The following is a 67,748-nucleotide window of genomic DNA, read 5'->3' as shown; positions in this document are numbered from 1 at the left end:
AATAAACGTGATGGGCTAATCTGACATCTACCCAAAGTCTTTGAGCTTTCATAAGATGGCTAGACCCAAGGACCATTTAGTGTAAATGTTGGGCCCATTAAGAGCCCATACTGATGGACTCAGGGGTTCAATGTATTTAGCAGTGAATTCGGCCAGGCCTTGTAACCCATGTGGCCGATGAGGAGATCAATGATAGGTTCCTACTTCATATAAAGAGAGTCAAGCTAGCCAACATCAAAATGAAGTAAGCTTGAAAGTCTAATGGGCCAAAAGCCCATTTAGATCTGGGTTAATTGGATTAATTAAATAAGGGGTGAATTTGGGTATGAATCAACAAATAAGGATAAGAGGATAACTGTTATCTACTTAAAGATTCCTGATCCAAATAGAGATTTGGATCAGGAAACTTCTTATTTAATTAGGAGTAGCTGATCTTGATCTGCAGATAAGATAAGAGATTATCCTTAAATAAAGAGTCCATATCCAAATAAAGTTTTGGATCAAGAAACTCCTAATCAGATTAAGAGATTGACTCTTTAAGGGTTATATATAAAGAGGAGGGCGAACTAAATAAGACACACATAGTTCTACTGCTTTCTACTTCCAGTTCTCTCTCTCTCTCTGCTCTTGCTGCCCTATCCTGTTCGATCTCCACCTCTTGGAATGATCAAGATTGAATATTGATATTGTTTCTTAGTGGAAGAAACAATATTGATGTTTTGCTCACTACCCTGTTCGATTTTTGCTGAAAAATCTGAGGTTCTTGGTGAAGAACCACTTATTGATCTTGCCTCACCCTAAGCTGTGTCATCTTCAGCGGAGGAGGATTTGGTACTCTCTTTGGGTGTGAACACCTACGTTGGTACTCTACCTAATCTTGGTTTTAGATTTGGTCTAATTTGTTTCAAAAAATCAGGGAATAGGATTCCCGGATGGGAGAAAGAAACTTTTGAAATTTCCCTTGCCACTCTGCATGGTTCGGCCATCCATATGATGGATCTCCCATCCCTTCAGTGCATCACATTCAAAAGGTCTATAACCATTAAGGTAAAACTTCTGTAGTTTATCCATACTTAAAATATAGTGAAGATAAAATAACTCACTAGTCAATAGCAATAATGACTTTTCCAATGTACTCACTAGCAACAACGACTTTTCCAATGAGAGGAGAGATAACAATGACAAAATGAATTGGTATGAATGGTTTGTTTATTAATTCTAGCAGAAGCCTCATGTTTCATAGGAAATAGAAAGAACAAAAAAGAAAATAAAGGTTCATGAAGGTTATTAACAATTCTTATGTCAAACATCATAGGACAAGCTGATGATAGATATAAGGATATTAATTTAAATGAACCATTTTGTCTTTATATTAAAAAGGCACAAATTGGAATTAGACAGTATATACATATATCAAACATAGTGTTTCCGGTTCCAGGCATGTTTAATATAGTATACACATTAGCAAGACAAAAAACGAAAATATACAAGAAAACTCATTTATTCACAATACGACAAGTTCATAATGGATTGCAGGTTTGTGTGATCTATAAGAAAATGCATGGTTCTTGCATACAATGTTGCAAGTGCTCCACTTATTATCATGCAATGTGTGCACCAAGTTTAGGTTACCGCAAGGAGGTAAGGTAAATTGCATTGACATTTATGGATTAGCTAAAGACATTTTGTGATCTGACTCATTTCTTTTCCACTATATTTTCTAAAGCCCTCAAGTGAAGGTGATTGAAACCTATAAAAAAAAAGTTTAAAAGCAATTAAACTTGAAAAGCTTGAAAATTTAGAAGTTCTGATTTTTATGAGATGAAGAAAAACAAATTAAAGCAATTTTCTTCCATTTGGCTTCTACTGCTTCTATTTTAATTTGTGATTTCTTGAAGCATGATAGAAGATAAGTATTGCTCTCTCTCTCTCTCTCCTTCCCTACAAGGGTCTCATTTTTCTCGTACTCAAATTATTGATTGATTGAGTTCTATTCTTTCTGCCACCATGTTTTCTTGGGTTAAAAATGATCTATTTATTTTTCTTATTGATATGTGTATACAAAGTATATCTCACCTTCATTTCTAATATTGGTTACTTTGCATTTACATAACAGCTAGCTGTCTATATTCCATATCATGTCAATGGTTGAGGGAGTATGCAATTTGACAAATAACATAAAAATGCAACATTTTCAAGGGGATAACATAATTTGTTGAAATATTTGACAAATAATATTTTGCAGTTGCATAATAGTTAGCTATTTGTATTTTGCACTTACATAACATTGTTTGTTGAAAGAATAAAGCAGAGGTTAACGACTGACTACTATATCAAACTCGAAATGAAAACAAAGAAACACAACTACAAAGGGGAAACACGGTTACGGAGAACTTAAATTTAGTTTCAAACTCAAAATGAAAACTTAAATACATACCACTACAAAGAACAATTTGGGAGTATGAAGGAGATTGGGAGAAAAGCAGTTACTGAGAAATGATAGACTGAGAAAGGGAAAACAGAGAATGGAGCTACCGGTTTCACTATTGCTACGGTGTCTGGCGGTCTATGGGTGAACTGAGAGAGGGAGAACGAAGCCAAAAGTGAAAAGTTCAAAACTGTCACCGGTAGTCAGCAAACAAATTGTGATATGTGAAGAGCCGAAGACTTAAGTGAAGAAGAAGACAAATTGACAAACCGGAAGTGAGAAGAGAAACAATACGCCAAAACCTAACTTACATCTATATATTGGAAGGGTATTATTGTAATTTACAACCCAATTTGGGGATTTATATGTGGACTCCATCCCTGCGCCGTCCCCAATTTGGGACAAAATAAAAATCCTTGAACCTAACCCGTCCCCATTTTTTATCAAGGAAAATCCTCCCCGTTCATGATAGGGAAGATTAGGGACCCGATTTTGTGGGTAAAATCGCCATTTCTAGATGTAAGAGGCTTCAGCATGACACGACTCATGACTTAAGCACATACAGGCCCAAGCCGAGCCGGGTCGAGTTGGTCCGTGGACCGAGCCTTAGGCTAGGCCACGCTGAGGACTAGGCCAAAGATATTTATTAAAAAAATTAAAAAAAAACTTAAAATTTTAATTTTATATGAATTTTGATGTATATAATGTTAGACAGTTGTATGCCCTTAGCTCCAATCAGAATGATGTACATTATGAATTTATTGTAAATGAATAAAGTATATATTTGATTCATGTTCCTGTGGTGTGTTTCTGTGTAATACCCTTAAATTGGACACTTATGAGACTCGTGTTAGTTTAGAATGTTCACAGCCGTTTGATAAGTCTAGGGAGATTTATCTTGCCAAGACTGACACTGGTGTGCTGCCAAATGTTGGGGTGGTCTATCTCAGCCGTCAGGGTGAGATCCAAGGCACATGTAGTGTAGGATTAATTGAATATTTGAACCGGACCAGATTTTCAGTATTGCCCTAGACTTTGGAAATTGATGGGCAAAACTGGAAAGTTACATCTGACCTCTAGACTCGATTATGATACTGCACTAGGTGCCGGATTGGACTATCTTTGATATGCCAATTATAAGATCCTTAGCGGGGGTCAAAACCTGGGTGTGTTGGGACAGTTTGAACATTCATCTGAGTGGGTGATCATAGTGACATGATTATCTCCTTTGTCAGACAAAGGTAATGATCAGTGATGCACTCTCTCTGATGAAAACCAAGACTGCCGGCAGTCAATTTCAATCGTTGAAATTTTATTTTGCAAAATATATTTATATAATGATATTATATATATATATATTATGGTTTCTGAACGTTTGCCAAAATGTTTTAATTCCCGGGATTCATGTGAGTAGAGAGTGCAACACTATTCCTTGCAGCCGAGGGAGATGTCATCTCTTGTCAAGCAGTGTTTGATCATTATGGGCTGAGAAGTTAAGTGTATGGCCATTGAGGGTAATACCTGATGGGCTAATCTTGCATCTGCCCACAGTCCCTAGGTGTTGCAAGGTGGCTTGGCCCATGGATCACTTAGGGTAAGTGTTGGGCCCATAGAGCCCATGTGATGGGTTTTAGGGGGTGTACTGTCCATAACAGTCTATTCGGCCAAGCCTTGTAACAAAGGCTGGACTGAACCCATGTGGTTGATGTGTAGATCAATATTTGGGTTCCATGCCATATAAGGAAGCCTAACTGGCTAGTTTGGAAGGCTATGTGAGCATATAATCTTATTGGGCCTAAAGCCCATTTTCGAACTGGGCTGATTTGATCAGTTAAATGAGGGGCGAATTCTGATATTAGATTAGCAGATAGGGTTGGGTCTTAACCCTATCCACTCAGAGAGTACAATCTGGAAACCTCCTAATAGGATTAGGAGGGGCTGATCTAATCTGCAGATAAGATAAGGGTTTACCCTTATCGCTTAAAGGGAATTCTGATTAAAATGTAAATTGGATCAGCAATTCCTAATGGGATTAGGAGCTGATCCCTCTAAGCTTATAAAAGGAGGAGGGGGCGACAGCCTTTAGAGACATTCATATTCACATTCTCTTCAGAGCTGAAATCACAGAGGAAAGAATTCAACACCTTTGCGAAAATTCTTTCTTGCTGCCGCCATATCTGCTAGTTCGATTTCCTATTCTCAGTAGGAGTGATCAAGATTGGATCTTGATATCGATTTTTTGTGAAATGACTGATTGGAAGTAGTGCTTATGTGCTGTCCAACTGATTCTTGCGAAGGATCTAGTTTTTCTGAAGAACGCTGTTGATTCTGATCTATCATGCACTGTGCCATCTTCAGTGGGAACAGTTTTTGGTTCATTTTTTGGCATGAACACTTCCATTGGGAGATACTATTTCTCTGTATCAGGTATATCCATTTTCTAGTGTTTTTGTTTAGATCTGGTTTGGTTCATGGTTCAATATTGATATTTGAAAAATATGATTTTTCTAAAATAGAGAATACGATTCCCAATAGGATAGAGAATTTTTTTTTGAAATTCACCCATTCTATTACGCAAGATTCGGGCATTCATACTATGAATATCTCCTCCCTTCATATAATTGCTTATACAAAGTGAATTCTTAGTTGGACTTGTGGGCTCATCTCTTAAATGCCCTTGGCTACTCGATAGACTTTTACATAGGGGTTAATGGAGTTCAGCATTATCCTCAGTTACATGAAGACATGACTCAAGTAATAGTTTCTTTATCAATCAAGTTCTAAGCAATTCTTTCGTCCATTGATGTAAATGGTAAAATTGAATTGTAAAGTCTTATGAAATCAACAAATTTTTAAGTGGAAGTATCATGCACTCCTTTGAAGAGCACGTCTGGGCGTTTCTGGTAATAGTGGCAATCTAACTCTACCATTCTAATAGCACATATAAACACAAGTGCTGAAATTGAGCTTCGTGGAGAGTGCTCTTGGATCCACATTTTTGTTGAATAATTAGAACAAATGACTGATGGTGGGCCTAGATCTAACCTATTCATAAATTTGTCCTGTAACCCTCTACGATTTCCTAGAGTGTGATGCCCGATTTGAGCAATTGTTGGAAGTAAGAAAGAGCCATGCGTTCAAACGATTTTAGTATTCAGAAAGTAAAGCCATATTTTCACACTTCTCAACCTGAAATGTTACCATTATACAAAGTAATGGTCCCATAAACAGGATGAGATGGAGATATAAAATTTGGATAATTATACAAGTGGTGTCGTACACATTAACTATTGGACAGGAAAGCTATTTCACACTCTAGAAGTCTGGAAACTGAAAAACTAATCTAAATGGGTTTTCTAATTGATAGCATTTCCAATCACAATGTTTTGGTGAGCTTTTGTCTTTATACAGCTAACAGCCTAGGTGTTAAACCAAATATATTTCCTAGAAAATGGTTGGAAATTGAAATAACAAAGTTGAGGAAGGGAGCCAGCATGGTTATCAAGATGGCAAGGTGAGAGCCTTACTAGGCGACAGGGTACTGCCTGGTTTCCTAAGTCCTTAGACAGGTTCCTAGGTGCCATCTAGGTTCTGGTTTTTTGACAAACAAGACCTATAAAATTTATTAGGTCTGATCCATGTTGGCATGTTCCATATTTTCAGTTTCTTGTTACTTTGTGTTGAAAATATACCAAAGGAAAGTTCCATGGAAGGCATTTCTATAGAGGACCATCATTATGAAAGTTTCTGATTGGGTGGCAAAATCTTGATCAGCAAGGTCTCTACTCATCTCATAATAGAAGCCTCCACATGTAAATATGATAAAACTGAATTTTGACTGTTGTAGTAGAGGAACCCCAGATATTCACGGGGGGGGGGGGGGGATTTACAGATTTTAGCGGGGCCAAGGCTAGCAAAATCTCTTAACTACACAAGATTGATAGTGGAAGAGGACTACAAAATATTGGTGGGTTGGCTGAAAAAGGAAGGACCGGTTCATGGCAATATGACATTACAGTATGAGGGAGACAAAATGGGATGATAAGCGACATACAGATTCATAATCAGCTGGATACATAGATCAACCAACAGTTTGCCTGATGCTATGGCTACAAAGGGGTTAACATAAAAGATAGTTGGGTAACAGTTTCGCTGTCTCCGTCGGTGTTTGTTGGTTTATCTTTACGTTTCTCTCTACTTGAGCCGATGGCGTGAGCATAGTGTTTACTATACACGGTCCTTCTTGAGTTTTTTTTGCAATTGACAATTGAGTAAGGTGGTGGGCTTTTCAAAATCGATGAATTAGAATTTTTAATCATTTTTTAGTGAAATGAGTTGATATTGGTTCTATAAAATTTGTATTTCTTCGATTTATTATATAATATATATTTTTCATAGATTAATTGGTTCCTTACAATAAAGACCCGGATTCCACAACTACAACTTCTATTGTTCATTTTTTATTCTCCCACTTACTCGGTATTACTCACGGGCGCCCCTCGTTACTCGCTAGGTAAGAAATTAAACTGATCGTTTCGTTTCGGTTTAGAGATTTATCTGTTTTCTCATGAACACGCTTATTGTTCAGCTCATATTCTCTTTATTTTTGGTACTCTATCCGGTTTATATTCTCAATTCACATCATTATAAGTGCTGCATCGTCCGCTTCATGTTCTCAATTCAAATCACTGCTACATTGTCCGGCTCGGTCCATATCTATGGCCGGGTTATTGTCCAAAATTATTTTAACCTAACCAATCCCTAATTCCCGATCTGGTTCACTGCCGGGCAACCCAGCCCTGATTTTTAGACCGCAATTTTTTTTTTTTGAGTTTTCATTTTTCCCGCACAAAATGCGTTTCCACTCCTGCACCGTCCCAAATCTTCCCTGCCAGTGAACCACTGCTTTCTGCAAATCCTTCTCTGCAACAAAACGGACCGTCACTTTCTGCAAATGCTCGACAGTTCGACCACGTTTAAGAGTCGAAACACTCGTTAGCACTGTGAAACCGATCGGTTCTTGGGATCCATGGACCCCAAGGACCGTGAAGAGCTCTGTAACAGTGGAGCGGACGAAGAAACGATAGCTCGTCAGAAAAAGCGCTCGAGGAGAGTGAGCTTCGCCGAATTAACTTCAGTGCACGTTTTTGACAGAGATGAGGACTACGGAACTCCCCCGGATTTGAATCCCAGCTCCGAAAATCACGAAGAGGTTTTAGGGTTTCACAGGGATTCCGGTGACAACGATGACTCGAAGGAGTTGGTGCAGAACGAAGAAGATGATGATGAGAACGGAGATGACGACGAAAGGGAGTTGTTTGTGAGGAGCATGGATTCGTCTTCCCCTGGAAGCGCTGTTGGTTCTGTCACCTCCAATGATGGTCAGTGAAACCATTACGTTTCATTTGTTCCACTCTGCAATATTTTAGTTATATTTCTCCCCCCTTTCGGAAAAGAAAAACGTTTGTTTTCCGCCACTTTTCCATGGAAATAACTGGAACCTTAGTTTTAATTTTCTCGCTGGTTTTGTCTGATTGATTATGGCACTCTGTTCTTCTAGGATTTTAGTGTATAAGGTAGGATTAGGCAGAGTATGCTTCTTACATTTTTTCTTGTTGTTTGGTTTAATTCTTGTTTTTTTCCCCCTCTACCTTTTTCTTTGGATTATTAACAGTCAAAACGTTTTAATTGGAGTAATAGAATCTTGTGTTTACAACAGAGGGCTAGATTCCGAATGGTTGGACTAGTCAGTGCTACCTAATCCCAAAATTTCAGTTTTCTCTACCCATTCTAATTAACTCCCCCCCAAAAATTGCCCATCTGTTTACCCTTTCTTTTATCGATGAGTCAGCTAAACTGTTGGCTTATCACTTGAAAGTTGATCTTTATTTCCTAGCCAAGTAAGCCACTTCCATTATAGTCATGGCAATACAATATACCATTTATCAAAAAAGACACTTCCCTTATAAAGTGCTTGCAATGGCACAAACCGTGGTTATCATCTTGTGAACTGCAGTAGGACGTAAAAAACACAATAAACTCATTTCATTTTTTGAGAAGAGCAAGCGTTGCTGATCTTGGCTGTTGATTTTTGATTGATTTGGACCATTATAGGTGTTTATAAATAGTGAGGGTAGGGTGTCCATTTGCCCCCTTGTCTGTCTGGGTTAAGTGTTGTGCTGAGGTCAGAGAGTTTGGTCACTAATCTTTTCGTTTTATTCTTCCAAGTATGTCGGGGTCCTTGGAGTCAGGTGTCCTAAGGTTGGGAGAGGAGAGAGGAAAGAGGTGCTGTTGGAGGAGGAAGAACTTCTAGGTTCCACCTTTTTTGAGCGTAGGGAGTTCGATCACTAGGCTTCTTTCCCCAGGTATAGGGGTCTGGCGTTCACTCCTACTCAGTTGACCATGATTGATTTTCAGCGCATTAGGGATAAAAACCATGTCCCTTGTGCCTTTAGGTTTAGGCTTTCGACCCCTTATGAGGCCCTATGGAGTCATCACGACAATGAGGTTTGTGTGTATGAGCAAGATTTTGAGGCAGGGATTAGGTTCCCTCTCCCTGATCATATTATCAAGATTTATATCATTACAAGGTCACACTAGGCCAACTTTCCCCAAATGCTTTTAGGGTAGCCACTGACTATTTGACCAAGGTTGCATTGGTGAGAGTGGGTTTGAGTCAAGCTTGGCTAGGTAGTTCGTTTTCCCTATCCCCCTCCTATAGAAAGATTACTTTGCTTTTGTTTCTTTTAATATTAGATATGTTATTGACCTGATGCAGTGTCTCACTCCATTGTTAGGTAAAATGGATGGAGGTGGTAGTGTTGTTGAGGTGTTCATAATATCTAGGGCGAAGAAGAGGAGGCTGTTAAAGGGTGGAGCTTCCTGAGCTAATGGGACGAGGTGCGAGCTCCTGCTCCTCCAGTTTGGACAGAGATAGAGGTGATTCCTATTGATGTTGATGAGTTTGTAGTGGCTAGATCTGAGCAGGCAATGCCTTCAGAGGTTGGAGGTTTTCAAGTCCCTATCCATTCGTCGGTTACTCCTTTGGACAAGGCTGGCACTTCCGTGGCCCCTGGTCTAGAGACTGTGTATGTACCTCCTAAGAAGACTCCCATATGATTGATAGCCTAGGTGGAAAGTGCAAAGGGGAGATCAGATAGGAAACCCTGAGGATTCTTACAAACTGAGCAAAAGCATTGTCCTTCCTGAGGTAGCTCGTGAGGTAGACGACCTCCCCCTGTGGTACTAGGCATCAAACTGTTCAAGTACTTAATGAAGGTAAGGCAGGTTTTCATTTTTTTAGTGTTTCTTAATGTTGGGTTCCTTTAGTTGATGAGTCCTTTTTCTTTGCAAGACCAATGCTGTAGCTCAAGAATTGTTCAACCGAGTGGAAGGGCAGGTTGCTCGTATTGAGAACATAGCCAAGATGGAGAAGCAGTACTCGTGCCTTGTCTTTCCTAGAGAAGGGCTTCAGGATGTGTTGGCTTCTTGCTGCTGCTCGCTTCCCTGAACTGCCTATGGAGGAGTTGAGGATGTCTGCTGTCACTGAAGAGATTGTTGTGCAGGATGACCGAGAGAGTGATGAGTAGGATGAAGGAGGGGAGGACGTGATTGGGGTGGTTGAGGGGGCTGGAACATTATAGTTGAGGAGACTACAACCTACGTGCCCCCAGTTAGACTTAGAAAATTTGGCCTCTTTTCTTGGCCCTTGTACATTGTTCTACTCTCCGAGCTTCTTTGGTCGGATTAGGTCTTTGTAGTTGTTTTCCTTTCTTTTCGTAGCCTTTTTTGTACTTCTTTTATACTAAGTCGAGCAAGAATTAATGATAAGTACTCGATTTTTTTTGCATATGGCATTATTCTTCTCCTTCTTTTCCTTTGGTTAAGGTGTTGAGTTAAGACCTAGTCTTTTTTTTTCCCAATCATCCATAGCTTGGCTGAGTTGAGCCAGGTTGACTTTAGTCACTCCTGAATGGTGGTCTTGGCCATGCTTGAGCAAGGTCAGGACTTAGTAATGGGGTCTCAACCCTTTCCCAAGCGGCTCAAACTGATCAGTTGAGTTCCCTGCCTCAGCTGTTAGGACAGTTGGGCTGAGTTTGTGTATCAATACTATCGTCCCGATTCAGTGTATAATGAACCCGAGTTGAGTTAGTGAAATTACTAACTTTCTTTGACAGATGTATATTCCTTCATTAGACCATGCCACATGTATTCCAAGGAAATACCTTAGGGGGTCCATATACTTGGTCTGAAATTCTGAAGCCAAGAAAATTTTCAGCCTTTTAATTTCATCTGGATCATTTCCAGTGATTACCATGTCATCAACATATTCAGTCAATGAAGTGAGTTTCTCTCCCATCCTCCTATAAAACAAGGTGTTATCTGCACTACTTTGAGTATACCCTACACCTTTCATTGCTTTACATAGCATTTCAAATCATAACTTAGGGGATTGTTTCAAACCAAACGAGGCTCTCTTCATCCTACAAACCTTACCTTTCATATCGTATCCTGAGGATGTATCTATAAAGACTTCTTGCAAGTCACCATTGAGGAAAGCATTTTTCACATCAAGTTGATGCAACTCCCATGAAAAGAATAGAAAGCTTTAGTGTTCGGTGGGAGTGGTTCACCCCAAATGCCCTTTTCTGAAAAAGGCTGTAAGGGGGTGGAGAATGAATCCTCTTAGTTTTTCTCTACTCTTTCTAATACATCCTCTTAAATTATTGTTAGTAATAAAAATTACTTGGTTACGAAGAAATCTATTAGTTGCTCAACTTTCTTAGCTGGTAGTACACTGACCTTTGTTCTTTAAGAGTGATTCCTAGAAACCACCCTCAAGGCTAACTTCTCCTTGGTCCTATTTTGCAACAAAACCCCAATCTCTAGAGATCCTATTCTGCGTACTATACATTGAGGGTACTTCTACTTGAGGAATTCTGGAGTGTTTTCTTAAGCACTATAGCTAGGGTTGGATGATATAATTCTTTTCATGAAGTTACTATTATTGAATGAAGTTACTGTTTCCTATCCAAAAGAAACTTTTAATATCTCAAAGTCCCCATTTCATTTCTTTGAATTTCTAATAGAAAGAAGACAATTAATGTAAATCTTAATACTTCTTGCAGAAGAAAACTTCTTTGGCCCTGTATCGTCGAGTTTTATTAGACCTGGACAACTATCTGATGCAGACTCAGATGACAACCGTGATGTAACTCTGGATTCAACAACATTTACCATGCACTTTCGTAGTCTTTTGCGGTCGGATTCAGTAGGGAGCCTAAAAACTCCAACAAGAGACCACCTTTCCTTTGAAGTGAAGACACCTACTGAAAATTCCATGCCCACTAAATCTGGCAGTTTCTCGTTGATGACAGAAATTAAAAAGCCAATTCCTCTCTGTTCTGTTTCAGGTGGAGCATATAGTGGTGGTTCTGATTCAAATGATATGAGTCTGATAGTGGAAAATTCACAGAGGTATGACTATGGGAAACTATCTCCAACGTTGAATGCACTTCTTGCAGAAGGCAACAAGGATTTCCATGCTACCTCTGTTTCTGATGATATCTGTGCTGCCAAGTCATCTAGTTATCTGGATAGGGATAGTAGGTCTTCTGTACTTGATGAGCGTAAGAATGAACTTGTGGACCTAAAAGATTCTAGTATAAATGAATTGAACAATGTTGGTTCTCAGGATACATGTGTTGAGTTGATTTCTGATCGAAGGATTATATTGTGCAAGGAAAATGGTGAATCATCAACTCCTGTTCAACTAATTAGTTGTTCTCCCTTGTCTACTACAAAGAACCTTCTGCCTGATGATGCTTCCATTTGTCAGCAGAGTCAAAATCCCCATAAGCCAACTAAGGTGAGATTCCTTGTCTCATATTATTACTATTTGTAATATTCCATTTTCTACAATGTTTGCAGTATTTGGATTCTTTCTTCTTTTATTCTCCTTCATATTTTTTTTGTTATTTTTTTCCTGCTTAATGAAAGGATAGTAATGCCATTGTGGAGTTGCTGTGCAGTAATGTAGGAGCATTTTGGAGGAATGTTGAGAAGCATAAATACCCTTCCTCAATTGTTCTTGTATCCTCTGAATTGTTGTTTCTTTCCTTAACACAGCCTTATCACAACCATTTGCACGTGACTACATGAATTCCATTTGTCATTCTGCTTTATCAATAACTTTACCTTCTTTCAGATTGAGTGTAGTCCTGTCTCTCTACATCACTCCATGTTCAATTTGTCTTTCTCTTTGCTCTTTTAGAGCCTTCTACTTGCACCAAACAATTTCCTGTGGTTGCAGTTCTTGGCATTTATGCATATTGGGGTACCCATAAGTTTATGCTGTATACTTCATGGTTTTGTTGCTGTTGCTCATATTCATAATAACATCCTCATCTCAAATGCATTCATTTCATGGATGTTTTCATAGTTGCCCAAAACACAGTTCCTATTTCCAATTAATGTTGCTGGTTTCATAGATTCTCCTTCTAGTCTGTCAGGTATGAATTGGTCATACAGTAGATGCCTCTCCATGTTATTATCATCAATTTGGGTTTCTCTGATTATTATGTTTTTGCCCCAAGTCCAAGTATTGTACCAGTTGATATGACACTATTTCATTACATTGGTCAATTACCAAGTTTAACATTGGTTATGACACTGAATGGAGCAAAATTGTGGAGCATGAATCATGTAGCCGACCCCAGATAACTAAGACAAGGCTTTCTTGAGTTAGTTGAAATTTGATAGATTTGAATTATGTTAGTATTTCTTTGATTGGTAACAAGGCCCGAAAAAAATTTATCATAAGATAAAAGAGAAGGTACATAGAGAACATGGTTGTCAAGTTGTCTACTGTCTAGATCATTCTGGGTGAGAGTGAGGTGCCTAGTTGCCCAGGCAATATGAATTATATAAAATAAAAAAGTAAATTTTGGTTAGTTTCCTAGTTTTATATGCCAATCAGCATGTGAACTGGTCACAAAATGAAACTATCTTTATTAAGAACATTAAATTTTCTCTCAAAACATGGCAAATCATCATATCTAAAAGACAATAGTATTTCCAATATATTAATTTCAATATTTTCAAAGTATAATACTAATATAATAAGTATAAAATAGAGCAAATCAAATTAGAGTGTGGCTGTTGTTTTTGATTTGGTGGATTTTTGGCCTTCTTGAGTTTGGTGTTCTCATAGTGTGGTTAGAGTGTGGCTGTTGTGTTTGTAAGGTTTAGTGGGGGTTGGTTGTTTGTAGTTGAGTGGATGTTTGTTCTTTGTGTTTGGTGGTGCTTGTGGTGTAGGGTTGAGTTTGTTGGAATTTTGTTTTGTTGTCTTTCTTTTCTTGGGTGGCTTCTGGTTCTGGTCCCCTTCCTTGTATCTTATTTTTTTCTTTTAATAAATTTTATTTTATCTTCAAACAAAATTCATGTAAAATTAGCAACTTAAGAAGGCTATAATTTATATGGTAAGAATTTAATATGTAAGGTAATTAAAGAGAAGAAGAACAAGAGTGGAGTCAACGTTTTATTTAATGTAAGAGAGAGAGAATAGAAAAAACAAAAGACAAAGAAATCTCTTAATCCTTCTCTTCTTATTCTCCTATTCTCAAAACTCTTGGATATTTTACATTTCAATGGTAGAACTTTGAAACAAATTGTATATATATGTCACATATTAATAAGGTGTAACCATAATATTGATATTTTAATAAGGTGCCTGCCTTGTGATTTTTGTTGCTTAGGTGAGTCTTCACCTGGATAAGTGCTTAGTTACTATAATTTAGGACGTTCAGGCAAGGTGCCCAGCCAAGGAAGGCTTATTGCTTAGGTGGCACCTTGACAACCATGGAGAAAACAAACCCCAAGGCTGCATTCCTATAGCATCCCAATATACCCCAACCTATGCTCCCCTTAGCAGGAAGTGCAGAACCCTGATACAACTCCTAGCCAATGAACTGGCTATATTGTTGGCTAATCATGTATCCTGACTTAATGAAATTAAATATTTTTTTGCTGGTTGCTAATGATCTAGCGTCCCTAATAAAAGTTTCGTGTGGGACTTCTTGTTCCATACACATCGTTGTAAAACTTCTTAAATCCAGTTTCAAATAAAAGTTTCCTTTGATGAGACTCAGGGGTTCTCCCTAAACTAACACGAGCCCTTAATAAAGAAGTGATGGACCCAGGGAGTCTCATTTCCTCCCTCATTTGTTCACTAGAGCTTGAGATTCTCCGTCCACCTCAGTGTTTTAAAAGTGCAAGGCACAAAAGAAGCGCAAGGGGCAATTTGTATTTTGCACCAGATGCACAAGGTGCAAGGTGGGACATGCACCTTTTCAAAGGACAGAAAAATGAAAAAATGCCAAAAGATTGAAAAAATTAAAATATTAAACATAATGTTAATTAAAAATATAAACTTAAATTTTAAAATAATGTAAAAGAATCTATTATCTCAAATTAAAATACATAAACATAACATGTAAAACATATTCAAAATGAAAATGTAAAAATAAAATCAAACATAACATAGGATGTAAAACATTCAATCTCTTTATTTTCCCCCAATTGCATTACCTTCAAATAGTTAATGTGATGTTAAACATTTTGCATTCCTGATTCTACAAGCTGCCTTACCAAGCCCCTTGAGGCAAGGCACACCAAGAGGCGTACCAGGCCCAACCAAGTCTATATTGCACGCAAGCAAGTCGGCTTGGAGTGGAACCCCTTTTTTGCTAATATTGTTCATTCATCTCCTTAATACAAGACATTTTTAAAAGACAAAGAATTATAATTAAGGTTACAAAGCTAATCTTTTATGTGCTAAATGAGAAATTAAAACCCTAACATAGACTTATTAGGCTTGTCTTAAGGGGCTTGGTTGGGGTCTGCCCCTGGAGCAGCTGCTAGGCTTCTAAATGTAGAAATTTCGAAAAGGCGCACGCCTGGGCTAGACAAACTTCAGGCCTACCTTTTAAATTACTGCTCCACCTCCAAACAAGTGAAACCAGGGCAGAGTCAATATGGAGATCTCTCAACTGGGCTAGGAGCTAAGCTCTAATGTGGTCGCTCCAATCCACATGGCCTGAAAAAGCTTGTAGGATTTCTTGCTCAAAGTTCCTGAATACACATCAGTACCTAGGTTTCCAGGATTACCCATATAGCTTCCATCGAAGTTCTTTTTGATAGATCTTTGGAACTTGAATCATATTATTTGGGAACTATCTTGAAATTATTATGTTAATTTCTGCCATGGAATTAAGGTTCTTGGTCTCGTGCCTATGCTAACATGTTTTTCTCCCCTTGTGGTGATTCCTTTTGGAATTTACAAGGAGTCTGGAGAAGATGCACCTGAAGCAAATGGAGATTTTGGTGCTGATAACAGTGATTCTTTTGTACCTATGGATAAAAAACAGGAAATGGGTTTGATCACAGAGCATGATTGTCAATATCTAGAGGAGTCTCCTAAAGGTGGAAAACATTCTTCAAGTTCTCTTTATAACTCTGGTCAAGACTGTGCATCTCCGTTAGCAGGGTCAGATTCCTCCTTATGTGCTAAAAGAAGACAAATATTTAGTGGTTCTGCTGTTTCATTCATAGATGAGAAGATGGCTACACCTTCTGCCAGCAAAAAACTTTGCTCCTCTTTAAACAAGGAAAGTATATCTTCTACTGTGAGAAGTATTTCAAAATTCAAGATTTATCAGATGTCTCCAATTACTTCTACCCTGGAAATTGAAGCAGATAATTCTTCTAAGTCTTTTTCTTGTTCTGCTGCTTTGGATGGGAATAGTAAAAAGCCTGAATTGAAGCCTATGAATGCTTCTTTTTCTGTTTTGGATGAGCAATTTTTAAGTGTTGGTTGGAAGAAGGAAAAACAGGGCAGTTCAATTGAAATGGATAGTTGTGGGTTTGAGACACCAAAGCACATAAATAATTTGAAGCAAGCTGAAGGCAGTGAGACCATTCTGCCAGATGGAGAATATGGGAATCCAATATCCGTAGGTTTGGGCTGCAATGGTCAACCTAACAAGTTAATGGCAGTAGCACTTTCACCCTCTCAGTCATCTGGGTCTGCAAAAAAAATGGAGCAGCGTCCCTTGGCTAATTGCAGTCCCACTGGAGGGGGTTTTGTCACTTCTGGACCTGATTCATTGTTGATGAAGACCATACTTGACAGCAATGCAAATGAGCAAGTAAACCCGACAGCTGACAAGTTGGTCTATTCTCCACTTAAAAGGGTGGAAAAAACTTTGTTTGTTTCTCTGGAACATAAAGGCATACCGTCAAGTGCATTGGAGCAGCAGGAAACTAAGTTTGTCAGCTTGGATGTCAGGCAAGATGCCGAAGGTTCAAGGGAAAATGTCTCTAAAGTGAGTCACTTAACCCCTATAGCTGGCAAGTTCGGTGCCTTGTGTGAGGAGAAAATATCACATTCTAGATCACCACTCATCATTATTAATTCTGAAGATTCCAGAAACTTTATTAAATGGAAGGGGATGGATAACAAGGAACTTTATCATGTTTTGCAAAAGGGGTCTGGAAATACGATGGGTTATGGAACCCCCATGCAGCATAGACCCACCCCTAATAACCAGTCTGAAAGCTTACAAAGAAACTCCCAAACAGGCACATACCTGGCAAGGTTTAAAGAGAAACTTTTTGATGGAGATTCAAGAGCTTCTCTTTATGAGTCTACTTCGCGACATGCGCATGATAGGGGCACAAATGTCCCACAACATGGAAAGGTAATCTTCTCTGTTTCCTCCTGATTGCACTTCTCATAATTATATATGCATCTGCCTTGGCTCCTCCGTAGAAGTGGTCTATAATGACAATGACCATATGCAACCTTACCTACTTTCATATCTATTTGACATTCAGCAAGTTGTGATGGTGACTTCCAACAGGGTCTACATGTTTCACAGAAAGTATTATCTTTCGAAGGTGCTGACAATTCTACAAGGAAAAGAAGAAGTGAAGAAACTATTCTCATAGATAAAGGCCATCTAAGTGAAACTGAAAGGCTCCAGAAGAGTCCGAAAATTCTTGAAATGCAGGGTAGCATGCCAAAACTTATTTCTGAAATTCATACCATAAGAAATATTGAAGCGGATAAGATTGAAGGCAGCACAAAGCAAAAGCATTGGTCTGATGTATGTATACTAGAAGTTGCATGTGTTGATGTAGTGGTTTGCTAGCTTAGGGGCTGTTTGATAACAACCAAAGAAGTTGAACTGAAAAGCTTATTGCATTGTCTTTTAGTGAATGAGATTTTAAGGAGGTTGTGGACTCCTTAATGGCCGAAACTGAAGTTAGATAGGTCACTATATCCTTGAATTTTTTTTTATTTAATTATTTATTGACTAAAAGACAAAGCAATAAGTCTTTTAGTTCAAACAGACCCTTAGTGTAATCATGGTAGTTCTAGTTGACTTTAACTTCAGAGTTGACTTTTCAGGTTTTTTCAAGGCTTTCTGATGCAGTGGAACAACTGTTTTCTCCATTAACTGCTGAACTTAACACAAGGAAGGTATGCTATTTACTTCCACTTCTATAGTTCTATCTAGACCATGGATGTAGAATAAACAAATATATGTAAATTTAATTATTTAATAACATTACAGTACTATGGTTATTGATTGATTTTGTAATCATAATCAATATAGTTGAGGTGTCTCCTAGGTGATTGCCCAGGCAACCATCCATGCAGCTGGTATGGATATAAACATCTTACTGGGGCCAAATAGCTTAGTTATGCCCTCTTTGTAGATTATTTGCCCTCTTTATATTGATATGCGTCTATATAACCCATTTTCTGTTGATAGGAGTTCATGGAGATCTGAAAACTGACACTCTTAATCACTTACCATTCTATGCGTATGCGTATTTTCAAAAATCTTGTTGATTCTGTAAATTTAGTGTAAGACGTCATTTGATCATTTACTGATTTAGTTCATGGTTAATAGTTTATGATTATCATGAATTTCTGTAAAACTTCTGTATGGTTATATTGTGAAAAATGTGTATGTTGGGTTATTCATTATTTCATGTTTGTTGCCTTGGCTTGACAGTCCAGAATGCGTGGGCATTGCCTAGCCATAACTACTGTATTGTTCTTAATAGTATCCTGGCATGGTTTATTTTTAGCTTTCTAGCTAAACTTACAGAATTTCCATTTCTGTGTTTCTTCTTTTGAATGTGTAGCTTGAGATTCTGGAAGATACTTTGGGTCGGTTGCAGAAGGTTAAAAAGTATGAGAAGCTTTGTACAGAGATCTGGTCACAGGTTTGCTAAATAAATGGTTTTCATAGACCACTTTTCTTTTTGAGCAACCATTAATATAAAAGGATTGACATGTAATTTCTTCCTGCAGGAAATGCCAGATGGTTTGGATGATTTTCAAAAGAAAAGGTAGAGTTTCATTGGTTTTATGGATTGAGAGTGATGCGAGATAACTGTAGAAAAAGCTGGTTTAGTTTGATAAACATTGACACCTATTAACTGATGTGGTTGCAGGGTAGCCGAAGCTACGTCATTGCAACATATTTTTGCCTTTGAACAAGCAAAGTTGCTATTAGTGCGCATGAAGAGAGAGAGACTATTTGTAAATACTTCCTACTTGTGTATTTAATGTTTCTCATATTGCGTTTGCTTACTACAAGGTGGCTTTACTCTCCCTTTCGCAGAAAAGCATACAGAGGTTGCAGTCAGGAATTCGGGAATCTCAAATCTTGAATAATTCTATGAAACATCTCTGTGTGCCTGGTGCTAGAGATGTTCAAAATAAGGAGAGTCATCTTCAATCCCTTTTAGTTAATTCCAACAAAAAAATTGAGGTATATATAGTTCCCATGAACTTCATTTCATTTTCCTAGTGAAACTTTTGTGTTTTAGTTATATTTGTTTCCTTTTGTTTGCATTTCTGCAATGGTCTTTTCTTTTTGATGGTACTCCATCCAATTTTTCAGCATGTATGAGCTTTGGTGGTCCAACATGTTTATTTTTAATCTGCATCTTTTTATGAAATGATGTAAGTTTTGGCCATACGAGGATGTCCTAGTTTCCAACTCTTTTTGGGTCAATAATGAGATATAAAAGCTTTTTTAATAGAAACTCCTAAATGGAGTATATTCCTTTGGGTCCTTTACCCCCTTTTGCTTCCTAATGAAAGTTACCTTTAGGGGTGCAACTTGGGCGGGCCCAGCCCCAGCCCAAATCGGCCCAACCTGGAATTTTACACGGGTTGGGCTTGGATTTTTGGTCCTCGGGCTAGGATCGGGCCCAAGAAGCCGGGCTTTTTTATTTTTCGGGCCGAGCTTTGGCCTAGCCCTTAGCTTGGCTGAACCCGGCCCGAGCCCGACCCAATTATATGCATTTATACATATTTGTATATATGTAAATGTTGCATACATATTTACATATATATGCATACATATTTGTATATATAACATTTGTATAGACATTCTGCATACATATTTACATACATAAATATTTGTGTATATATATATTTGCATAAATACATTTATATATGTATAATTTTAGAGTGAGTTCATTGATTAACTTGAGCTCGGCCCAGGCCCTAGCCCAACCTAAGTGCATCAAATTACAGGGCGGGTTGGGAAAATCGGGCTTGACCTTGGGCTTGAGCCGGGTTCGGGCTTTAAGCCCAAATTTTAGGATCGGGCTTGGGTTGACCATAAACCCGGCCCAACCCGCCCGACTTGCACCCCTAGTTACCTTTAATAAAACAAAGAAAAGAAAAAGAAAAAAAAGAAAAGAAAAAGGAGTCATCACGGACCCATCAGCAAGCTGAAAGGAAAACATATGGAGTTGCATTGTTCTGGTATTGTAACACTGGCATATCATGCCATTTGACTCACTACCCAATATGCATGCTCTTACTGATTTTTAAGTACAAGAGTTTCTCCCTCTATGACATCTCTAGTATGGTGGTAATTGAATGATGGTGCCTTGGTTGTTGGCTCTTTTTTCTCTCATTTGGGGTTGGTTTTAATTAGGTTTTTTGTGGGCTTCCTTAATCACACTTTCGAAGAACAAGGTTGTTACTTAGTCCTAAAAAGTCATAAATTCATCCATCATAGAGGGAGATGGTTCTTGTTTCCATTATTTCACCAAATCAAGGTGCATTTTTGAAGAATAGGCAAATCATTGATCATATTTTAATTGCTAATGAAAGTGTGGAGGATTTGAAAAGAGTTGGAAAAAAGGGCTTAGTTTGCAAGCTTGATTTGGAAAAGACATGATTTGTTGATTGGTCTTTTTTGATGGGGGGTGATGGGAAACTGCAGATTTGGAGAAAGGTGGTATGAGTGGATTAGGACCTGCCACTGCACTATTTTGGTGAAAGGAATTGTGGTGGACCATTTCCATGCTATTATTTATTTATTTATTTTTTGGTAGAACATTTCCATGCTATTAGAGGAATTAGACAAGGGGCCCCTCTCTCTCTTTTCCACTTTGTCCTAATTGTTGATGTCTTGGGTAGACTAATTGTTAGGGTTGACTCCAAAAATTTGGTGAGGGGGTGGCAAGTTGGTAGGGATAGGGTGCCAATTAGGGGTGCTCATGGTTCAATTAACCAAATTGTGGGCCTATTTTCCATATTGAATTGGTACCATGGGTTTTTGGAAAACCGTGAATTGAAACCAATCAGTTAACCAGTTGATTGGTTTGGTTATTTGGTTTTTCAGTTTTTTGATATTTATAATATATTATAAATAAATATATAAATATATAATATAAATCATAGGTTTCAAGGCGCCTAGGTGATTTTGGGCGACACTAGGGCGCCTAGTCGCTTAGACAGGCGCCTAGGTGATAAAAATTTTAAAACATAAAAATCTAACTTTTGGCTAGTTCCCTAGTTTTATATACCGTTCAGCATGTATATTAATTGAAAAAATAGCAATTCTCTTTATTAAGAACAATACTGTTATAATAAGGATTTAATAGAGAAATTTCATATCAATTAGCAGCTAAAGAAGGTTGACATTATATATTAAATATTCAAGATGGAAAGTAAATTAGAAAAACAAGGATGGGATTTATGTTTCCGCGCTCTTCTTCTACTACCACTACTACCACTACCACTACTACTACTACTACTACTACTACTACAAATAATATATATAATAAAAATATTACATAATATATTTATTTTTCTATATAATAATAGCAACTAATTATTATAATTCTTAATTTTTTAAATATCAAATAAAAATATTTTTATATATATGTTTTTTTTTTTAATTTTTATAAATCATTTTTCTCAAGTCGAGCTTTATGAGCTTTTGACTCGAGCCGAGCTTGAGCTTACGAGCTTTTGACTCAAGCCGAGCTTGTGCAAAAGGTTCTAGCTTGAACCGAGCTTGAGCTCGAGCTCGAGCCTTGTACTACCTTTGGCGAGCCGAGCTTGAACGGCTCGGCTCGAATCCACCCCTATTTCTTTCTTTCTTTATTTCTCTTTCTCTCAAAACCCTTTGATCTTTTAAATTTCGATAGTAAAACATTAAACAAAGTATATTGATATATAGCATATAATAAAATGTATTAACACATACATTAATAAGATACAACAATATAAATGCTAATCGCCCGCCTAGGGGACAAAAATGACAAGGCGTTTGGGTGAGGCACCCAACCAAGAGTGCCTAGTCACTTAGGCGACGCCTTGACAACTATGATATAAATACTAGAAGTACATGTAATATATTATATTGTAAATAATAAATAATATATTATACATTATTTTTTTGGTAAGTAAACGAAAATTTCATTAAAAAGAAAATTTCAAGATGAAGGTGATAAGACATCACCCAATTACAACCATGACAGGAGTCCAAAACTCAGGACATTTTCCAAAATACATATTTGAGCTTCTTGCACTTCCCCTAAATTTTCGCTCATATCCCTTTTATCAATATGACTGAATTCTAGATGAGCCAAAACCCAAACAACAACTGATTGCTAACAACCACTACAAACCTGTTCATGCTATAGGATTTGGCATAAAAAATTCTTATATTCTTCTCTTTCACAAGATCCAAAAAATTCTTTACTAACTCCCTTCTTCTCCCTTATCTCAACCCTCTCATGTTCCATGTGATTAATTTCATTATCTGCCACCTTCTCAGCCCTGCTCACCCTGGCTATCACTCTTCATCTACCAAGCCCCCTTCCTCCCCCCACTCCCCCGTTTCTTTGATAGCCGTTTTTTTGAGCAAGTCTTCTCTTCTCTTCCTCTCAAAATGATCTATGGCTTTCCTAACAACCCTTTCTCCTCCAATAAAAAACAAACCCAATGTTTTACCCACTTCAACCTGTCTCTCCACCAGCCTCTCAATCTCCACCTTCCTTCTCTCCCCCCTTCATCATTCCTTGTTGTGCTTCCTACTCCTTTTTCTCTTTACCACTCTCTGTAATCCCCCTCCTGCACCGTTCCTTCTTTAATTTTTGCACCCTTTTTCTTCTATTATAGACCCTACCCTTCTCTTCATTAGTCCTTTTTCTCTTCCCAGCTTTTTTTTTTTACCGCACACTCCAATTTTGACCCCTTAGAAGTTCCTTCATCAGTCGACTTTGCTTCACCCATAGAGGAGAACGAAGAGTGAACAAAACCAAATGGAGACAAAGCTAGAGACAAGGAAGTGTTTACTACACTTACCTCTCCACTGAGCTTGGTCTGAGGACAATCCTGGATGGCGCTTGCTTCCTCTGCAACTGATCCTTTTTCATTGGCTAGAGGGACGACACCCTCAATATATATTATAACATATATAATATATATAATATATAATATATAATATATATAATACATATTATATATTACATACATAATATTATATATTATATATTATATACTATAAATGTATATTTATATATATATAGTGCATATATATTCATTTATAATATTATAGATAATATCAAATATATTTAAATTTATATGTCGGTTGCTTTGGTTAACCATTAGTTTTTCATATTGGTTAACAGAAACTGAAACCGAATCAATTGGTTTGGTTAATTAGGATTTTTGGTTCGGTTTAGATAAAGTTTAGACCTGCAATAGAATTTTGTTAGAATTAGAGGAAGATTAGAGGAGATAGAAGAGAAGAGAAGAAAAGAAAGGAGAAGGAGAAAACTAGTTTGAACAAGTGAGAAAAGTCGCTGTCTCTAGTTGGCCAGGTTATATTTACATGTTTCTATTAAATAAAACAAGACTATTATGTACCTACCTAAGTATGGGACACAACACTTAATATGAATGCTACACATCAGTTTAAACATAAATAGAAAGACCAAACTACGCCTATACATTTGACACTAACACTCCCCCTCAAGCTTGTGAGTATATATTAGATAGTCCTAACTTGTTACATATGTAGTCCACTCTTCCCCGACTCATCCCTTTGGTGAACAAGTCTGCCCATTGACTTCCTGTATTAACATATGCAGTATCTATCACTCCACTAAGCACCTTTTCTCTCACAAAGTGATAGTCAACTTATATATGCTTTTTTCTCTATTGAAACATTGGATTAGAAGAGATGTGGACTGCATCTTGGTTGCCACAATAAAGTTTCATTGGAGTGACAATTGAATATTCCATCTCTTGTAGAAGATTTTTCAACCACATTAGTTCACAAGTGGTATACTGGTATGTTCCATGGCTTTGTATTCAACTTTTGCATTGCTTCTTGCCACAACTGTCTGTTTCTTACTTTTCCATGTCACCAAATTACCCCCAAGAAAGGTACAATAACCTGTAGTGCACCTTCTGTTAGATACAAAACCAGCCCAATTAGCATCGCTATATCCCTCTATTTCAAGATTTCTTCTACTCTTGTATATCAAGCCACAACTAGGAGCTCCCTTCAAATACCTTTCAATCCTTACTGCATCCCAATGTGGAACCCAAGGTTTCTGTATAAATTGACTCACCACACTAATTGCAAATGAAATATCTGGCCGAGTAGTGGTTAGGTAGTTTATCTTACCCACCAACCACCTATACCTTCCAGGATCTTCAAACTCTTCATCCACATCATTGCTCAACTTGGTATTTGGTTCCATAGGTGTTTCAATCAGTTTGTCACCTAACAATCTTGTCTTCTCCAACAAATCAAGAACATACTTCCTCTGGCACAAATTAATACCATGCTTAGACCTTGTTACTTCTATCCCCAAGAAATATTTTAATTTACCAAGGTCCTTTATTTGAAAGTGCTCCTGCAAAAAGGTTTTCAGCCTATCAATCCCCAATCTATCACTGCCGGTAATAACAATATCATCTACATATACCACTAGTAAGATCTTCCCAGCATGCGAATAATGGCTGAATACCGAGTGATCAACCTGACACTATTTCATTCCAAACTTCTTTATCACTTCACCAAATCTACCAAACCACGCAGAGGGGGACTATTTAAGTCCATAAATGGCCTTCTTTAGTTTGCACACCTTACCATCCTCCCCTTGAGCAACAAACCCTGGTGGTTGCTCCATATAGAGATCACCATGTAAAAAGGCATTCTTGATGTCAAGTTGAAACAGATGCCAATCATAAATAGCAACTAGAGATATCAAAAACGAACGGAACCAATTTTGGTAGTAGGAGAGAAGGTCTTCGTGTAGTCAATACCATATGTTTGGGAATAACCTTTGGTAACCAGTCGAGCTTTCAATTGCTCTGCACTACCATCAGGTAAATATTTAACAGTGTATACCCATTTACAACCCACAACATGCTTACTAGGAGGGAGTGTTGTGAGATCCCCACGTGTGATTATAGGCCAAAGCTAAGAGTTCTTCCATTGCATGGTGCCACCCTGGAGAGGCAAGGGCTTCCTGGACATCTGTAGGAACCAAAATAGAAGACAACAAAGAAACAAACTGACGATGGGAAGCAGAAAAGTGAGATATAGAAACATAATTGGAAATGAGATGAAATGTGCAACTTGCTTTACCTTTTCACAAGGCAATAAGAAGATTAGGGTTAGAAACAGGAGGTGGAGTTGGTGGGGGGACAACTGTCGGATTTGTTGACGATGAAGAAGCTGGAGAAGCTGGTGTTGGTACATGTCGTCGATGCATATACACTTGGCGGATGGGCGGCCGTTCAACAGGAAGTTGCATTGGAGGCGAAGACTTAGTCACAACCGAAACAAGTGGGATGGGGTCCTCAATAGGAACTGGAAGAGGAGGAGGAGTTGAGGAAGAAGAGACATTACTGGACCCAGCAAAAAAACGAAATAGATTCAAAAGTAACATCAAGGCACACAAAGGAACGTTGAGAACTGGGGCTAAAACACTTGTACCCTTTCTGGGTCCGGGAATAGCCAAGGAAGATACACTTGGTGGATCGTGCATCTAATTTGTCCACTCCAGGTCCAAGATTATGAACAAAACATACACTCCCAAAAACCTTGAGAGTAAGGGGAAAAGGAGACAAGGTAGGAAACAAAGTGGTGAAAGGAGAATGACCTTCAAGGATGGGTGTGGGCATCCGGTTAATGAGGAAAGAAGATGTAAGCACAACATCATTCCAAAAACATTTGGGTACATTCATATGATGCAAAAGGGACCGAGCAATTTCCAAAAGATTGCGGTTCTTTCTCTCAGCCACCCCATTTTGCTGAGGTGTATAGGTACATGAAGTTTGATAGATAATGCCATGTTGTTCCAAATACTCTTGAAATGGTGTATACAAGTATTCACGACCATTATCAGAACGAAGAATCTTAATGTGTACACCAAATTGGATGCGAATTTCAACATAAATTTTTTGGAAAATGGAAAACAATTCACTCATTTCTTTTATTAGGTAAAGCCACATTATCCTTGAATAATCATCAACAAAAATAACAAAGTATTTGTAACCATTGTATGACACTATCTTATTTGGACCCTAAATATCTGAATGAACTAAAGAAAAAGGACTCGACATACGATTATCAACCTTAGGACTAAAGGGAACATGATGATGTTTCCCCAACTGACATGACTCACAATCCAAAATAGAAAGATGACTCAGTGATGGAATAAGTGACTTTAGTGCTTTAAGCGATGGATGACCAAGTCTACAATGCCACTGAAGAGGAGAAAGAGATGTCTGAAGAGCTATTGACGAACCACCACCACCATCAAGATAATACAGTTTCACCAGTTTCATGCTCTCCAATCTTCATCATCGTCTTGAAATCCTAAAAAACAGAAGAGGGGCAAAGGTGATAGAACAATTAAGAGACTTGGTTAGCTTACTAACAGACATAAGATTAAAAGGGAATTTGGGAACATTACAAAACCGAGGACAAGGATAAAGGGTATATGTCAATATTACCAACACCAAAAATGGAGGATGTGGAACCATTAGCAAGGGTAACAGAATGTGATGTGGAGCATTGTGAAAGGGATGAAAACACACCTGGAGTTCTAGTCATATGATCGGAATCTCCAGAGTCGATAATCCAGGATGTGGGTTTGGATGCTAGACAAGCCATACCTAAATGTGCGAGAGTAGTTGTATTTTGTTAAGAGGTGGCTTGGATAAATCACTCATACTCATCACGTGGGACACTCATCATCTCCTTCCCGAAGACATCCGTAGATGTAGAGGGCATCTGATTAGCTTGTTAGATATCCTATCTTGAACAACCATCATTGGCCACTACATGATTTGCCCAAGTTGAAGGTAGACCATGCAAATCATAACAAAAGTTAATGGTGTGCCCTTCCATAACACAATGTGTACACCTCATTAGACCATTATTACATCCTCTGCCATGAGCTCCCCCTTAATCTCGACCTCAACACGTCCACCACCACGACTATACATGGGTCTACCACCACCACTACGACCATATATGGATCCACTACTACCACTACGACTGGGCTGAACTCCGAGCTCCACCTCTAACACCACGACCTCCCCCTCTCGTCATTGCAAAAGCAGACCTGTCAGAGATATTAGAATTCTCTGTGGGCTCAACAGAAGTCCTCCGAAGAAGGGCAAACACCTCTTCTAGAGACAAAAGAGTTGACCTTCCTAGTATTTGTGCTCTCACTGGTTCATATTCAGATTTCAGCCTTACTAAAAATCTGGTCAGAATTAGTTTTTCTCTCTATTGTTTCTGAATCTTAACATCAGAAGTGAGGGGATGGTACACATTCAACTCATTACAAAAGTTCCGTGCTAGCATAGAACTGTTAAGGACTTTGATTACCCTATTGCAGATTAAAGTACTCCTGATAAAGCTGATACACTCTAGTAGTATTGTCTTGTCTTGAGTACAATTTCTTGGCATGGTCCAAAATCTCTTTCGCTGTATCTAGGTACATAAAATTCACATTGATCTTGCGTTCCATACTATTCCATAACCAAGTCATAATCTGTGCATCTTCTTGTTCCCAATCACTATACTCCTGTGAGTCAGCGGGAGGTTTTTCTTCTCTTACATGCTTCACTTTTTTCTTAGCTCTAAGAAAGATCTCTAGAGATTTCGCCCAAGGCACATAATTCTCCCCATTCAACTTGATAGAAGTCATCCAAACATTCAGGTAGTTGGTGGGAACCATAACACTAGATTTGTGTTCACTACTGTCTCCCATCTCTGAATTCCTTTTGTTTTTTTGTTTTTTTGTTTTTTTTTTTCCGTATATGAAACTTCTAAATCACTTTTCACCACACTGCACACTAGTGAAACCACCTACAGTCACAATTTTCAGCAATACCTGTCGCTGATTTCTTCACTTTAAGCACCGCAAAACTACCACACAACTACCTGAATACACACCATAGCACTAGCAACTCACCAACCACTTGATTCACACTGAAACACACATATGTCCCACCTATTTGATCACCAAAAACCAACCCGACACCTGACTATCCACTGCACCACCTGAGACAGCCCTTCCAAAGGGAAAGGGCGACCACTCCTTTTTAGCACTTTTCCCTATCTCCAACGGATGATGAAGAAAACTGTAAAACCCTAGGCTGAATGGTGATAGAACAGATCAACAGAATTCTGGGCAGATCTGATTTTGTCACAGTGGCTCTGATACTATGATAAAGTTCAGACCTGCACTAGAATTCTGTTAGAATTAGAAGATTAGAGGAGATAGAAGAGAGAAGAGAAGAAAAGAAAGGAGAAGGAGAAAACTGGTTCAAACAAGAGAGAAAAGTCACTCTCTCTAGTCGGCCAGGTTATATTTATATGTTTCTATTAAATAAAACAAAAGACTATTATGCCCCTACTCAAGTATGGGGCACTTCACATAACATAAACATTACACATCAGCTTAAACATAAATAGAAAAACCAAACTACCTCAACACAGTCGACACTAACAGGTTTCATGGGTTTGGTTTGGTTTTTCGGCTTTTGATGAGCACTTCTAGTGCCAATCACTCATTTACAATTTGTTGATGATACTATTCTGTTTTGTGAGGGAGATGATATTAATTGGGCTAGGAATTTGAAATTAGCTGTTCAAGTTTTTGAGCAAATGTCGCAAGGTGCTAACCAGCTGGTTGGTAAGGTCTCTTGCTGGTCATAGTGGAGACTTGGGATCGAATCCTGCCTGCACCTAGATTAGGGGATGGACTACCTCCTGTTGTGTAGCCCTTAAAAAGAAATAAAAATACTTTTTGAGCAAATGTCAAATCTGAAAGTCAATTTTGACAAGAGTTGTGTGGTGGGGGTTAATATGGATGAGAGGGAGGTGTTAGAATGTGCAGATATTTTGAGACTACCTTTAGGAGATAATATGAGAAATAATAGTTTTTGAAACCTCATGATTGATAGACTCACCAAGAGACTGGCATCATGGAAAAAAAAAAAGGAACAAAACTCTCTTTGGGTGATAGGATTACTTTGATAAAGTCTGTTTTGGTCGATTTGGTCGTCTATTTTCTATCTGTCTTTAAAATCCCAGAAGGGGTGAAAAGTTTGGAAAAGTTGATGGGGGATGTAAACTAGGTAAAGAGAAAAGGAACCATACAATCAGATGGGAGGTGGTTAGTAGAAGTAAGAATGTTAATAGTCTAGGTATAGGAAATCTTCAAAATAGAAATGAGGCCCTATTGGGGAAATGGTTATGGAGATTGATAGTGGACAGGGATAAGTTGTAGGCTAAGGTGATACTAAGCATTCATGGGCTAGCGATTGATGGCTGGGATGTGGGAGTTTTGGCTAGGGCTATACGAGCTTTACCTTGGAAGTCTATTCATGCCATTCTACCTTCCTTCCTACCTTTTATAAGGTTTGTTCTTTGAAGATCTTGTTAAAATTTGGGAACATATTTGGGTGGGGAACTCGTCATAGAAAGAACAATTTCCTTGTATTCCCTTTCACTGTTTAAAGATGAGCTTGTGTCTACTTTTTTGGTTCCTTCTGACTTAAGCTTTGGGATGTAGAAGGGGTTTCAGAGGCTTTGATTTAAACAATGTCTTGGCCTTGGTTCAAAATTTGGAAGGGGTGGTATTTTAGATCCTTCGATATTGGACAGCTGGATTTGGATTTTGTATTCCTTTGGTTTCTTTACTTGTGGCTTTCAAAGCTTTAGTTCAACCCTTTGATAGTCTTGAGCAGCCTTTTCTTGTCAAGGAAGTTTGGACTTTGGGGTAAACCAATTCCTCCCAGGATAGGAGCATTTTGTTGGGAAGCATCTGGAAAGGTGCAACACTTGTGATTTGCTCCAAAGGAAAAGACCTCATTGGTGCATCCTTTGTAAGGCTAATGGTGAGAATTGCTATCACTTATTAATCTACTACCCCCTTGTTTCATGTATTTGGGATTGGTTTCAATCTTTGGTTGGTTGCAGGTGGACCCTCTACCAAATTTACAAAGCTTGTTTGCTTCTTCTTCTGCCAGGTGGTCAAAGAAGAGGGGGAAAATCTTATGGAAATGTTCAAGAGTTGTTATATCCTGGACAATTTGGTTAGAAAGGAACCCAAGGTTTTTTCTGAAAAGGAAAGAAGTAGAGATGCAATTATTGAAGCCATTACTATCAGAGTGGTACATTAGGTGAAGTCTTTGGATATCTTTGAGGATATCTCTATAGATGTTTTGCTTAGGAATTGGAAGGAAGTGGCTAATTCAGCCTCCTTCAAAACTGTGATTAGCCCCCTTGGGTCTCCACCAGCTAATGGATTCACCAAGTTGAATTTTGAGGGAAGTAGTGAAGGAAACCTATGTCCTTCAGGCATTGGAGGAGTTTTCAAGGATGGGCTTGGGAATTATGCTAATGAGAAAAAGGAAGTTTAAGTGGCTGACCCTGGGTATGGAAATAAAAATGCAGTGAGTGAAAAGAAGTGCTAATTCCTCTGCTGTACACTTGCTAAACAAGGGGTGGGAAGGAATTGCTTGTTTTGGGCATTGTTGTAATCTTGAGTTTCTTTGTGGGGAGGGTTAAGAGGGTTTACCTATCCCCTATGCTTTCTTGTATCTGTTATATATATATATATATATATATATATAATATTGCTAAATTTAATTAAACTTGTAACAGATTGTTTTTATCTTTTTAATGATGCAGTTTGTTAGAACATACTATTTACATATTTTATAAATGTTAACACAATAAGATATACTATGGAAATGTCTGTGCAGTATTTGGTTGTATTGGGTAACATTTGTGTTTGACACTAGTTCTTCTGTCCATGTATTTACATGGTTATGGTTATTTTGGTCGCAAATAATTAGGGGTATTGCTGTTAGGTCTGCAGATGGTACCGTTTACCTGAATTTGAATTCAAATTTGATCTGGTTGACAGGTTAAGGGTGATTTGAATTTGATCTGTTTATAATTGGATTGAACATGGATCCATCCTATCTGATACAATTCGATTTAAACGTATATGTTTATATATACTTAAACACTAAAGTTTATATTCTATCTATTAGTAAAGTTGGTTAGAATGTTGTGTTGTTTTGTTTTTACTAGAGAGCTATTGGTTCAAGTTTCATAAAATTTATTTTCAATATATATATATATATATATATATATATTTCATGATATGCAATATCAAAGTCATTTTTAGTTCATTTTATTCATAATATAATATTTTGATAATTTTTAGTTTATTTTATTAATGCTATTCAATATCTGATTTCAATCCAGATTTGATCGAGTCCGAAGATATACAATTCAAATTTGGATGTACCTTATGTCCGACCTAATCCAATTTGTTTGCAGCCTTAACTGTTGGCCTCTTTGTTCTTTATCTCTTCTGAGAGAGATTGTTTAGATACCTAACTCTCAAATTCATGCAATACCCTTGCTTATTTTTTGTACCAAAAAAGAACCCTTTCTTAATTTTTTATTCCTTAGCTCTTATCTTTTTCTCTCCTTGTGTTTCCTTAGCTCTTATCTTTTTCTATTTGAGTCTTCAGTTAATTTTTTATTCCTTAGCTCTTATCTGCAGAGCTCTAACAAATTAACTTGATTTATTTATTATTTCATTTAATGCATATTCCCCTTCCCAATATATACCAGATGTTTATTTTCCTTTTTCTTGTTTCGTAATCATACTTATCCAAATATTAAATGTACCAAAGTCTATTTGGAACTGATGACCTTTGTGACTAATGAAATATATGAAATTTTGTAAGTTTTGAGTATCATTTATGTGTTTGATAACTGCTGTTTGCAGGATACAAGTAGTAGATTATCTGGATTGAGGCAAGAGCTTGGTGCTCTGAATCAACAAATAAGGAGCCTAACAAAATCGTTCCATGCTTTTTGTAAGATGAAAGGAGAACCAAGCTGTGATGAAATGATTATGTTAGCTAATGAGCAACTGCAGAAGAGAAAAAGTTGCAGGTCTATCCGTAAGGACTCACAGGTATTCACCATTATTGTGGCTTTTCTTCTCACCAACTCAATATGAGTATCTCTTTTACAGTGATCTATTTGTTTTTTTTGCCTTGCAAACTTCAGCTATGGTATTTGGAAGATCTGGACAGTAAGAGAGGATATCACAATTTTGTTCTCAACTATCACAGCTTCCTCATCCAGAGGTTGTTGAATTTAGCTGATTTCTTTGCCTTCTTTACCTAAGGTTATTGCAGTGTAACTAGGGCTTTATTTCTTGATACAGGTTTACCATCAACTGTAGTCCGATTTCAAGTATATCCATTTCCAATGAATTGAATGAAGCAAACATCTCAAATGTATGAGCTCTTTTTCCCCCCATTCAGAGCCTTTTTTCTCATCAATTGTTTCCTTAAATGACATGATTCTTTTGGTGTGTGAATTAGAGCTTCCCAAATATAAGTGCGTTCACAGCCTTTGCATTTGTTTTCAATGCTGAGGCTATTCGAAAGCATATCAGTCTGAAATGTTTGGCGCAAGAAATACAAGTGAGTTTCTCTTACTAGATTTCATCTCAGAGGAGTGCTTACCTTAGTTGTTCACATATTCTTTACTTATCTATTACACTGACTGAACCTTATTTTAGTGTTCTGTCTGCACTTTTTTCTTTTGGAATGACAGTGAACTGGGTCCTCAGTGGTGTGGGCTGAGCAAGCATTTCACTTTTTCCATTCTTCAAGTTTGGAACATGATTTTAGACTTTTGGAATGGCAGTGAACTGGGTCCCGAGTGGTGTGGGCTGAGCAAGCATCACTTTTGCCATTCTTCAAGTTTGGAACATGGTTTTAGAATCTGTGGTGTTTGAATTAGCACAAACTTTTTTGTTATAAAATTGCACAAAACTGTAGAGATGCTAGCATGTTGGAACTGTAGCATTGTTTTAGTGTATTGTGGATCCATTCCTGTCTCAAACAAGTATAAACGTATTCTTTATGCCAGCGGATAGGAGCATGGGCTTCCTCCTCTCTAAACGAAGGAATAGAAAGAGGCATCTTTATGTGCCACCTCTATCAATCAGTAATAAAACAACATTTTCTTTTTCTTCTCTTTTTTCTGTTTATGCAGACAACCAATTCTCTTCTGGGTAATCTGCTAGATGTGATTGAGGAAGTACTGGTAGCACGGCTAGAGATTCCAAATCTAATTCAGACAAGATTTCATTCTCCTTGTGGTAATGTATTTGTATTTTTATCTCCCTCTTTCTAGTTTGTAAAATGACTGCTGTTTTTTCTTTTCACACAATAATATTTTGAATATTCAAATACAAAATATGACATTTTAAGATTTTTTTTTTGAAAAATAGGGTAGTTTGTACAAATACCATCAATCAAGAAAACTTTTACATGTGCAGCTCATTCTTATTAGAAGCTACACATCAGGATCATACTATGACATTCAGATCCCTTTTTTTTCTGAAAAAAAGGTAATTTATGTGAATAAAAAGGACGGGGTCCAGTCATCAGCAATTCTGACATGTTCAATAAAAATCCTTTTATCTTGATGGATTAGCCAATGATCAGTTTAAGAAGCAGAATATTATATATGATGACTAACAGAGTTTATGTTCCTTAAAGAAATCAACAACTTATTTGAGTCACCATGTCTGCATCACTTCCAGGTTGGCTCTAGCTTTGAGTTGTCTAACCCATGTTCATATGTTTGCCAACTGGCTACAATTAATTCTGTCATACATTCCAAGAAATCCTGATAATTGATCAGTCTAATCTTATTCTTATATATATATATATAAACAAGGAAGCCTAGAATTTTTCTCCTTTTTTGAATTATTTTTTTAATTCCATGCCATTTTTGAAACGACCAATGAGATGCACTTTCTCAATAACCTAAATAATCTATTCTCCTAAAATGTCTCCTAAACTACCTCCCCCACTTTCTCCGAAATTATCTATAATTCCTATTCATCTCCAAAATTATCTTTTATTATATAATTATATATCCTAAAATTAATATTTATTGTATTTTAGTAATTATTTATTGTTTTTTGTGATAAATGTATTTTCAAAGATTATGTATAAATTTATTTTGTTTTATTATTTAACAGAAAATTTTCAGTAATTATTGGAGATTAAACTACTATTATTGAAAATTTTAAATTTAATTTATTGTACTTATTGTATTTTTGTTATAACTTATTGGTTAATATTTATGAGAGATTAAACTATTATTTGAGATTATACTTTTTATTGGCTAAGTTAATATATTTTTAGTTCTTATTGTATTTTTGTAATTATTGTATTTTTCATTATCAATATATTTTCAATAATTGTGTATTTTTGCTATATGTTTTCAATAATTATTGAAGATTAAACTATTGTTATTTATCAGAGATGAGACTATTAACTTAACTGAAATTATGAGTGTTCATGAGATGATTCGGTTTGGTCGTAAACTATTTGGTCAACCAAATTGACCTGGTTAGGTTGGGGAGTTTGTTAGCTGAAACCGACTGAACGTTTGTGAAAACCGACCCACTCAAATTGTATTGGTTTGGCCGTTTGGGTCGATTTTTTGGTTTGGTCAATCAGTTCAAAAGGTTTATACTTAAAAATTAAATTAAATTTTAAAAGTTACAGTGCAATTATTAAAAATTATATTTAAAATATAAATATTAAAATATATCCATGGTTAGGTTGTTTGATTTTGATCAGTTTACAAATGTCCAAAGCGAAACTGATCCAACTTTGTCAGATTGGGAAATTTTTGAACCAAATCCAACCTAAAATTCTAGAAAACCGACCAACTTGGGTCGAGTTGATCGGGTTGGTCGGTTTCATCAGTTTGATGAATAAACCTAAATAAAACTAATTATTGTTATTTTTGTATTATAAAAAATTTATTAAAAGTAGTATATAATATATGAATAATTATTAATTATTTAAAGAGTTGAAAATATAAAACAATTGTATACTCTTATGTGTTTCTATTAGGGTAATTTACTAGAACACACCTTATAGTTTTACATATTTACTTAAGGCTACCTTAGGTTTTCATTTTACTAAAACATCTCATATATTTTACAACTTATTTACTTAATCAACATTTCATTAAGGAGTGTTTGTTTTTCTATTAGGCTATGGTTTTTTATTCCAAAAATACCCTTAACACTTTTTTTGTACATAAAACAAAATTGACCAAATATAGCCAATAGAGTGGTTGTCCGTGTCTTATTAAGGGCAAAAATGGTATTTTTATTTTTATTTTTATTTTCTTTTGATTAAATTTATTTAAATGAACATTAGGGTCAACACTATCATTTTCCACTATCATCTAATGGAAGATTGATTAAATCCACTGCAAATTATAAGTGGTGTTTTAGTAAAATGCTAACTATAGGGTCGATTGTAGTAAATCCGAAAATGACCCTTTCTATTACTTAGCTTTCGCTTAATAAATATTGTGCATCGCACGGGTCCCCACTAGTATCTATATATTAAACTGGGCCTACTATGTCAGCAGGCCTCTCCTTTCTCATTAACTCCTTTGATTATCTTTCATTAATCATTCCATTAACTCTCCTCGAACTCACTCTATTAATTTTCTCTCCTCTCAATTACTCCATTAAATTGTTTAAAATAATTGACTCTTTTTCTTTTTCTTTTTCTATTTTTTTACTTTTCTATTTTCCTTTTTCCTTTTTTATTTTATTCTCTTTCCTCATTAATCTAATAAACCAAAAACAATTTGCCTAGGGGTCATCATTTCAATCCAGCCCAGGCCTGAGCTTGCATCAGGCCCACAAATTCCAGGGCCAAGCTTGGGCCTACTACTTCAAGGTTGGCGTGAGCCCAACACAATCCGTAAACAAATAATGGTTTAAAAGTTTAAGAAAAATATCATAAATAGTTAATTCACCTAAAAATAATGAGAGAAAGAGAGAATTTTACCCATCAAAATTCCCTTTATTTGTTTTATATTCAAATTCTATTTTATTGGTTAATTGTTAGAAAATTATCATTTGAAATCTAAAAAGTAGAATTAATAAAAAATACTAAAATTTAGCAATTTTTATCTAGCAACTGTTCAAAAATTAGGAAAGCAATAAAAGTTGGTAGTTTATAAATTAAAAATTAAAAACATTTGAATTCTATTTAAAAATAACTAATTTACCATGATAATTAAAATTAATATAAAAAATAATAAAACAAACAATTTGCATTCCATATAAAAATTAATTAAAATAATAAAACCAATAACGATTCAAGTAGAAATGCCATGACAATCCTACTTATGGATGACCATTTATAACTTAGCCCAACCCAGTTCTAACCCCACTTTGTCCTTCATCCCAACATAAAGTCCTCGTGGATTAAGAAAGATGTATTAGTCATGGCATTGAAAGACATGGAAAGCATTTCTCATCCAAAGGAAATGAAAAAAAAAAAACAAAAAAAAAGTGCTAAATGCCCTATTTGTCAACTCAAGCATCTGAAATCCATGTCAAAAGAATATTTGAGCCTCTTATTATTAAACCTATAAATTTTCTAGGCTTGAGCAACTATATTCTTGCTAGTTAGGCCTAGCTTGGATCTACACCAAGCCCACACATAATGTGGGCATTGGGTAGGGCCAGAGCTAAGCAACCCCTAAGCTTGACCTGGAAGTTTTATACATGTATGGTAAATTTTATTATATAATATTTAAGATAACAAATTTTATATTAATATATAGATAGAAAATTATATATGTTTTTATAATATACTAAGATTAAATAAAAATATTAATTTGTAAAAAATCATAGTTTTATAATTAACATGGGGAAGCTTGACTCTATCCCAGGCCCAAACAAATATTATTATGCTTTGGGTGTTGTCCAAGTTGGACTAGGCAGCCTTAAAACCTGTTAATACACTATCAAAAGTTGGCTTGAGATCTTTTATTTTATTTTTTTAGTTCATTGGGCTATTCAATGGGGTAGCCCATCCCCCTTAGCTCCTTTAGCTACAATAGTAATAATTTTTATCTAAAATAGTTGAAAAATCCAAAAATAATACATGCATGGGTTGTACTCAGTTTGGTTTAGTCCAATTACGAATGTCACATTGCTCTTACGGGTGCAACTTGGGCGGGTTGGGTTAGGTTGAGGATCAACCCAAGCCCAATCTGAAGTCTTGAACCCCAAGCTTGGGCTTAGATTAATTTAATTATGATCGAATAGTTAATCTATAAATATTTTAAATATTGAAGTAATATTTACAAAAAATGGTAATGTTTAATCATTAATAAAGTAAAATAAATAAAATAGAACACTAAAAGATAATTTGGAAAAATTATTTTATTAACCAATTGACAATAATTTATTATTTTATTAAAAATCATTGATATAATTAATCCACCCCATATCTCCTTTAGCTACAATTGTAATAATTTTTATCTAAAATAGTTAAAAAATCCAAAAATAATACATGCATGGGTTGTACTCAGTTTGGTTTAGTCCAATTCCGAATGTCACATTGCTCTTATGGGTGTAACTTGGGCGGGTTGGGTCAGGTTGAGGATCAACCCAAGCCCAATCTGAATTCTTGAACCCCAAGCTTGGGCTTAGATTAATTCAATTATGACCGAATAGTTAATCTATAAATATTTTAAATATTGAAGTACTATTTACAAAAAATGGTATTGCTTAATCATTAATAAAGTAAAATAAATAAAATAGAACACTAAAAGATAATATGGAAAAATTATTATTTTATTAACCAATTAACAATAATTTATTATTTTATTAAAAATCATTGATATAATTAATCCAAATTACTAAAATACTAATTTTTTTTTGTTACAAATTACTAAAATAATGATTATTTATTTTAAACAACATTGCATTCCTTATAATTGTTATCAATTTCTATTGTCTGACTTTCCCTGCTAGTTGGTGTTTAAATATGTACGCTATTGTTATGTTGTTATCTTACATATAAGGTTCTTGCTTAAATGCTTAGGCAATTCCAAGTTATATTGTTCAATTTTTTTACCTTTAATTCCAGGCAAGTACTGAGGATTATTTTTGTTTTCTTATAAAAATATAAGCATGCATGCTATAACTTCTCTTGGCTCATTTGTTTACAGCTGAAAGGCTAGATCTGGAGCTTTGCTTCATTGATTTGAAAACAGGGAAGAAGGTTACTTCAACACTTGACGTGACTTATTTGAATCAGTAAGCTTTCTCTCTCTCTCTCTCTCTCTCTCTCTCTCTCTATATATATATATATATATATATATATATATATACATCTTGGGTGTTTATAAATGGTAAGAGAGTTAGAGGCTCAGAAAGCATTAACATGAGGTGTACCATCCTTTCTGCCTCTAGGTTTCATTTTGGTTGCATCTAATATATGTCCTGTACTAGATATCTGAGATGAATGGATTGTCCTACCAACTGGATTGATTTGGTCTTGGTTAACGTCGTTAAGAAGCTCAATTTTTAGGATGTTTTCCATGCATTTGATCATACACATATATATTCTCATTTATTTGTGTTGATAAATGTTTGATCACATGCACACGTGTTTGTCGCACCATATATTCATGTAGTGCATGTATGCAAGTTTTTCCATCTAAAATGTCAATATGGTTTCCATTACCACACCTTGTACGTTGGGTGTGGTGATAGTTGGCCCCGGAACTTTAATTTAAGACAAAGATCCCACTTTCTAACACTTTGCCTCCTTCATTAGCATTCTGTGAGTGAACTTCAAAAACCTCCTTGACTATTATGTGTTTGTTAAACATTTCTAAATATCTAAACTGCCTTTTCCTTAATTTTTGGGACCATTTTGTCCTTCCTCTCATATGAATCTTGAAAGGGAATTTTAGTAAATTAAATTCTTATGTTAAGCCAATTAATGGAGACAGTGCAAAGTGTTGGAATCTGAAAGTTGAAGGGGTCTTTCTTGCAAGTGAAAGTTTGGGGGGGGGCTTAAGTGACACTTGCAACACAACAAAGGGTAAAACTAAATTTTGATGGAAACTCCATGGGTAATCCAGGACCCTTGGGAGCTAGGGGAGTCTTTAGGGATCGGGAGGGCAGAATGGTAGCACTATATACTCTGGCCCCATAGGAGTGGGAGACTATGAGAGCTGAAATTTTGGCTCTCCTACAAGGCTTGAGATTTGCTAAGCAATGGGAATTTCAGAATTTGGAGGTGGAAGGGGACTCTAAATTATTAATAGGGTGGTTGCAAACAAAGAAGTTGGGTGTATGGAAGTTTAGACAACAAATAAGGGAAATAATCTGCTTGGCAAGGGAAGTTGGAGTAACATTCAAATGGGTAAGGAGATCAGCAAACTCTGTGCGAGATAGCTTGGCAAAATAGGGGACATTCAGGGAAAGCTTTTTTTGGGTCGTACTGTAACTCTTGATGTTCTTTTGGGGTCAACACTCTTTGTCTTAATGGTTGACAGTGTAAGACGTTTATTTGATATCTGATAGTGTGCGATCTAGATACTCCTAGATGGAAGACTAATCGATCTCTAGTTGCGCGACGAGCTGGACCAATTTGTAGAATAGTAGATCAGAGAACCCGGGGTAGCTAACTCGACGAGGTCGCTTCGATGCTTAAGTCAGTACTTATACTGTGAATGCGAGCTTGAATATTTGAGTGCTTGAATGCTAGTGAGTAAAATAATCATGCGTACTTCTCTTTTTTCTCTTCTCTGGGTCTTCGGGGTTGGTGCCTTTATATAGGCATTGTTCAGTGTGGGCCTCACGCACTACATCTGAGATTTTTGGGAGATCGTGCCTAACTGGTCTGAAATCCTTGGAGGTAAACATCATACACGTTGACCACCCTTCGGAACATTCGGTACGTGGGCCAATTTCCAAGAATCGTGGGAGCGTCGTGATATGCATGTCGAATTTGTCGGCGAGCACGTCTCGCACGTCGCCACTTGGACCTCAGTTAGGCCCGCATGCCCTCGAGAGAGGTCGGTCCTTGCGTTGAGGTCACTTCGGCCAGTGACGAGGTGCTGTAGGTCGGCCCTGGATGATGTGCTTCTAGCGGACCTGAGTTGTGGTCGAGGTCTTCAGGTTGGTGGTGAAGGCATGTCACTAGGTTTGGGCTAAGAGAAACCACGATCTGGGTCTCCAAGTCATTGCTTAGGTGGTGTCTATGTGTCAACTAACTGCTCCAAGATGCCATGTGTCATGATGTCATTGGAGGGCCAAATCTGCCCTCATCAATTGCCCCCCACTCCCGAGCTGAGAGTAGCTCGGCGAAGGGAGGAGGTTGTTCCTTTTGGCCTAAGATGATTGATTCGATCAGTTCGTAGTCACAAGCGTTGGTTTGATTTACTTCTCAAATTGGAATAGTTCGAGTAGTTGCTGCCTTACACATGACCTTGCTGTCTTGATTCTTGGGGCACGAGAGCGAACTCATCCTCTCGAGGAGAGGTGAAGCAGGTACCCCGAGGGCATCTACCTTATTAGGGATGTAACCGTCAAGGGGTTCTGCAACCGACCATTACCTCGAGAACGAAACTTACCATGTTGTCCTCAAAGGGGGGTTCTAATTGCGTGATTGCTTTATTAGGTCGCTCCACCTAGGTAGACTTCTACGCAGTGTCACTCGAACTGGTTCTCAAAAGAATAGCCAGTGAGTTCGACGCGGAGCCTAAAACGAGGTAGTGGTCTACTGTGAAGAGATCAACCAAGTTTGTGTTTGTCATGGTGCCCAACTAGTATGCCAAATAGGTACTGTATTTTGTCCTCCACTCCATTGCGTAAAAGTTTTCTAAGTGTGGATTACCCCGAAGTGCCAAACTGTATGCACACTAATGAGGCTAAACGCGAACTGCTTTTTATTTTGCCCATGCCAAAGAGGCGACTAGGTATATGCCCGAGCTGACGTGGACAAGTGTGGATTACTAACAAAGTGCCGGGCTGACGAGCTAGGCTCTAATAGGAATAACCCAATCTCAATGTACATTGAAGTAAATAGACATTGTAGGGTATGTGCCTGTCCTACCTGTGCACAAGCTACTTTTTTATTTGCCCATGCCGAAGAAGCGACTGGGTCTCATGTGGTCCCGAGGTCTTTTATCAGCTCGACACCTTAGCCCTTGGGCTCTGGGAGTGACTCACGGTCCACTCTCCTTATCCTTATTTAGCGGACGTGCGACCTGACCTTTCCGCCTAAGCGGGTGGTCATTCTGTAGTAACTTCTCATATGGCTGCTTCTACGTCATCCCGTGGGATTATCTTCTTGGGTGAGTGCTTGCGAGACCACAACGTACATGTTCTGCCCCCCTTGCGAGGGCATAATGTTGTTGTCGGTGTGAGTGGTTAATTCAGGGCCACCACTGCACTGCATCAGCCTTGTTAGTGGCGCCGATCATCCACTCCTACAAGAAGCCACTGGGAGCTCAACCTACGGGGGCAGCACTACTGACTTTAGGTCACCAGCTTGTATGTGAGCCTTGGAAGGCTCGACCTGCAAGGGCGTCCATGCAGTCCGTTGGCCGCCAACTCCCGTGGAAGCCACAAAAAGTTCGTCTTGTAGAGGCGACCTTCCGAAACAAGGCTGAACTCAAAGGCACTTTTGAGCAACATCAACACCCATAACGAATACCGGGGGACAAAAACACCTATGATGAACCTAGAGAACTCCCCTGTGACAAGCGGACAAATTCAAGCCAAACTCAAAATCCCCAATGCCCTAGATAAATACACTGCTACTATATGTGAACGCCCCTCTTCCCATGGTAGAGCCGACAGTGGTTCCCACCGGGATTGAAGCGTAGCAGTTCTATGAGATGAAGTATGGATTTCCAGACCTGAGCATGGGAGAAGCCCGATGTAGACAACAACAGAACATCCTCAACTCATCCTCAATAGCAGTCAGCCAGGACAAGGCCTCATCAGCCCTGTTTCGCAAGGGCGTCCATGTAGTCCGTTGGCCGCCAACTCTCGCGGAAGCCACGAAAAGCTCGTCTTGTAGAGGCAACCTTGCGAAACAGGGCTGATGAGGCTTTGTTCTGGCTGACTGCTATTGAGGATGTTTTGCTGTTGTCTACATCGGGCTTCTCCCATGCTCAGATCTGGAAATTCGTACTTCATCTCATAGAACTACTACGCTTCAATCCCAGTGGGAACCACTGATGGCTCTACCGTGGGGAGAGGGGCGTTCACATACAGTAGCAGTGTATTTATATAGGGCATTGGGGATGTTGAGTTTGGCTTAAACTTGTCTGCTTGTGACAGGGGTGTTCTCTGGTTCATCATAGGTGTTTTTGTCCCCCGGTAATCGGTATTCGTTTTGGGTGTTGATGTTGCTCAAAAGTGCCTTTTAGTTCATAAAAAATGGAATTTAGAAAGTGAGAACTTTAGTTTCTAAAAGGTGAGATCTTAGCTTTTTGGAAGAAGAGGACTTAGCCTTTTAGAAGCTGAGAACTTAGCTTCTTGTAGCGTTTCCCACAGACAGTACCAATTGATAGTGCGCGATCTAGATACTCCTAGTTGGAAGACGATCCGATCTCCAGTTGCGCGACGAGTTGGACCAATCTGCAGAATAGTAGATCAGAGAACCCGAGGTAGCTAACCCGACGAGGTCGCTCCGATGCTTAAGTCAGTACTTATACTGTGAATGCGAGTTTGAATACTTGAGTGCTTGAATGCTAGTGAGTAAAATAATCACGCGTACCTCTCTTTTTTCTCCTCTCTGGGTCTTTGGGGTTGGTGCCTTTATATAGACATTGTTCGGTGTGGGCCTCACGACCGCATTCGAAATTTCTGGGAGATCATGTCTAATCGGTCTGAAATCCTTGGAGGTAAACATCATGCACGTTGACCACCCTCTGGAACATTCGGTACGTGGGCCAACTTCCAAGAATTGTGGGAGTGTTGGGATATGTATGTCGACTTTGTCGGCGAGCACGTCTCGCAGGTTGCCACCTGGACCTCAGTCAAGCCGGCACGCCCTTGAGGGAGGTCGGTCCTTGCATTGTGGTCACTTCGGCCAGTGACGAGGTGCTTCTAGCCGACCTGAGTTGTGGTCGAAGTCACCAAGTTGGCGGTGAAGGTAGGTCGCCAGGTCTGGGTGAAGAGAAACCACGATTTGGGACTCTAAGTCATTTCTTAGGTGGTGTTTATGTGTCAAATAGCTGTTCGAAGATGCCATGTGTGATGATGTGGAGGGCCAAATCCGCCCTCATCAATATCCTTAATGAAAGTTACCGTTTCAAAAAAAAAATCTACAATTTACCCTAATAATATGAGGTTTACCATTCAATGACTGTCATCTAGCCCTTTGTTGCCAACATATTAAGGTTGTAACTTGGGTTGGGCCACCTGAACCTGTGATACTTGGGTACCTATACATATCTAGTGTATTAGTTTGTACTTTATAGCATAACACTTCTAAATTATGTAAAATGGCATGTTTTGACAAAATATTCTATAAATAGAGATGCACATGTTAGAAACTTTGTTAAATTTGGCAAGAACAAGTCTTGAAAAATGACATTTGGCTTAAAAAATTAGACATAAATTCATGGTACAAGCATTTAACATGGGATAACACAAGTCTTGAAGATGATCGGTTTTGGGAAATGCAAACCTGTTTCCCGTACATGTCCGTATCCTTATATGGGCATCCTAGATCTGAACCTAACCCAATTCAACCAACCAAAAAAGGGTTGTTCTGAGGATATGGTTAGGGTTGAACTGTTGAAGACGGCTAACCCAACATAAAGTTTGGTTGGTGGTTCAAAATATTAATACACCTGATGTGCACGAACATGCATATAAGGTGTTTTGGGTGGATTGAAAAGAGTTCGGCTTCAGTCGGGGCTGTCTTGCATCGAGAGTATGTCCATATTTGTGTGTTTTATTTCATGGGAGATTTTACGAATGCAAGGTTGGAAAAGGCTGTTAGAATGGTGTGGGCACAAGTTTGCCCTTATGGGAGCCGATTTCGATCGAAAATTAATTTTTTATTATTTTTTCAGTTTAATATTTTCACAGGGAATGATAATATTGTTATTTAACATTTAAAAAATGACATTTTGGAAAAACCTCATGGACTTGCTAAAATGATATGATCTGCCCAAAATGAGGCCTATTGTATCGGTTGGTACCAAGATTCTAAATATCGACAGACTGATACATCGATAGGGTGTATCGGCTTATATGGGTGCCTTTTTTTATGTTTTATTTATTTCTTTTTAAAACCGGTTTAGAGGGTTTGGTTAAGTCCCAATTACCTTCTGAACCATGATCTGACCTGATACAATCCCTGTAAGGACATATTGGGAAGCTCTCGGCACAATAAGTATTGGCCGGTACAGGCTGATACGTATTAATAGTTTGAACCTTAATCGGTATCTTAAACCTTGGGTCAGGTTGGATTAAGGTCGATACTTTTGGCAACCTGAACCCTTGTGTTACACTTATAATTATATATTATTGTAGATGCCCCAAAAATTTATTCTTGTACATTATGAATGAGAAATGCATTTATATATATTTATTTTAGGGGGAGGATGGTGATAAATGTTGGTTTATTGTATAATATTGCTACAATAAGGTATGATGCTTATGCATCATTTTCATTTTAAATGTCTGCTCCATGAATATGATGGTATGTATATGTGAATTTATTTGTAAATTCGGTAGGTAAAGTTAGAACCTGAATGCAACCCAACTAACCTGATCTCATGACCAGGTTTGGTTAGGCTTAAGAACGTCATGTCAATGATGATTCTGGATCACCTGTTCATGAGAACTCTGCCCACGTCTATTAGCAACACATTACCCCTGTGAATTGGGAATATCTTCCCCTGCATAATGTTATGTAGGAGGATGAAATGTTCTCTTTGTGTGGCTGCGATGTTATGTGGGTAGACGTAAATAGAATTTATGTGGGCAGGAGATCCGGACTTGTCAATAACATTGTGTTAGCGTTATGGTTAGGATTGAGGTTTCACTTACACTGGGTTATCAAAAGAAACCTGAACCCAACCCAGTGTACCCCTATCCAATGTTTTCGAACTACCGTTGACCCGGATAGTCACACCATTCGGCTTGGGAATCACTTAGGTAACCAGTTCTGTACTTCCGTTTTATTCTGAACTTGGTCTTTGGCAAAAAATTATTAAATCGGTCAATGATTCATCGACTCAAGTGGTCAAACTGTTAATTCATTTAATAATTTTGGTCATTTTTTATTTTTAAATTTTTATCAGAATAGTCATCTGTTTGAATCGGATGATCGAACCAGGAACCGGTGGCCATTCAATCGGAATCGTTTAGTTCCGGATTGGTTTTTAAAACATTGCCCATTTCGAATGTTGAAAGTATCGACACGCTTGATACGCTTTCGAGTATCAAAATGTGTAATTATGACTTTTTTATTTTAATATTAGTCTTATATTAACATGATTTTCATCATTTAAATCTATTAAATTCTTTCCCTCTAAATGTTGTGCAACTAAACTGAGACTCATCGAACCTTGGGTTCCCTGCCATACGAAGGTGACCCACGTATACATATCTGATGTTTAGGTTGTTATGCTCATTCTGACATCATAATAATCCCACCCTATGATCTTTGGTGGTAATGCCATCCAATTGTTCTGAATTGACACTTTATTTATTTGTTTTTCTGATACAGCGGGATATATCCTTCAGATCTACTCCCATCACAGCTGAAGACTCAGGGCTCTGGAAAACAAGCACTTGTCCAACCACCACCACCACCTCTCTCGGGTGAAATTACTACTGCACTTGGGAATCTTAAAGTTGGCAGCTCAAGGATAATAAGGCTTTGTAGGTGTATCTCGCAGAAGGTTCAACGTCAACCATAAACAGGTAGTAACATTTGGAGCTCAACCTTCCATTGAGCCCAGCCACCATCAGCATAACTGTGCCATGGTTCATTCCGAATGTAAATTGCATTTATTTTGTAGAATTATCACCCAAACGTTTCTGTTTGGGCTTGTTCACGCTTGTTTTGTGAAAGGCTATGTGTGCTCAAGAACTCGAGAATCTCGAGATCAAATACGTTCTTGGGCAGCTGAATTCCGTTAGCCAATCGATCAAAGCTTGAGATATTACCAAGAAAAACATTTACATTGAAGAAATGACTTAAAACAGGTCTTCGCAAAATATCTTGGTGGTTTATAATCGTTCTTAATTACCCCATAGACTGTCCAAATTGCAGATTAAAATTCTCCGTTCTTTAGCTTCTCTTACATCATGGGTTAAGGCATATAGGCTTGATAAGGTATTTTTTTTGGTTTAAGTTGCTCCCAAGAAATTTCTTTATCAAGTGAGATACTGAGTTTTTTTATTTTTTGATAGTTTGGAAAAGTGGGACACACAGCCCTGCAGTAGCCCTCCCCCAGTCTTTAAGCCATGCCCAAGAGAAATGAACAATTTTTTCTTTTTTCGTAAGTTATTTATCTGGGCAAATGCACTTACCCATATAAGTGTTTCTCATATAAGACTTATCTAGGTAAGTGTATTTATCCATGTTCTTTTATTTCCCATGTAAATAAGGTAATGATCATTTTAACCATAAAAATTCATTATTAAAATGAGTATTTTTGTTCCATTCAAGTGTCGACAATTTTTATCCCAAGTGAAAAAGTTATTTACCTACTTAGAAAAAATAAACTTTCCTCATTCAATTGTTTGGGTGGGATTTTAATTGCAGGAATTGTAGTTAGTTTACCTGAAAGCCTTTTCTGTCTATCTCTGGGCCCTTGTGGTTTGATCTCTATGTCATGTTCACTATGGGTCGCTCTGAATTTTTAGCTTTATCTTTTGTTAATTTAGGTTGTATTTGGCACTATTGATGTTTTTTCTTGAAAGATTTAAGGTTGATCAATACAAATTGGTAAGAATATTCTGTCAAGTCGCATAAGAGTTATTTCTACTAAAATGTATGTGAGAGATTAATCATTGCGTTTGCGTTTGCGTTTGCGTTTAGAGTTGAAACCTCAATGAGTTTTACCAAAATAGTGATGGCAGATGCGTTTTTTATATCAACTACAAGTGGTTTGAGAAGAAATGATGATAGTTATCAACTATCAAGCACAATCTTAGGGACTGTTTAGTTTCGTTGCTGTTTATTTAAAAAGTTCTTTGTATGGCATTTATCTTCAAAAAAAAAAAAAAAAAGAAAAAAAAACGAATACCTGTTGAAAAATGTATTTCTTTTTACAGATAGGTGCCATTAGACATCTGGTTTAGGCAAACAATGTTTCAAGTTCGATAGGAGAAAACCAAGGTTCAAAATATTGATACGGGTGTATTGGGCAAATTTATACTATTTTTTTTTACATTTTTTATTTTTTTTTCTGAAATCGGTTCAAGGGGGCTGGTTTAGGGCTCTTCCACCCCCTTGAATCAGTCAGACCCCCAATACTATAGGGGCGTATCAGAGGGTTCCAGGAATGATATGTATTAGCAGATACGGGTGGATACTTATAACCTTGGAGAAAACACTAGGTGGGCACCATTTTTCAAATAAATTGTAATTTAACCAAACACCATCTTAATCTGCCTCAACATGCATAATGCTGTTGATTTGTGGGCTGTTTCTTGGTCTTATGTGAGGCAAAGTAATTTGGAATTCAAGAGTCTCAACTCTTTATATTTGAATTATTTAGTTTCGAAAATGCTTTTTTACATGGGAAAAATAAGATCAATTTTTGGCCCTGTTGACTTTTTGGTAAGTTATTTATCTGGGTAAATGCAATTATTTGAGTAAATTTTTCATTGGAAACACTTACATGGGTAAGTACATTTACCCATGTTCTTTTATTTCTTAGGTAAATAAGGCAATGGCCATTTTAGCCATAGAAATTCATTATTAAAAAGGGCATTTTTGTCCCATTCAAGTGCTGGTAACTTTCCCCTATGTGGGAAAGTTATTTACCCATCTAAGAGATGGGTACACTTTCCTAGGTAAGTGGTACCTAAGAAAAAAAACTTTCTTTTATCCCCACATAAAACTGAAAAAAGAACATGGGATTCTTGGTCAATTGGAACCAAAATTCCATTGACAAACTTTCCCCCCTCTCAAAATCCGAAAAAAGAACACCCCTTACAGTCAGTCACCCTGCCGCTTATTCTGTCTAAGTGACTTGTGAACTGATATAGGTAATGCTGATGGGTCTTCCTCTCACATCGCCTGATGTGAGTTTTCCTCTCACAAATGCAAGTCTTCCTCTCACTTCTGTGGGTTTTTCTTTTGTAGGGCGTCTGTTAAGGATGTGTCAGGGCAGGTTTATGATGGAGATGGTGGAGTCTTTCGTGAGTATCTTTCTATTCAGCCGGTGCATGTATCCATTGGGATCTCAATGCATGGATTGGGTACAACAGTTCAGTCTTTGTTATGAGCAGTAGTTCTTCCCCCGAGGCTTGTTATTCAACTTTTCATGGTCTAGTGGCAAGGTTCAAAGTATTGGGAAGCGTAAGGTGTATAAGAAAGGTAATTTTAAGAAACGTATTGAGATATGTTTTAGAAACACATAGATATAGATAAAAAATCAAGGTATGCATGGATAAACTAGAAAATCCAAAATAAATCCTTAAAAAATATGAACAACAATAAAAAAAAAGAGTTTTATGTGATTATAACTAATTTATTTAACATAAAATCCATTCTTTAATGATTTATATAAAGTATTGGGATATAATTAGTAATCGTTGAAAAATAATAGAACTAAAATGTATCTGCATATACTAATATTTATTATATATAGATTTAAATAATACTTATTATGTATACATGTTAATATATACCTTAATTTTTAATAAACAAATATAATTTGTATTCATCTTATTATTATATAAATTTTAATAATCAAATTTTAGCATTTGTTGGGAAACATCCACCAAGGCAACAAAGATTACTTTAAGCATAAAAGAATGTTACTGTGATAAGCAATTAAGATTGGCATAGTGGTTAATTAATTTTTGTTGTAAGCAAATGATTAGGGTTTGAAATTTTTTACCTTTGGTTTGTGATGTTAAACAAGTCATTTGACTTAAATAATATTTAATGATGTATTAAATACCTTAATTAAAGGTAACTCAAATGAGCATTTGATTAAATAATATTAGTATTTAATGACATCTTAAATTTAAAGGCAATTAAAATTGATATTAATGAGAGAGAGAAATTTGGCTGATACATAATGTGTATTGCCTGTATCGACCCGTTTCGGGATTGTATCGGCCGATACATACCCGAAACAGTTTGATACGAGGCCAATACAAACCCGTATTGGTCTGATATGGACGAAAATTTATGAAATTATCTAATTGTACATGTTCTGTGTATCAAAACTCTTCCGAAACAATACAAATCGAGCCGATACTTTTCGAAATTTAAAATTTTATCTCTAAAAAAATTGAAAATATTGCATTTATTAACGTCGATCTCTAAGGTGAGGTATGTTATGGGGAGGTGTATTTTGATGCTTTTAAGACGTTATTCACTTTAGTAGAATATTATTTCATGAGATGCATTCTGGTATGGTGTATTCCTATGAATTGTACTTCGGTGAAGTTTTTCTTCCGAGGAATATTATTTTTTCTAGCATAAATCCACTGACGTCCCAACCCGTTCAGTTTCACCTATGGCATTGCCCAGTCTATCAGTTATTGGAGGAGAACATATATAATCGCACTTTTTTCCAGACCATAGTCAAATAGTGGGGGCGGGGCATTTATGGATGATTTTAAACTTTTATAGGGTGCCATTTTCTAACTTATGTGTAGGGACGGTTTGCCCGCTATTTTAATTGGGTCTGGATTTAATAGCTAGGTGCATCATTGTAAATACATTTAATGAGCATTTAATAAATATTTTTCTGCAAGCTATTCAACCATTTTGCAACTATCACTATTGGATCTGATCAACCATTCTATTCTTTTTTGTTATTTTTATTTCCGTAATATTTTAGATTTAATTGTTGTTCGTTTCTCTGTTTTGCAGATTTGAATTAGTTCGGTTCAATGCTAAGGTGTCCCGAGGGGTTCAAGGGTTGTAGAAAGGATGGGCGCCCGGTTCTTGTCAGGAGGGGTTTCTACAAGCTGTCTGGCCAATTTGTAGCTACCGTCACCGGATTCAGATTCTGGATCAATTTTTTTTTATTTATTTCTTTTATTTTCTTTGTTGATTCCTATACTTTATTAAATTTTGATTTTTATTTATTATCTTGTTTAAATTTGAAATATTTAATTTCAACAATAATAGATTTTATTTTCGTATTTTCTGCCATTCCCGATTGCATTATCTTGTCCAGATCTAAGTATATATTAATTTTTCACTTGTTTCCTTGTGGATACAACCTGTTCTCACCCATTTACTACCTTAGTACTTTTTTGAGAAATTGTAAAAATTATAAATGCTTAAACTGGTGTTCTGGAGTGTTTAACGATGCGCTTCTGGACACACCAAGTTTTTGGCGCCGTTGTTGGGGAAGCACGAAGAAAAAATTTTATTTGCTTTATCCGGATCTGTTTCATTATTTTTTCTTTTTCGTTTTATTATTTGATCCGTTATCTCAGTTTAATTCTTGTTTCTCTTTGATTCTGTAGGATGGAATAGCAAAAGGTGGGGTACCAGAGCGTTGCGGGACTACAGGACAGAAGAGAAGAGAAGAAAAATTGGATTGCGTTTCAGGTGTAGTCATTCCATTTTACTTTTGATTTTTTATTTTTATTTCCGAACTCTCTTTTTTTGGTTAAGTAGTGATTTTTGAAATTTTAATTCATTTTTTTAGATCTGATTTATTTATTTATTTATAGTATTATTTTTCTTCCATTTTGTTTCTAGATCTATTCTTCTATTATTATTTTAATTTCTTGTTTGATTTTTTTTTGCTTTATTAGTTTTGTGTTGTTCTTTTATTTCATATTCAAAAAAGAAATTCATTTATTTTATTTTATTTTATTTCTTGCAGCATAATTTTCTTTTGTTTATTTTATTTTATTTTATTTTTGATTTACATTTTTGAGTCATTTTTTTCTTTTATTTCAGATAAAAAACAATAAAAAAACAAAAAAATATAAATAAAAAAATTTCATTTATTTTATTTTATTTATTTATGCAGGGTATTTTTCTTTCATTAATTTTATTTTTGTATAAATTTTTAGATTTGTTTTTTTTCTTTTATTAAAAAAACAAAAAAATATAAATAAAAAAATTTGCAGCATATTTTTTTCTTTTGTTTATTTTATTTTTGGTTTATTTTTTTTTAGATTTGTATTTTTTTTTATTTTATTTTATCTATTTCTTACATAATTTTCTTTTTGATCATTTTATTTTCAGTTTAACTTTTAGATTAGCAAATAGTTTGTTAGAATTTATTTTTGATAGTTAATTCTGTTTAGCACAATTAATTGTTGTTTTATTTTTTGTTTGCAATTATTATTTTTTGCTTTATTTAATTTCTTTTCTTTTATTTATTTAATTGAATAATTAATCGTTAAATAGGAAATTGTTTAAATTTTTGAATTTGAGTTGAAATTTTGAATTTGAATTTAAATTTAAAATTTAATTCGAATCTGAATTTGAATTTGAATTTAAATTTGAATTTCAAATTTCGAAATTTAAATTTAAAATGCTTAATTTCAAAAAAATAAAAAATAAAAAATATAAAAAAATAAAAAAATCGATAAAATATTAAAAAAATAGTTAATATTTTAAAAGTTTTGCATTTGCATTCCAACATCTAGGATTTTATATGTTTTAAAGCATGCATCATATATGATTATTTAATTGCTGAAATTATTTTGTTAGTTGTGAATGTGCTAGGTTTCTTTTTATTTTAATTGCTTCTTGTGCTTAGTTTATTTTATTTTTTAATATTATATTGCTGAATTGCATTTTAGAAATAATTGTGCATGCATTGTAATTAGTTGCATTTGCTTTGTTTATTTTGTTTCTTTATGTTAATCCATTCTAAGGGCATCCAACTTAAATAAGATAAAGTGGGGATTTCATCACCCTTCCTTGGCCCAAAAAAATCACCACCCTTCACATGCGGTTCACCCTAGCCCTAATTTAAAATTTGGATAGCAAGATCCTTTAGGGAAGCCTTACACTTGGTTTAAAGGTGTGTTGAATTTTAGGAAAGCTTATAATTACTTTCCATAACCAGCGGTTGGTATCTAAGAAAAGAGGTTAAACAGCCACACCGAAGCGGGCTTGTGGTTACTTAATTATGCCCTTGCGAGAGCAAGGGGAGCCTCCCACATCCCCACCTCTTACTTAGCTAACCAAAGGAAGTGGTGTAATTCCAAGTGGACCTAAGAGGATTCACATTGGTTGAACCATCAGTTTAGGAAACCCTAGGTCAGCCCCTAGGTCGTGTAATTGATTTGCTTGCATTTTTTTTTAAATTTAAAAATTCAAATTTGAATTTAAATTTCAAGAATTTGAATTTAAATTTCAAATTAAAAAATAAAAATAAATATAATAAAATTTTAAAAATTCAAATCTGAATTTAAATTTCAAAATCTAGATTTGAATTTAAATTTCAAAAAAAGCTTAAATTTTGAATTAAAAAATCAAAATTGAATTTAAATATCAGGAATTTAAGTTTCAAAATCTAAAATTGAATTTAAATTTCAAATAAAAAACATCAAAAAATAAAAAATTTAAAACTTTAAAATTGAGTTTAAATTGCAGAATTTAAATTTCAAAATCTAAATTTGAAATTAAAATTTAAAATTTAAACTTCAAGTTTCAAGAAAAAAGAAGAAGAGAAAGGGGGGGGGGGGTTAAAACAAAATAAGAGAAAATGAATTCAATGGCTGGAGTTTGTGGAATGAGAAACTACTTCCAACCTGAGCCACAAATTGATTGGAACCACATGTCTCGACAACTTGACAAGATTAATGGTATGGCCCAAAGACTTGATGAAGTCCTTGCACGTTGTCAATAAAGTGGCCCATACCCAACCTCGTCATCCTACCCATCATGTTCCATTTGTCAAAGCGCGACCCATCATTTTAGCTAGTGCCCTGCGGTGGGCCCATGTCAACCAGTCAATCCAAACCAAGTACATGCGGCCAACAGGTTTTTCCAACCTAATGCTAAGCCATTCTTCAGCCCATATAGCGCTGGGTGGAAAAATCAGCCCAACTTCACTAACAGGGCCCAAGCCCAAGAAACCCCCCTGCCAGATATGCACTCCCAATGGTTTGAAGCCCATACCCACTGGGAGTACAATGGTTACCATAGGACTCAACCGCCTAAACCATGTCAAACCTATAAACAGTCCCAACAGTATCATCATCCATCTAACTCCATGGCCTAGCAATTTCAGAGGCCACAAGTTCAAAACCGATTCCAGCAGATGTACCCTAGGAATCAACCAGCTCAAGTTTATCAAGCTTACTCACAACCTCCTCAAGCCCATATAGTAGATGACCAATTCATGCAGGTTTAGCAGCTGATCTCAACAACAGTCCATTGACAGACTAGAGAGCCAAATAGGACAATTGGCGATAGCCAAGGCCAGGAGAGAAGTGGGGCAACTATCGAGTCAACCGATTGCGAACTCTAGAAATCAGCCACTAGGTTTTCCTCCACAGCAGATTCAACCACCTCCTAGGAACCCTGAGCTTGAAAATACCAAGGCTATTATAACCTTAAGGAGTGAGAGGATTTTAGAGGACCTATGTGAGGAAAAGAGAATTAATGAAGAAGAAAAGGAGCAAGAAAATCATAAGTTGGGGGAGAAAGAAAAAGGAAAGGAAAATCTAGAGCCAATAGTGAACCAACCCATAGTTCCCTTTCCAACTGCACTCACAGTCGAGCCGATGCAAAAGAACAAAGAGACTTGCAACGAGGAGAACAAGGAAGTCCATATTAACTTCCCTCTTCTCGACGCGATCCAACATATCCTGGCCTATGTCAAATTTTTGAAAGAGCTATGTACTCAAATGATGAAGCCACGACCGGCCCCACAAAAAGTGATGCACACGGTAAATATTAGTGCGATTCTCCTAAACCAACTTCCCAAGAAGCTGAAAGACCCGGATGCTCCTCTCATAAACTGTGTCATCTCTGGAATCACCTTCAAGCGGGCCCTATTGGATCTTGGGGCCAGTATAAATCTGCTTCCGTCTATTTATGATAGGTTTAGGATTAGCGAGTTTAAACTTACTCCGATAATTCTGCAATTCACTGATTGGTCGGTCAAGACTCTTCGAAGTGTTATCGAGGACATCATTGTTAGGGTAGAGGGTTGTCACTTTCCATTGGATTTTATCATCCTAGACATGCCCCCAACTGAGGAACTGAACCATATCCCGCTAATCTTAAGATATCCGTTTTTAGCAGCGGCCAATACAAACACCAACTGTAAATCGGGAGAAATAGACATTTCATTTAGAGAGCAAAAAGCCCTGTTAAATGCTTTTAGTGCCTCTAAGCATCCAAACCTAGGGGAAGATGAGTGCAAGATAGATGTAGTTGATGATCTTTTAGATGCCTTGTCAGCCCCTTGGTTAGTCCAGTCTGAGCCCTGTTTGTATGAAGATGAAAGTGAGCCGGAGAGTGTAGATGAAAGAAGTGCGTGAATGTGTCCGGTTGAAGACGTTAAACTTAGCATTGGTTGGGAGGCAACCCAACGTAATTTTTAGTTTTTTTTTTCTTTTAGGATTTGAGCTTTTTCTTTTCTTGATTCGAGACCAGGTGGAAGACCTTGAACCCCTCAGGGAAACCTATTAATTGTTCCCTTTGGCCCATGCCCTTTTTACATCAGTCAAGTTATGCCATTGGGGACAATGGCATTTAAGTTGGGGGGTGAGGAAAGAGATAAAAAAATTATATATATATATTGAATTTTTTTTTTGAAAAACTAAGCCTTTAAATATGTAGAATAAAAATTTCACTAAAAATTTTAAAAAGTTTTCCATTAAAAGAGATTCTCAAATAGAAAAAGTTGAGGAAACTGACAAAAGAATATTGAATTCTATAGAAATTGGTAGCAAGTGATAGGAGTCAAAAATTAGTCTTATTTGAATATTGTCGAAACCGTTTAGAATTTTGAATATACTCCCAAGTTTGCCCCTGCCAAGATTAGAAGAGAGAGATTAAGAAATTAGACAAAAAAAGAATCTTCAAAATTGTTAGAGATAATGGACTACCCTGAACTGTGCTTCTGAAAAAAAAGGAGAGAGAGAGAGAGAGAGAGAGAATAAAAGGTCAATGGACACACTAGACTTAGTAACCGAGTCTATTTACCTAAGTCAAGTGTCGAGATTCACGTCAAACAGAAAAAGGGAATGCTAAAAACACTCACCTAACACTTAGTAACCTGGTCTCTTCACCTAAGGCAAGTGTCGAGATTCGCGCAAAATGGTGGAAGGTAGCAATAAAAAAAAAGTGTGTAAATCAAGTTCAGGGGTAGAAATCCATTGTCAGAAATGGTAACAAGAATATATGTCTGATTTTAAGAATCAATCTCAACTTATCAAGACAGTCTGCAAATGGAAGAGTAAACAAGATTTTTAAGCCAAGTTTCTGTAATATTCAAAACAAGACAATTTTACCCCTAAAACCCAATACCGATCTATAAAGAGTTTGATAATGATGGAATTAGGATGCTTGACTAATTCTATTAGGGAGGATCTTGAGATGGGAAAGATCTCTATGATCAGTGTAATTTTAAGGCTGCATTGCTAAGGGACTCACAATGTTTAAGTTAGAGGGTGTGATAACTCATCATTTCATGGGTATTTTTGGCCTTAGAATCGTCAAGATGTAACATTTTCCTAGTTAAGTGCAATGTTGTGGCTTCTAAGGGTCTCTGTGCAAATTATGGGGAAAACTAGAAAGTTTTCATGGCTGAAATGCAGATTTTGGGAAGCTGGTGTGAAGTCCATTGAGAAAGGGGTGTTTATGTGAAAAACTGAAAACAGGAGGGCGCCTCCTAGCTGCTTAACCCAGTTTGGCGCCCCTCCTACCGTATTAGCATGCTCCTCACACCTTAACAAACCCTAGGGTGCCTTTTAACCCATTCTTTTCACTCTTAACAAACCCTAGCCACCCCTAGCTACTAAATCCTCACCTTCCATCCCTTCTAATCTCCACCATCTATTCTAGGGCACTCTCTTTTTAGCATTATAACCCTAGGAGCTACCTAACTTGTAATCTTCACCATTCAGCCTTTAGCCATTAAATCTCAGACTTACATAATATTAGGTGCCTTCTCCTTTTCTTCTCAGCCTTAGGATCACCCTAGAACCACCCTAACCCTTCATTCTAAACCCTAGGGCACCCATATTTTTGCTAAAACCCAACTTCCACCCCCTCTTTCTCTCTAATTCTAGTTATATCCACCATTATCTATAAAAAAGACCCAGGAGCCCTGGAGAAGGGGTTGGTCAATTCACTCAGTTAACAAGGCTAAGGTTTCTTGAGGAGTTCAAGGGTTGTAGAAGGGGAGGACACCCAGATCTTATCAAGAGGGGTTCTTGCAAGCTATTCAACCATTCTACAATTACCGCCACTGGATCTGATCAACCATTCTTTTCATTTCTGCTATTTTATTTCAGCAATCTTTTAGATTTAATTATTGTTCGTTTATCTATTTGCAGATCTGAATTCGTTTAGTTCAAGGCTAAGGTGTCTCGAGGGTTGTAGAAAGGACGAATGCCCGGTTCTTGTCAGGAGGGGTTTCTACAAGCTATTTGGCCGATCTGTATCTACCGCCACCAGATACGTATTCTAGATCATTTTCTTTATTTATTTATTTTATTTTCTTTGTTGATTCCTATACTTTATTAAATTTTGATTTTTATTTATTGTCTTGTTTAAATTCAAAACATTTAATTTCTGCAATAATAGAATTTATTTTCGTATTTTCTGCCATTCTTGATTGCATTGTCTAGTCTAGATCTAAGTGTATATTAATTTTTCACTTGCTTCCCTATGTATATGACCCGTTCCCACCAATTTACTACGTTAGTAGTTGTTTGAGAAACGGTAAAAATTATAAATGTTTAAACTGGTGTTCCAGAGTGTTTAATGACGCGCTTCTAGACATACCAGGGCGCCTCTCTACTCAATTTTTTCACCTTTAATAAACCCTAGACTCCCTAGACTATCAAATCTCTACCCTCCTCTCTCTCCTAACCTCTAATCTCAACCATCCAAGCCTTAGCAGCCCCTCAAACCCTTAGATCTCTCCCTATACAACATCCTAGCCTTACACCTCACTCCTTAAACCTCAACCAATCACCTTAGGGTGCCACATCACACCAACCAATAATCACATTTCTCCATTCTAGGTGCCCAAATATATGCCCTACATAATATTGGGTGCCCTCTCCTTCTCTTCTCAACCTTAGGACCACCTTAGAATAATCTTAACCCTCGATTTTCAACCTAGGGCACCCATATCTCTGCAAAAACCCAGCTGCCGCCCCTCTCTTTCTCTCTAATCCTAGTTTTGTCCACGCTTCTCTATAAAAAGGACCCAAGGGGCCCTTGAGAAGGGGTTAGTCAATTCACCTAGTTCAAGGTAAGGTTTCTTGAGGAGTTCAAGTGTTGTAGAAGGGAAGGACGCCCAGATCTTGTCAAGAGGGGTTCTCGTAAGTAGTCCAACCAATCTGCAACTACCGCCACTGAATTTGATCAACCATCCCTTTTGTTTTATTTATTTTCTTTTAGGTTGGATTATGCCCTCAGGAAAGATGGGAGGTTGTTCTTGAGAAGTTCAAGGGTAGAGGAAGAGGAGAATGCCCAGGTACGAGGAGGGGTTCTTGCTTGCAGTTCTTCTAGCCACTACTGCCACCTTTGGATTTGGATCTCAACAAGTTTCCCATAGTTTTAGATTTACTTTTTACGCGTGTTTTTATTTTTTGTTCTTTAATTTCTAGTTTTTATTTTATTTTTGTAATTTATTTTTATCAAATTTGAAATTTGGCTAGGTAAGATGGATGGCCCAGCTCGAGGAGTTTAAGGGTCAAAGGATAGATCCGGAGACTGCTACCTCTGACCGAGTTGCAGGTTTTTTATTTAGTTTTTTTATTTCTGTTATTTATTTATTTTTCTGCAGTTTTTACTTTCAGCATTGTTAAAATTTTATTTTAATGGATTCTGGTTCAGTTAATTAATAATTGTTTTTCTACAATATCAAATCTTGTTATTTTGTCTGGAATGAAGTACATAACAAGTTTTCCCTCGCATCCCTGTGGATATGACTCATTTCTCATCACTAATTGCATTTTGTAGTTATTTTGAGAATCGGAAAATTTATAAATACTCAAACTGGTGTTCTGAAGTGGTTAAAGACGCGCTTTCGATCAAACCAGTCACCCAACAGATTTTTTCAGGCATCTCACAAGGGACTTACAAAATTTCTTTGGGAGTAGGAAGCAAGACATATAGTCTGATGGGATGGCTGTATGGACTGATTTAATGAGTACCTCTTTTCCATATTGAGAAAGGAGAGATTCCTTCTAGCTTTTGGCTTTATTTACAACTCTCTCTACTGAATAGTCAAGAGTTGGAACTTCTTCATTCCAATAGAAGGATGAGTACCTAAATAGATTGAGGGATTTTCAACCTTCTGTATATGGAGAGATTTAGCCATTAGCCTTTTCAGCTTTGGATGCTTGTTAGAACTAAAAAACACTTCAGATTTATGATAACTCACCTATTGATCCTATGCATTTTCATAAGTTGAGATTTCTTCCAAGATAGTACTACCTTCATTAAGATTGGTTTTTGAGAAAATATAGCATCATCTTCAAAAAATACAAGTGAGAGATTACTAGGGCTTGTCTACAAATTTTAATTCTAGATAACACCTTATTCTCAACCTTCTTTGAGAAAAGCATATACAAGAAAGCATAAGAGGAAGAGATAGGGGGAGAGAGGATCCCCTTGTCTCACACCTCGTTGAGGTAGGAGCTTTCTAGAAGCAGAACCACTGACCAAAATTTGATAGGACACTGAAGAAACACACTTCATCACCTAACTTATTCATTTTGGCCCAAACCCTATCTTCTCCATAACTCTCTCTAAGAAGGACCATTCTACTCTATTATACGCCTCGTTCATATCTAATTGAATAGCTATAAAGCCACTAGTAGCTTTTGAATGTTTCATGAAATGCATAACTTCATGGGTAGAAAGATATTGTCAGTGATGGATCTATCCCGAATGAAGACACTTTTGATTAATTGAAATGATCCTATCGAACTTTGTTTTCAATCTATTCAAAAGAATTTTGGCAATTATCTTATACATTGTATTGTATAAGCTGATAGGTCTAAAGTGCGAGGCATTTTCAAGATTTCTAACCTTTGGGATAAGAGCTATGAGTGTGGCATTCATTTCTAGGTTTAACACTCCTTCAAGAAAGAAAGATCTGATTTCCTTTATTACATTCCCCTTTACAATGTCCCATAATTGTTGAAAAAATAAATTTGGAAAATCATTTGAAAAAGGGCATCCTTTATTTCTTCTTCAGTAACATCTCTATGCAAATCTGAATTGTCTTCTTCTGAAATGACCTCACTAATATCCACTAGAGCTCTCTCAATTTCTGAGGGGTTTGAGGAAGTGTAAATCTCTTTGAAATGTTCTAAGAGAATTCTCCCAATGTTCTCTTGCCCCTTCACCCAAGTTCCATTTCTGTCCTTGAGCTTCCAGATTTTGTTCCTTGCTCTCCTTTTAATAGTAACACTATGAAAAAAATCTTATATTTCTATCCCTTGGTTCAGCCAATTAATCCTTAATTTTTGTGCCCACATGATCTCCTCTTTATGAAGCAAAGAATCCGGCTCCTTCTCCATCTCCTTGAGTTTCAAATGGTTGAAATCAAATCCTTTTGTTGCTCTCTCTTCAGCTATTTCAGCTTTTTTTTTTTTTTTTTCTGATCAATCACCACTTGTACTTTTCCAAATTCACCTGTTTCAATTAATTGTCATGGAACTTGAGAAAAGCTAAAAGCGATGAAACATTTATCAAAGAAGAGATCGGCTTCAGTGCTCACACTGTTCGCAGTTACTTACAGCCTTGCATTAGGAATATTTCCGTACTTATATACTTTTTTTTTTCATGGTAAGATATTCCCGATGCAAAGCTGCAACAAGGGACTATATGAACGGTGTGAGCACTAAAGATGATTTCATTAAAAAGATGATGGTGGAGTCCACGTTCCAACTCCACCACCCTTTCCTTTTCCTATCTTAAATATACAATAATATTAATACCCAACATTGGATTGGATTATGTTCCTTGTACATGCATCATGCATCAGTTTGTTGCCTCTCCATATTTATAGGAACCAACCTTACCGGCTCCAAGAACTTATCATCACATCTCAGTTTCTATCACATCATTCGTTGATGTGATGATTGTGTGTGTGCGAGAGAGAGAGAGTTCTTTCATTTCCAATGAATGTAAGCTGATAATTGACAAATCGATATATAGTGTAAAAGAAGAAATGATTAAATGAATAATCTTTGTAATTATCGTTCTATTATTAGTTAAAAGCAATAATCAATGAATTCAAACTCATAATCTAAATGGTATTTGGTATCAGTGCTTGTTCTCCAGGGCGTTTGTTCCATGTTAGCATCCTTTTTTGCTATTTTCTTGTATTCTCTATTTGGTTGATGTTTTTTAAGTGTTTTTTCAACTATTATAAGGAAATAGTCTCACCTTGGTTTATACAAGCAACTTTTTAAAAAGTTGTCAAAATGAACCTTCTCCTATTGGAATAAATGTTTTATATTACTTGTATAGTATATGTGGTGCCTAATGGTGCCTCGACCTCTAGTATCATATAATATTAAAAAGGGTAAATTGCAAATTAGTATCCTATACTTTGGGTGGTCTTACTTAAGTACATAAACTTTCAAAAAATACCACTTTAGTCCAACACTGTTAACCAACATGATAGTTGGTTATAAAATTATCAAACTACTCTTTGCTATCATTAGCAATCAAATATATTGAGAGAACTGACGAAACTCCACACACAATTATTTCATGGCATATGGCATGGCATACCCAACAAATTATTATATATTTGAGAGAACCGACGAAACTCCACACACACACTCCCTCTCTCAATTATTTCATGGCATATGGTTCGTAGTACATACCCAAGAAATTATTAGTACTTTAAAACTTTTAACCAAAAAGGCATATTTCATTCAGAATATTCAAAATGCAAATCAAGCTAGTACAAACAACAAAAAAGAAAAGATAAAAAAGAGCATTAAGTACAGATCAAAGTGTTGAACCAAAGAAGAATAAACTAAGGCGCATCAGGAGAATGACTCTTGAGGTCTCTACAAAGTGACACAAAGAGAGTAGACATGTCGAATAGAAGGAATATCAATATCATCCTCCAACTGAGGACAAACTCAACAATCCAACTCTTGCATCCGAGATGAAAATGAAATTCAAGCCTCCAATGCATTGACCATCCTGGGTTTTAGAGAATAAATTTGCCCAAACAAATCCCCAATTCTTGGCATTAAACTTTAATAATCAAATTAAACGTGAGAGAAAGAGGCAATGCACTACCTCCCCCTGCAGAAAGAGACTAAACAACCAACCTTAAAAGTCTTTGTACCAATGAAGCACCATTTCAAGCATAATATGGAAATAAAACACACTAACCACCTAGCATCCTTTAACACTTTTGGCTGCGTTTGGAAATGATGCAAATATATAGAGTGTAAAATGGTTCATATAAATTATAAATTTGGGTTAGTTTTGCACTGACAAACTTACCTTCTTACCAAACAAACTTTTAGCTATAATGGATGCAAACATGAATTCCAATAAAGCATATACTTTTTTTTTTTAATCAAAAGCCCACTTCGATGCAAATTTATTTATTTTTTATTGATGTACTTTTACATCTTATTATCAATGTAAATATACATTGATCTGTCATTTGTCAATACATAAATGTAATGTTTCCAAATATAGGCAAAAGTAAACAAGAATGCAATTTTATCCTGAACCAGGATCTACACTCCATTTGCATCGTTTCTAAACACTGCCTTTAGGTAATAAAATGCCATATGGTCTTTGGTTGATGGACAACATAATGTGTAAAAAGGTCCTGAGGAGGTTGTGATCAGAAAAATTATCACCTAAAAGAGTCTTATTATCATTAGTCCCAAAGTTGTTTCCCGCAGCATCTACAACTTTTACAGATTCCCTGCTTTAAAAACACTTGTAGTTGAACAGATGATTCATCCAGAAGCACCTTGTGGATGGAAAAAGCAATTCCTAAGGCAGCATCCCTAACACCTTTCACAGATGCACTTTTTCTTTTTTGTTTTAGTCAGATAGTAACAAGAGTGTGGAGCTTTAGGGGTGGAGGGGAAGAAGAAGAAGAAGAAGATAATGGAGAGAGAGGTGGATTGGTGGTGGGTTTGGGACTATATTGACCATTGGTTTGGTTCAATGTCAAGAAGAAGATGACGAATAATGGTCTACCATGAGAGGGCTTTAATTTATGTGAGGGTAATTTTGAGATTTTAACATTATTGAGACGTGTGACATCATGTGCATCCGATAACTGATAGAATGTTGACCGATGGACTAAAGTGGCACTTTCCAAAAGTTCAAGTATTGCTGTGGCATGTTTCTAAGTTAAATTATTTAAGTGAGACCACTCCCAAAACACTGAATATTAATCTACAATTAAAATGCACATAGCATGGAGTATTGTCAGAAAATATGAAGCCCAGATTTCATATAAATTTTTTCATGGTGCTTCAGTTGTCAGAAAATTAGAGATGTGTGGTTCTAATTCACACCAGAATAGAGTGGATAGAAAAAATTTGTAAGAAATCCCTCGAATTTAGAGAATGAAAATGCCAAACATGGGAGTCGAAAGGAATTTGCATCTGGTGTACACAGACTCGATTTAATCTTCAAAAGAATGCCCGATTTTCATTTCTATGTAAATGTGGTTACTTGCTGTGTATCTTGTGGTATGTAGGATGTAAATGGAAGTCATTGTGGATGTTTGGCACTGGAGCGTTTCATAAGCATTCTGTTTTTGTTGATGTGTTATTCATGCCACATCAACAAATAAAGCTGACTTGATGATCTTGAATCATTAAGCTGACATCGCACATTGAAATTTGAAAAAGTTGATTTATTTTTTAAGATGTCATACAATTATCATTATAAATATATTATAATAATAAGCTAAATCACTTTAAATGCCCAATCAGCTTATTTCTGTTTTTTTTTTTCAAAAAAAATGTAAAACAAAATACTTGTAAATTGGGGCCCATTTGTGAAATGCTCGGTGCCAAACACCCACATTATGAAACTTGGGAGATAACTTCACATTTCTTCGTGTGCTGCTGCATTGCCGCTTTGGGTGGGTGTAATTGTAATAGGAATGGTCTATAAATTCTTTCCCTCCTGGATTTCTATCTGCAATTCTCCTATGCTCTTTCTTACTAGAACTTCTTGCTCCCTTTTTTTTCTCTTACAATGTTCCACTTGGTGTCGTTTCTTTTTCAATGAGGTATTTCGATTCTTCTTATCATCTAAATAAGCCCATCTCTCTGTTGTGTTGCTAATGGGAAAAACATATGTCACTCTGTTCTCAGTTCTTTGATCTTCACAGAATTTAAGATTTCTCCAACGTTTATAAACTTTCTTTTCCCTTTATTTATGAGCAGAGCAGAGCTAGTAGATAGATTTGGTTGATAAAGATTTTCAGTTCTGTGCAATTTGTTGTTTTGTCTGTCAACACCCACAATTGTTTTGTATCATCTTGGAAATTGATTAATTGGAGAAGGTAAGATCTTGGTTCATCTACTGATGAATTCTTTGCAATCTTGGGAGTTAGGACCCATTTGGTTCATAGGAATAGAGCTCTGGAATTGGGATTGGAAAGAACGGCCTATTCCGATTTTAACTGTTTGGTTGGACAAAATTGAAATCCCATTCCTATTTTTGATAAAATGGCGCTCCTCCATTTGAGGTATTTGTTTATCCCTCCCCTTCCCTCAGGAATGAAATCTCATTCCAGCTGATTCTAATTCGCACTCTGATTCCTCTCTTGAATAAAATATGTTAGAGTTCACATCTGCCTCCCACAGAGCATGCCCAAAAAATGTCCCACAACACATCCCAATCATCAATTAAAAACATCTCCTGATGATAAATATAAAAGATATTCTCAATACACGCTAAGATGTGCATGTAAACTCAATATACTATGGGAACAAACCACGATTGTGAGGAATTCGAATTCTAACCACAAACCAAATATCCTTTATTTTTTTAACCGACTATTCATTGAATCCATATGGTAAAATCGGCTTCAGTGCTCACAACACGTCTTGTGAGCATTCAAACTGATCTTGAACATGGTGGGATAACCGCATTTCCTACTGTTGCCATTTTTTCTTGGCAAAGGAAAAAGTTTCTACCTACCTATCACATGTGTCCGATAAATATCGCTCCATGGTAACATAGGATTTCAATCAAAAGGAGAGATTGATCTTGCCAAAATAAGATAGGTCCACGTGTTTTCTGTTCTTATTACATGTGCCTGATTGTTCTTGCCTTCTTGGGTACGACCATGATACGGACCGGAAAAGGGCAATACCTTGGCTAATCCCCGCCCAAAGCCTATCCTATTGAGGCCGTTTATGGGCTGAACACGTTCACCTATTCATGCCCACATCTTGCTTAATTTTTTGTCAAAATAAAATAGAAGGCAATTATTAATTTATCCACTCTCATCGCAACGTGACATTCCCAAGAATGCTCTCAATAAAATAGGCTGTTGGTCGTAAACAGCTAAAGTTTTCATTTTTTTTTATTTTTTTTTTGCCTCCCATCACAAAGGATTAGTTGGTTGGTTGTGGAATCAACGATAATGCTCCACGCTAGTAATAAAATATATGGGATTCACAATCATTTTATTATGGGTCCCATATGTTTTATTACTAACGTGGAGTGTTTTCATTAGGAATGCCAATTGTATTCGATTATTCGGAAATCTGATTTTGAATTCGAGATTCAATATAATTGAATTGATTTGAATATCATAATTAGTCAAATTCAGATATAATATGATTCGATTCGGTAAACATTTGAAGTCGATCGATTATTTAATTCTTATATATAATACATAAGATATTTAAATATTTTATATAATTTACATATCATATTTAAATTATATAAATAATTTATATATTTATATATTTTATATAAAACTTTTTATTTTATATATTTATTAATTACCTAAAATAATTAATTGGTTGAACTTGAATCTAATATTCAAATATTTAATCGAATCCCAATTTGAACATTGATTGTCAATATCCCATTGGATATCAAATTGAATTTATATATCGGATTTCTTAATCGAATTCGAATATGAATATTGTCCATTTATAACCCTAGTTGTCATTGGTTCCATAACTTGCTGAACAACCATAGTCTTCAGCTGATCCGATTTGGACTTTTTACATACCTTTAAAATATAAACTTTAAACCCTTAAATCCCTAAACCTTAACCCTAACTCTTAAATGTAAAACCCAAAAATCTAAATTCTAAACTTTAAATCCTAAACCCCTAAATCCCAAAATCATCTCTAAACCCTAAGCCTAACTCTTAAACTTAAAACCCTAAAATCTAAATTCTGAACTCTAAACCTTAAAACCCTTAAATCCTAAAATCAATATGTAAAATGGTAATATGATAAGAGTAGACGCATGTCCTGATATGAGTTGAGTATTTTCCCACCTTTTATTTTTAACGGAAGACTTTTCGTATCTCGATTGGTCCATATCATCCGGGATGGTCAATGGTCAGTCAGATATTTATTTCCCGCCCATGGTACCGCTACCTCCCGTGGAAATGTGCAACAAACCAATAACTTTATTCTCAAACCGGTTTTCGAAACGGACAAGTCTGCTGCTGATTTCCCTCTCCCTCTCTCTCCGTGTGTGTTACTGGATTCCAGTATAATTTGTCATCTCTGACAGCGAGCGATGTGATAATTTTTTTTTCCTTGAGTTCCATTATTCAAGCATTCTTTAAAAGATGTGGGGACATCTTCTAGACACCAATTGTGCATCCTGATCCATAACGAACTTGTAATTGTAAGCTTCACATATTCTCATTGGGTTTCAGCAGTTACGACTATTGAGCTGAGCTATCTGCCTCTCTGCAATCTCTCTCTGTATCATATTTCCTTCTCTCTCTCTCTCTCTCTCGATCTTGATAACAGATACAGGAATGGGCTATCTATGCGATTTCTGTGGGGAGCGAAGAGCCATGGTGTACTGCCGATCAGACGTGGCTAGCTTGTGCCTCCTGTGCGACCGCAAAGTCCACTCGGCAAACGTGGTATCTAGGCGCCACTCCCGGGTCTTGTTGTGCCAACGATGCAACGCTCAGGCTGCCTCCGTTTGGTCCGTCGATGAGGAGATCCCCCTTTGTCAAAACTGCGATGCAAACGCACATGGGCAGGGGCAGGGCCTCGGATCTACTTCTTCTCGCGCTTCGGCGCACAAGAGGATGACGACCATCAACTTTCATTACTCCGGCTGCCCCTCATCGTCGGAGCTCTCCCAGCTCTGGTCATCCATCCCGGAATTCGAAGTCCCTTGCATGGAGGACTACTATGATGCTTCCGTCTGCGAGCTGGGCCTCCATTTACTCACCATCAACAAACACCAGAACGTCTACTGATTTCGATATGCACCACCGAAGGGGAAGAAGATGATCACAATAAAACTCTGACCTAAATTAATTAGGCAAAGAAACATTGTATGAAATGAATGGCCTTTTATGTAAATACGAAATAAGGGCAGGATCTGCTACCAATACTGTTTCGACGGACCACTGCAGCCATACATGGGAATATCTATCTTCCGGAGATGTTTCCGATGTACGGCTGCAGGGGCATTTTGGGAGCGTTTGTTGGTAGCAGATCTGATATTCCTACTAAAGTGGTTTAGAGGTCTGACGTTAGAAATATGTACTTTTCAGGCGTCAAGCTCATTTGGTTTTGTATCTAAAATATGACCTGAAATGCTTTTTTTGGATCCGAAATTATAAGACCAAGGCCCGTTACTTAACGTGCTAGACATGTTACAGATGTGACAAAAAATACCCCTATTTTAATCCGATAAAAGTCCTATTTGATCTTGATCTCTTTATTCATCTTCCCACCACTCTCGTTGTAACTCTCAATAATGACGGTTAACACCATTGTCTTTTCTCTCTCCCTTATCTTCCCAGCACCACCACCGTTGAGACACCTTTTATCTTCAATTTCTCTCTCTCTTTCTCTCTCTCCTGTCTTCCTGCTACCATCCCTGCAAATCTTAACAGCCGCATGTCTTTGATTTTTTTTTCTCTCTCCCCTTGTCTTCTCACCATCGCCGCTGCAATACTTAGTA

General features: G+C 36.8%; 2 protein-coding genes across 6 annotated transcripts; both read left to right on the top strand.

The window, feature by feature from the left end:
- Positions 1-7,203: 7,203 nt before the first annotated feature.
- LOC148874864 (uncharacterized) lies at positions 7,204-46,456 on the top strand. 5 transcript variants are annotated; one of them, XM_088966009.1, is made up of 16 exons: positions 7,204-7,809; positions 11,557-12,296; positions 15,772-17,187; positions 17,350-17,595; positions 17,901-17,972; positions 18,647-18,727; positions 18,816-18,853; positions 18,959-19,046; positions 19,129-19,278; positions 32,114-32,305; positions 32,401-32,480; positions 32,561-32,633; positions 32,721-32,822; positions 33,400-33,505; positions 38,419-38,506; positions 45,963-46,456. In XM_088966009.1, the coding sequence occupies exons 1-16, from the start codon at positions 7,458-7,460 to the stop codon at positions 46,153-46,155; spliced, it is 4,017 nt and encodes a 1,338-aa protein (XP_088822135.1). In that variant the 5' UTR covers positions 7,204-7,457; the 3' UTR covers positions 46,156-46,456. The 5 variants fall into 5 exon arrangements, with proteins under 5 accessions (XP_088822135.1, XP_088822139.1, XP_088822136.1 ...); XM_088966013.1 differs by having other exon boundaries at positions 7,277-7,809; positions 17,368-17,595; positions 32,210-32,305; XM_088966010.1 differs by having other exon boundaries at positions 7,277-7,809; positions 17,368-17,595.
- Positions 46,457-54,292: 7,836 nt separating this feature from the next.
- LOC148874863 (uncharacterized) lies at positions 54,293-54,898 on the top strand. The gene has a single exon (XM_088962951.1). It carries the CDS (start codon positions 54,293-54,295, stop codon positions 54,896-54,898), a length of 606 nt encoding a protein of 201 aa, XP_088819077.1.
- Positions 54,899-67,748: the final 12,850 nt, after the last annotated feature.

The sequence above is a fragment of the Nelumbo lutea genome, chromosome 1 (assembly GCF_056320005.1).
Source record: "Nelumbo lutea isolate HS-2025 chromosome 1, American lotus-T2T, whole genome shotgun sequence".
Classification (NCBI taxonomy): Eukaryota; Viridiplantae; Streptophyta; class Magnoliopsida; order Proteales; family Nelumbonaceae; genus Nelumbo; species Nelumbo lutea.
Note: the sequence above shows the minus strand (reverse complement) of the source record. Positions and strands in the feature narration are given on the sequence as shown.

What these genes read in the sequence shown, in the direction of transcription:
- LOC148874864 (XM_088966009.1), top strand. Translation starts at nt 7,458, where the DNA reads ATGGACCCCAAGGACCGTGAAGAGCTCTGTAACAGTGGAGCGGACGAA. An exon ending in GTACAGAGATCTGGTCACAG is followed by an intron (nt 18,728 to 18,815) that starts GTTTGCTAAATA and finishes TTCTTCCTGCAG; the next exon opens with GAAATGCCAGATGGTTTGGA. An exon ending in GATGATTTTCAAAAGAAAAG is followed by an intron (nt 18,854 to 18,958) that starts GTAGAGTTTCAT and finishes ATGTGGTTGCAG; the next exon opens with GGTAGCCGAAGCTACGTCAT.
- LOC148874863 (XM_088962951.1), top strand. Translation starts at nt 54,293, where the DNA reads ATGCACACGGTAAATATTAGTGCGATTCTCCTAAACCAACTTCCCAAG.